At 49.7% G+C, this 63,014-nt stretch overlaps 4 protein-coding genes across 6 annotated transcripts; 2 read left to right on the forward strand and 2 right to left on the reverse strand.

Moving 5' to 3' along the window:
• Window positions 1-2,139: 2,139 nt before the first annotated feature.
• Diablo (diablo, IAP-binding mitochondrial protein) lies at window positions 2,140-16,757 on the forward strand. 2 transcript variants are annotated; one of them, NM_001008292.2, is made up of 7 exons: window positions 2,140-2,296; window positions 2,957-3,537; window positions 4,252-4,378; window positions 8,266-8,397; window positions 10,088-10,198; window positions 10,312-10,408; window positions 15,982-16,757. In NM_001008292.2, the coding sequence occupies exons 2-7, from the start codon at window positions 3,488-3,490 to the stop codon at window positions 16,176-16,178; spliced, it is 714 nt and encodes a 237-aa protein (NP_001008293.1). In that variant the 5' UTR covers window positions 2,140-2,296; window positions 2,957-3,487; the 3' UTR covers window positions 16,179-16,757. The 2 variants fall into 2 exon arrangements, with proteins under 2 accessions (NP_001008293.1, XP_063127297.1); XM_063271227.1 differs by lacking the exon at window positions 2,140-2,296 and having other exon boundaries at window positions 3,280-3,300; window positions 15,982-16,321.
• B3gnt4 (UDP-GlcNAc:betaGal beta-1,3-N-acetylglucosaminyltransferase 4) lies at window positions 15,125-20,383 on the reverse strand. 2 transcript variants are annotated; one of them, XM_006249336.5, is made up of 2 exons: window positions 20,132-20,383; window positions 15,125-18,082 (listed from the first exon to the last, which is right to left on the reverse strand). In XM_006249336.5, the coding sequence occupies exons 1-2, from the start codon at window positions 20,263-20,265 to the stop codon at window positions 17,023-17,025; spliced, it is 1,194 nt and encodes a 397-aa protein (XP_006249398.2). In that variant the 5' UTR covers window positions 20,266-20,383; the 3' UTR covers window positions 15,125-17,022. The 2 variants fall into 2 exon arrangements, with proteins under 2 accessions (XP_006249398.2, NP_001099408.1); NM_001105938.1 differs by lacking the exon at window positions 20,132-20,383 and having other exon boundaries at window positions 16,768-18,181.
• Window positions 20,384-20,504: 121 nt separating this feature from the next.
• On the reverse strand, window positions 20,505-38,615 carry Lrrc43 (leucine rich repeat containing 43). Its single transcript, NM_001170396.2, has 12 exons — window positions 38,478-38,615; window positions 34,418-34,678; window positions 32,769-32,879; window positions 29,800-29,939; window positions 27,553-27,791; window positions 26,822-27,030; window positions 25,902-26,263; window positions 23,972-24,113; window positions 23,761-23,856; window positions 23,484-23,669; window positions 23,113-23,146; window positions 20,505-20,657 (listed from the first exon to the last, which is right to left on the reverse strand). The coding sequence occupies exons 1-12, from the start codon at window positions 38,613-38,615 to the stop codon at window positions 20,530-20,532; spliced, it is 2,046 nt and encodes a 681-aa protein (NP_001163867.1). The 3' UTR covers window positions 20,505-20,529.
• A 3,087-nt stretch (window positions 38,616-41,702) lies between these two features.
• On the forward strand, window positions 41,703-51,389 carry Il31 (interleukin 31). The gene is made up of 3 exons (XM_017598514.3): window positions 41,703-41,934; window positions 49,011-49,162; window positions 50,819-51,389. The coding sequence occupies exons 1-3, from the start codon at window positions 41,832-41,834 to the stop codon at window positions 51,134-51,136; spliced, it is 573 nt and encodes a 190-aa protein (XP_017454003.1). The 5' UTR covers window positions 41,703-41,831; the 3' UTR covers window positions 51,137-51,389.
• The last annotated feature ends 11,625 nt before the right edge of the window (window positions 51,390-63,014 follow it).

Consider the following 63,014-nt stretch of genomic DNA (forward strand, 5'->3'; position numbering starts at 1 on the left):
TGGAGGAGTGCTCCCCTTGCTCCTCACCCACTCCCACCAGCAGTGGAGGAGTGCTCCCCTTGCTCCTCACCCTCTCCCACCAGCAGTGGAGGAGTGCTCCCCTTCCTCCTCACCCTCTCCCACCAGCAGTGGAGGAGTGCTCCCCTGGCTCCTCATTCTCTCCCACCAGCAGTGGAGGAGCGCTCCCCTTGCTCCTCACCCTCTCCCACCAGCAGTGGAGGAGTGCTCCCCTTGCTCCTCACCCACTCCTACCAGCAGTGGAGGAGTGCTCCCCTTGCTCCTCACCCACTCCCACCAGCAGTGGAGGAGTGCTCCCCTGGCTCCTCACTCACTCCCACCAGCAGTGGAGGAGTGCTCCCCTGGCTCCTCACCCACTCCCACCAGCAGTGGAGGAGTGCTCCCCTTGCTCCTCACCCACTCCCATCACCAGCGGAGGAGTGCTCCCCTTGCTCCTTTCCCTCTCCCATCACCAGCGGAGGAGTGCTCCCCTGGCTCCTCACCCTCACCAGCCTGAGCTGTCACTTGTGTTTGTGATCACGGCCATTCTGAAAGTTGTAAGATGGGCTCTCAGAGTCGTTTTGATTTGCATTTCCCTGATGGTCAAGGGTGCTGAGCATTTCTTTGAATGCCCAGAAAATTCGAAACAGCAACATGAACTAGGTATCTGAAGCAAGGGGAAGAGGGACTATGGTAAGAGCTGTTAAAGCACAGGAATGCAGACAAAGTGTTGTCTCTAGGTAGGAAGTGGTTCTTTAGGATGGATGCAGTTCGTCATGGTATAACAGAGGACACCTTATCAGACCACACAAGGAAAGGGCAGTGTGCAAAATTTCTCATCATTTATAGATGGATCAATGTGAATTTTATACCATGCTGTAGTTCTTTATTATTTAATGTGTATAGTGTGTGTATATGTGTGTCATACGCTTATATGTATGCACATGTATACACATTGACACACACATTCATACTTGTAGGAAGTAGAGGGCAGCTTTCAAAAAGTTGTTTTTCTCCTTCCACCATGTGAGTCTCGAGAACTGAATTCAGGTTGTCAGACTTGGCGGCAAGCTCTGACGGCCATCTTGTCAGCTCCCATGTCCTGTCTCTTAGCTTCTTAATCTATTGCTATGAAATACCCCGGTTTCCAGGTTTGCAGGATGCTACGAAGTGTAAAACACAACTGAAGTGTGAGGGAGGAGGGAAGAGAGGCCTGCTTTGAACGGCTTGATCCTTCCATCTGTCACGCTGGTTATAGGGCGATGGTGTACATCCCAGCCACCCTGTCCTTCTGGGGATGAGGCAGGACATGGAGCCCTTTAGATGCCCAGTCCTCTAGGGGAGCAATTAGTACTCACTGGCTTCCTGGGCTGTGTGTGGATGTCCTGCCCCGGTTTTCCACCAGGCTTCACCCAGGCAGTGATTTGATAATAAGATATCCTGATTGAATTAAGGGGCCATTTGCTTCTGGATGATGATGTTATAAAAGGGTTGACAGCCACACCGCCTGCCTTTTCAAAGGTCAAAGAATAGTCCTTATAATCTAGTATGAGCAAGAGTAAGCTGTATATTTCTGTTGCTTTCCCCCTGTTACATGGGGAACGGGAAAGTTCCCTGTGCTTTCCCAGCTGACTCCTTCTGTGCTTCACGTTGATAGTTGAACTTGGAAGTCCCAGGCATACTGGGAAGGTGCCCGGGTAATGAATTTGCAAACCGCTAAACTTTATAAATTAGGATCAAGCACTCTGGGGCTATCATCTATGGTTCTCACATACACATTCATGTTCACACTTTTCTTTCTTAAATCAGCAGCTTTTCCGTTACCAAGATAGTCTTAGTGAACGCGCTGTGGTTCTGCCAGGTCCCAGACTTAACAGGGCTGTTCTCAGTGTTAGACGTATTGGAAATACAGCTCATCTGGAGTGTTTAGACAAGCAAGACAAGAAGGGGCTTGAAATACCCCCTAGTGTACCACTTGTTCAGCCCATTTGAGTCAGGAGCCTTGGAAACCACAGATGCCTCCTCCTGTAGACTGTGGAGGTAACACAGGCAGAGGGCGGGCAGGGTTGCTAATGCCCCGCCTGGTCTGGGATTGCCAATGCGCAGCTCCCTGGGAGCTCAGAAACCACACAGAGGTTGTAATTGGCCGCTAGACCACACCTAGTTGTTGAGTGCTCCTGCTGCCTGAAGACCTCTCAGCTCTACCCAGATCGCTGGAGTGCGCACAAGTCTACTTTCACCAGACCAGAGAGAAGCTGTGGAAGCTGTGGCGGTGGAAGAGCCGTGGAAACTTTGCCAAGTAAGCAAATTGGGAAGAGTGGGAAACTAGAGGCTACCATTGAGGGGAACTGCTAGACAAGGCAGCAATGAAGATGAGCTAGCTTGCGACTCTTAGCATCTGAGGTGAAATTAGCAGGGGTGGGGTGCATGAAGCATATTGGGAAAGACGTGAACTAGATCAAGTTAGTACCCATCACTTCAGTTTTCATCCTGACTGGCCATTAGGCAAGCATGCTGGGGCACATACAACAAACATCCCTTAAAATCTAACCATTGACAGTCCTCGGGCCAGGAGAATGACAGGGGGACAGGAGGGGGAGGGGATGAGCAACGGCCTGCTGCTTCCCCTCCACCGTGAGGACCACAGACGGGGCTGCAACTTGAGTGAAGGAAAAAATAAAACTGTCCTCCACTAGCCCATTAGCGGCACCAGCTGCATTAAAAATGCAAGAGATGGTGGGAAGAGAGGGCCGCGTTGGAACCTAATGCAAAGTCAGGACTGGAAAAGACAAGACTCCTTCCGTTTTCTGAGCTCAAGTGCCAGCGAGAGTGGGGACAACTACTGCTTTAGATAGTACTTTCAGTGTAGGGCAGGACATAACTTTGGGCTTCCTTGGCCTTGGAAGAGTGCGGTCCGTCGCTTGCACCCCACTCGTGCTCAGGCTCCCGGTCTTTGCAGGGCGATGCCGACCTCGTCCACTATCCACGTGCTGCAGTTGCTGCGGGAGCTGCTCGCCTTCGTGCTCCTCAGCTACACCGTGCTCATCGGGGCGCTCCTGCTGGCCGGCTGGACCACCTACTTCTTGGTGCTGAAGTGACAGCGCTCGGGCCCGCGCTCGCCCCGCCCCGCCCCGCCCCGCCCCGACTCCGAGCTTCCCCTCCCGGAGGAGCGCAGTTCCTTTTCCAAGAGCGGCCCCCCCCGCCCCAAGCCCACTACACGCGTCACGGCTCGCGACCCGGCTCAGCACCCGTGCACTGGAGCCTGCGGCGGCCTGCGCCGAAACCGGAGCGGTTGAAAGCCAGGTGCGACCGTTAAAGCCGTTTCCTGGTGTTCTGGCCCCGCCCATTCCTCCTGTCCAATCGCAATCGCGTCCTCCAGCGGGGGCGTGACCATGAAGCCCCGGGCTCCTTGGGCCCCGCCTCGCTCGCGCTTCTGCTTGCTATGCTGCGTCACTTCCGGCGCGTGCGTCCGGCGTCCGTCCGCCGCGGGATGGCGGCTCTGAGGAGTTGGATGACTCGGAGCGTAACCTTTCTGTTCAGGTACGGCTGCGGCAGCAGAGGGCAGGAGACGGCGGAGAGGAGCTTGGCGCGTAGCGCCGGCCAGTGCGTCGGCCCAGGCCGCGAGCCGCCGCGTCCCACCTCCTTCTGAAGTTTAAGGAGGGCCCCCACCTTCGTCCCCCGTCCTTCATTAGTGACTCCTGAAAGTGGGTCTCCTCCCAAACTGGGGGCTGTCTTTACGAGGCCCTTGAGCCTGCAGAGTGGGGAGGCTGGAGAGATGGCTCAGAAGTCAGGACACTGAGGGACAGACGGGCCACGGCGTCGGCTGCAGGCGCGTTGTTAGGGAACACAGGTCCCAGGAAACTCCGCCGCCGGGGGCCAGCGGTGCTCGCCAGCTGCTGGCCCCGGGCTTTGCTAGTGGGAACCATTGGAGACACCTGGAACCCAGGCCCGGGTCCAAAGCTAGAAAAGTTTTATGCGGAAAGTTTTATGTTGGCGTCAAGTTGCTAAGCAGCTGAGGCAACTTTTAAACTTCTCCACCTAGCGGAACGCGCCCGAGCGCATTGGCCTGTAGCTCTCGCAACTCAGCCCGCATGCCTCTGAGATTGCACAGGCCGCCTGTCCTGTGTGGTTTATTTTCTTGGAAGACTGCTGGCACTTCCTCATTTAGTTTACTCCTTGGTCCAAACTCCCGCGGACCAAAGAGCCTTTTACAGATTGATTAGGGCTTTTTACATTTTGACTTCTGTTTTCCAGGTACGGACAGCGTTTTCCTGTCTCTGCTAACTCTAAGAAACGCTGTTTCTCAGAATTGATAAGACCATGGCACAAAACTATGTTGACTGGATTCGGTGTGACACTGTGCGCCGTTCCTATTGCTCAGGTAAGGAATGCTTATGTGACTGTTGTAGAGTAAAAGGGCCAGGGAAAGGACACTGGGACCCGGGGACTATTTCCAGGTGTTAGTGAGCTCCCGAGTACCACCTTCCATGATGTCGTGTACTATACCGCATCTTCTGGGTTAAGCAGGCTTCCCATTTCCATCTTCTCATGTCTAGAAACAGTGCTGTTGCCAGATTTTACCCCCCACTTCACCCCCTCTGAAACTGAGCGTCAGTTGAACTGGGAAGTGGACCTTTATTCTTGTACCAGAATAGAAGGGGATAAACTTTGCAAACGAGCTCTTAACCGTTGAGGGTCCAGAGATTAAAAATAAAAATTGGGGCTGGAGTGATGGCTTAGCGGTTAAGAGCACTGACTGCTCTTCCAGAGGTCCTGAGTTCAATTCCCAGCAACCACATGGTGGCTCACAACCATCTGTAATGGATCTGATGCCCTCTTCTGGTGTGTCTGAAGACAGCTACAGTGTACTTATATATAATAAATAAATCTTTAAAAAAAAATTGTAAAGGAATTGAAGCAGGGAGAATAGGCAGAAATGGGAGGAATAGTCACGTGTTCCTCCTGTGGATGGGGGGCTGTTTCCTGGGAATTCATATGCCACTTCTTCTTGGGTTTTGTAACGGTTTAGTCTGCACTGAGGTAATTGTTCTGGCACTGAGAGCTCTTGTGACTGTAAGGAAGTTAGAGGTTGCTTGGCTATCACTGGCGACCAACCATCTTAGATCCCACCAGTTTAGACTGACTGACTCAGGAGGAACTTCCATTGTAGAGACCTCCTGTTTTCTAAGATAAGGCCTGGGGGCACAGGATTAGTAGTGGAGTGAAGAGCTGGGTAGTAAGGGAGGCCAGAGTTAATCAGGAGTCAGATTCTGGTCACCTAGTCAGTACCTGGGATAAGCACTATTTAAAGTTACATAAAGGAAAGGGTGAGGTAAAAGAACGTGATAGTCTGTTGGCAAGTCCGTCATTCAGCAAACTTTACTCAACAATTTGTGCCATTTACACTGGGAAGGCAAGAGGGAAAGAAAATACAATTTTTAATATTGTAAAATGTACATTAGGGTAGAAAATAAACAAATATAAGTTGAGTGTAGTGGTAAATTTCTATAATCCAAACACTGGGGGAGGCTAAGGCAGTAAAATCGAGTTTGACGCTGGGTTAGTTACACACACTCTCTGGATTGTAGTTGCACATACCTGTGCTCTGCATAGTTCTGTGCAGAGTGGGGAGGCTGGAGAGATGGCTCAGAAGTCAGGAGCAGTAGCTGCTCTTCTAGAGGACCGAGGTTCAATTCCCAGCACCAGCATCTGGCTATAACTCCAGTTCTGGGAGAAGACACCCTCACACAGACACATGAGAAGGCATGCATACAAAACACCATGTGAATAGAAAAGGCCAAGAGATGACAGAACACACCTTTAATCCCAGATGGTTCTCTATGAGTTCAAGGGCAGCCTGGTCTACAGAGTGACTTCTAGGACAGCCATGGCAGTTACACAGAGAAGACCTATCTCAGAAAAGAAAGTGTGTCAGCTGGTGATGTGATGTGAAGAAAGATAGGGTGTGGTGGGGTGAGACTGCTTCATTTAAGGATGCTTCGAGAAAGCTAGCCCTGGGCAACCTGGGTGAGGGAGAGGCCTGCAGCAGGAGGGGTCATAGGCAAAAGCCTGGAAGCTGCATTTTGTGTGGCATGCAGCGAAGCAAGGTGGGTGGAGTGAGGCCGGAGAGAGAAGCAGGGATCAAATACTGTGACTGGTTTTTGTGGTTCATTGTGGGGCTTTGGATTTCACACTGAAGGCCCTGACGAATCCGTACTTGGCTCTGGCTAACGGTACAGTTTAGATGAGCTGATGGCTGGCAGGCAGGCAGGCAGCAGGGGAGTGAGGGAAAAGCTGTTTCCCACTTGAATTGCCGTTTGCTAAGATAAAGCAGTGGGTCTCCATCGGAAGAACGCTACATTTGGAAAGGTCAGTGAGCAGCTGGTAGGAAAGTGATGGTTTTTCTAGTCACTGGCTGTATGGTTTATGGAGAGGAGCTAAATTTTGAGTTGTGGGTGAGAGTATCAGGACGGCCGCAGTGAGGTTGTCGGGCTCAGCAGCCAGCTGGGTCACCTCGCCAGCCCCCAAGGTTTTGTTATTTTTTCTCAGAATTGTGGGGTTTTTCCTCTTCATTTACAGCTTTCTAAGTCCGTTCTGGGCTACAGGACTGGAGCTGCTGCAGTCACTCTCCTGCAGTGTAGGTCCGCTGTCAGAGCTCCGTGAGTGCTACAGAGCTAACTGTGCAGTTCTGCCTGCACTGCAGTAGCCTAACCAGTTTTCTGTCTCTCGTGCCAACCAGGCTTTCCCTCCCTCCCTCCCTCCTCCCCTCCCTCCCTTAGACCTTACCTGTCCTAGTCCTAGCTTCTTCAGTACCAAGTCACATCCTTTTAAAGTCTGAGTTCCAGGTCAACTGTCTGTCCTCTTTCTGGCTACTAGATAGATAGATGGATGTTTTCACGTTTGATGATAGTCTGTGTGGCACTATGTTGGGTCAGTAGATCAGGAGAACCACAGGCTTGGGAGAAGATTGCTTTGAGGTTTAACTGATATATTCTGTGCATGAATCTCACTGTCTGTAGAAAGCAGTGACAGCCACAGTGGAAATGGGGAAGACTTCCTGACGTTAACATTATTCTCAGGTTTTCAAGAGGCTGTGTCAAAAGTTAGCTTCTCACCTAGCCTTAAAGAGACCTTGAAGTACCAGGGTTGGGTACCCCAAGGGGGCCTCCACCCACTCAGAGAAGGGGGGTGATGGGGGAAGGATTGTGGGAAGGGGTGATGGGGAGGGGAGCCATGGCCCAGATATAAAGTGAATAAGTAAAAAAAATAAAAGGTTCCTGTGAGCAGAGCTGTCATTCCGGGTAGCTCTTCAGTTTGGTCTGTCTGAAATCCAGGTGTGATGAAGTTCTTGATTGTTATGTCAGAAAACCGTTCCTAGTCCTGTAACAGTCGCTCTGGGAGCTTATGCTCCACGCAGCCAAATCAAGACAGGAAGTAAATCAGAGCAGCTGGTTGTAACACACACTGAGGGCTCTCTGGAGAGCAAAGAGTTACTTATTTAAATAATAGATCACTGTGGTTGTCAGTTTTAGAGTGACCAAGGTCCCATAATTCTGTATAAGGTTCCATTGATTTTTGGTCTTCCAAAAATCCATCCCTGCTCCCTGACACTTGATTACTCTGTTTTCTAGGTGTTTTGTCCTGGTCCTGAAATGAAGGAAGAGAAGGTCTTTTTATATATTTTTTTTTAAAAAAGATTTATTTTATGTATGAGTGTTCTATCTGATGAGCCAGAAGAGCATCAGATCACGTTTTAGATGGCTGTGAGCCACCTTGTGGTTGTTGGGAACTTGGGACTCTGGAAGAGCTGCCAATGCCCCTAATTGCTGAGCCATCTCTCCAGCCCCTATATTTGGGTTTCTGAAATAGGGTTTTCTCATTGTACCCCTGGCTATCCTAGGAATCACCCTGTAGACCAGGCTGGCCTCCAACTCAGAGATCTGCCTGCCTCTGCCTCCAGAACGCTGGGACCAATAAATGTCTTTATACTTTTCAGCATCTAACCAGATAGCAAGTTGTAGCTTCATGGACTAGTTATGTTGTGTTAAAGTGCTTTGTTCTCTAGGACAGACAATGAGCGTAGAGAGACTTTACTCTGAGCTGTGTCCTGTGCTACCTTAAGTCATTAAAGCCTAAGAATGTTTTCCCAATAAGCACGGAGCGGCAGCTTCGACAAGCTTGAAGCGACATTGGGGTGTCTTCCAAGACCACAAAGTGTTCATCTTGGCTTTCTGCAGGTCGGCAGCTGAGTGAGTGTTTGTCTTTCAGAAATCAGAGCCTCAGTCTCTCAGCAACGAAGCACTGATGAGGAGGGCTGTGTCTTTGGTAACGGACAGCACCTCTACCTTTCTGTCTCAAACCACGTACGCACTGATCGAAGCCATCACCGAGTATACTAAGGTACGTCTCCTCTTGTGCAGTCTTTAAATTTTTCAGTGTTGATAGAATCCAGAGGTGTATGGGTGCCGGGCTACCACCCTCATCCCCTCTTAAGCATTGATTTGCTGACCCAGCAGGTTGCAAACTCTGGCTCCTAATCACACCTGCTCTAACAGCTGTGTTCATGTTTTATTGGGACTTAGCCAGGCTTTTATGTATGTAGTGACAGCTTAGCATTAGTGGAGGTCATGAGGCTCTTGGTCCTCAGATATTTACAGTCTGCTCCTTTTTAAACAATGATGCTGAGGGCGGGGCTTCTGCAGCAGCTCATCTGTAGAGCGCTTGCCCTGGTTTAGTCTCCTACGCTTGGTGTTATCTCTTCTCACACAGATGGGTGCACAGTCCCAGCACTTGGGGGGTAGAGGCCAGTTTGAACTGTTGGACTCCATGCCTGAAAAGAAGGCTTGGAGCATAGGTCTTTATATTTTTCAGGAATTCGTGCCCCCTTATTTTACACAGACATCTTAAATTTTACCTTATTTTACACAGACATCTGGTTCCAGGAGCTCAGAGGGTCTGCAGTACTCACTGTCTCATCAAGACAGCTGCGACCCTGGAGGAGGAGGTTTGTGGGGCCGTCCTGGGTGGCCCAGGTAGAGCGGACACTGTCTCAGTCACTGTGCATTTTCCCTTTCTCCCTGCAGTGCATTCTCTGTCTGAACAGCTAGTGAAAGTTTTATGTAGTTTTCTGAGAAAGCTGTGTAGCTTTGGAACTTTCTATGTAGATCAGGCTAGCCTTGAACTCAGAGATTACATTACTAACCAAAATTTTAAAGGCAGGCTGTGTGTGACCCTGGCATTCTAGAGCCAGAGGCAGGGAGGCCTCTGAATTCTAGACCAGCCTAGTTGACCTAGAACCTGTCTCTGTGGTGTGTATGGGGTGGGGGAGGCTGGAGAGAGGGCTCAGTAGTTAGGCCGCTCTTCCGGAGGTCCTGAGTTCAGTTCCCAGCACCCACATGGCGGCTCACACCTGACTATAACTCCAGTTCCAGGGGATCTGACACCCTCACACAGACACACATGGAGGCATGCATATAAAACACCATGCATATAAAAAATTTTTTTAAAGGCATCCAAAGAAAAGGTCAGGAGGTGGTAGAACACACCTTTGATCCCAGCACTTGGGAGGCAAATAGTTCTCTGAGTTCAAGGCCAGCCTGGTCTACAGAGTGAGTTCCAGGACAACCAGGGCTACACAGAGAAACCCTGTCTGAAAACAAACACAAAAGCACCCTGTGTGTGGTGGGCGTGAGGGTGGGTGGTAATGTTGGGTCCTCCTAAGCTCAAGTCACCTCTGCCTCTAATTTCAGTGTTTGGGCACCCACTCATGACAGTCCTTATGACGATGATCCACAGGGCACCCAAGGGCTGCTCTTGGCCTCCAGCTCTGGCTGAGAAGGGATCCCCACAGCTCAGTGGACAAAAGATCTTTTTATGTTTATTTGAGACAGTCTTATATGTATTTCAAGCTGGCCTCAGGTTTGCTGTTATCCCAGGGCGGTCTTGAACTTGAAATCCTCCTGCCACAGCCTCTTGAGTGCTGAGATCCCAGGACGTACTACCACCACAGGACTTTGTAATCTGAAGGTATAAATGCCACTTGTCCTTTCAGGGAGCCCCTCTTGACTCACTTACCGTTCTGTGTCTGTAGGCTGTCTACACGTTAGTGTCTCTGTACCGACAGTATACAAGCTTGCTGGGGAAGATGAATTCCCAGGAGGAGGATGAGGTGTGGCAGGTGATCATAGGAGCCAGAGTTGAGGTGAGTGGGCCTGTCAGTCATTTCCAAATAGTGCTCTTCATTACTGTAACTGAACTGCGAACCGACTGTGTGAACCCCTTCATGGTGTCTGGAGCTCTTTTCTAACCCTGCAGATGACTTCAAAGCAGCAGGAGTACTTGAAGCTGGAGACCACGTGGATGACAGCAGTCAGCCTTTCAGAGATGGCTGCGGAGGCTGCCTATCAGACTGGTAGGTAAAAGATTGGGATTTTCTTTGTTTTTAATTTAGTTGTTTTTTTTTTTTTTCTTCTCAACAGCCTTTACTGCAGGACACCTTCATTGCTGATATGGGGACCAATTTAGTTGTTAAAGACGTAGATTCTCTGATGATACAAATTACATTTCAGAGCAGTGGTCCTCAACCTTCCTAATGCTGTGACCCTTTCATATAGTTGCTCATGCTATGGCGACCTGGACCATAGCACTGTGCTGCTGTGTTATAACTGTTAACTCATTACATCATAATCATAATGCAGACATCTGACATGCGGGACCTCTGTTTGCATCCCCTGAAGGAGTCGGGACCCACAGTGGAGAAGTGCAGGTTTAGAGGTTTTCCCCGCTCTGTGTTGTTGTTTTGAAACAGATGTGGTCTCATTGTGTGGCCTTGGCTAGCCTCAAACTCACTGTATGTAGAACAGGCTGGTCTCAGCCTCCCAGGTTGCAGACACTGACACATCAAGCCTTGACATTTTTACAGTCAGAAGGTAGGCCGTGTGTCTAGAAAAGTAACTAGTAAGAGCCGCTGTTTAAGTGTGTCTAAATAGCTTTAGGTTTCTCTTTTAAACTGAAGGACAGATGTAAGTGGGTGTGAGCCTCTAAACTAAGGAGCATGTCTCTGTTAGGCTCTGTGGTGACACATGACAGGGACATTAGCTCGGACCTAGTACTATCACTCCCACTCTGAAGACCCCAGGCTACAGTCAGGAGTGACCGAATTGAAACTCAGCCTTTGCCTCATTTTCCCTCTGTGCAAATGCCTATAATCCTAGCACTTGGGAGGCTGAGGCAGGAGGATGAGTCCTGAAGCTAACTAGCCTGGGCTAGTTACAATATAAGACTTCTCATGGGGCTGGGGATTTAGCTCAGTGGTAGAGCACTTACCTAGGAAGCGCAAGGCCCTGGGTTCGGTCCCCAGCTCCGAAAAAAAAAACCAAAAAAAAAAAAAAAAAAGACTTCTCTCAAGGAAAAAAAAAAAAAATACAGGTTAACATACTAAAAATGAGGAACCTTAAGTTAAGGGCCAGAGCTTCATCCTCTTACTTTAATACCCAATATAGGAAGTATGTTTTTCGGTACCAAGATGTGATTTGACTGTCACTGTCAATCCAGTGGACCTAAGAGAAATGACTAAATGTTCAACATGTAATCAGATCGAGTCTCAAATCAGATGGGTACTTTGTTACCTCAGAATATCGGACTGAGCTTTATGGTGTCAGGTTGTAAAAGTGATGTTTTCAGATAGTGGGGTGTTTTGTTTTTCACAGAACAAGGTTCTGTGTGTTAAGTCCTGGCTGGCCTGGAACTCGGTTTGTAGACCAGGGTGGTCTCAAACTCATAGAGCTCTACCTGTCTCCCAGGTGCTGGGGGATTAGAGATGCGCGCCGCCGCCCAGCTGAGGAGAGTTGAGCCTCTGCAGCTCAAGCCAACACCAAGCTTCCAGTTACCCCCCTCCCTCCGCGCCCACGTGCTGGGATGTAGGCTGGGACTATGGACGTGGCCGTTCCCAGCAGGCTTGGCTTTACTTTTTTTTTTTTTGGAAAGTCAGTGTGGTTCGCAATTACATTTTGTACCATACTGCAGAAAAGTGAGAACACTTAACATTTCAGAAGTAAGAGATTATGGAAGTGTTGTCGGAGGGACAGCTTCCCAGGAGTGCTGAGCTCTGTACCAGGAGCCTCCTCGATTACCACCACTACTGGGAAGAAAAGTGCTGTTCAGAAATATTACACTGGAAGCCAAAACTTTGTGTCAGAGGAAAATCTAGTGTGCTAGAGAGAGAAAGTGGGATTGACTGTAGCGGCTGGTTTGCCCTGCAAAAATAGAGGCAAGATAGCGGATAGGAGACTAAAGGTGTGTGTTTGGTTAAATGGGCTTTCCCATCTGCCTCCGCTTTGGGAAATATGATTCCTGAGTCAAGTTTGAAAGAAGAAACTTTTCTAAAGCTTGGGAAAGTTGGACTGTAAAGTAGCAGTTGGGGAGAGAAAGCATAGGGAGAGGATAGGTCCTGGCACCATGCACCATAAAAAGAAGTGGAGAAAACATGACGGACTTTGTTGAGGCAGAAGGTGAAATAAACTCCAAGCAGTGGTGGTGCACACTTTAATCTCAGCACTGGGGAGGCAGAGGCAGGGGGATCTCTGAGTTCAAGGCCAGCCTGGTCTACAAAGCTAGTTCTAGTACAGCCAGGGCTACACAGAGAAAACCTGTCTCAAAAAACCAAAAAGAATGAAAATACAGACTAAGGGATTGGGGAGCTAGTACAGGGCCTGAATTCAACCCACAGTGCTTATGTAAAAGCCAGGCCTGGTGGCGCCCCCTCGTAAGTCCTAAGGAGGTGACCCCTGGGGCTCAGTAGCTTAGTGAGACACACCGGAGGATGGCCTCTGACACACGTGCACAAGATACAAAGTAAAGTGTAAACAAGGTCGCAGCACTCAGAAGGAAGCCTATTAAATAGCAGGCTGTGCCAGAACAATAATTCTGAGACCAGCAAGATGACACCAATGACCTGATTTCAATTCCTGGAACCCACAGAATAGAGGACTCCCAGAAGTTGTCCCCCGACTTTCCCCTGCACACCGGTACCACACATAAGTATGAGACTGTTCTAAACGCTTACAGAAGCATTCTAGAACACAACAGCACAGAAAGGTGGGAAACAATGAAAAACTACAAAAGCAGCCACCACCCTCAGTAGCTGACAGCGATGTGCAGAGGAACCCAGGACAGGACAGGACAGGGCAGGGCAGAAGCCCAGGCTCACCACAGCCTTGGACGCACCTTGTCTTCCACCCTAGTCAGTGAGGGAGGCAGGGTCTCAGTCAAACCTAGAGCTCACCAGTGTGTTAGCCTCACCGGCCAGCTTGCTCTGGAGACCCACGCTCTGGGCCTCGCACTTGGGCAGCAAGTAGTTAAACGACAGCTTTTCCAGATTTAAAAGAAACACTCAGATCACATACACACACACACACACACACACACACACAAGAAAGTGTTGGCCTGGGGGTTGAGGATTTAGCTCAGTGGTAGAGCAAGCGCAAGGCCCTGGGTTCGGTCCCCAGCTCTGAAAAAAAGAACCAAAAAAAAAAAAAAAGTGTTGGCCTGCTTCCCAAAAACCTGATTTTATATCATTGAATCCCTCACTGACCTTCAGCCCACTACCAGCCTTCCGGGTCTAAAGTTTAAACATGGTTCCTGGGGTGGGACTGTTACTGAGTGGCAGCCCTTGGCATGCATGAGGTTTCTTACCTACACCTCAAAACCAAAAGCCGGGCCGTCAGTATCTCAAGCAGAGTCACCTCAGGCCACCCACAGCTGTCTTAAGTGCAGAGCAAAGCGAGCTGGTGTCCTCTTCTGGCCTCCACAGGGACCTGAGACACATGGCATCCACTCACACAGACAGTCAAAAATATTTAAAACATAGCCCCGGGCTAAAGGAGGACTTCCTAGGAAAGTCAGATGTTTAGGGCTCTGAAGACAGGTCCAGGTGTGATCCAACCAGGGGGTTCTGAAGGGGCCACCTCAGCTTCCTCAGCACAGCAATGAGGGCCTGCGTTTGGATCCCCACCGTCCACGTGGAAACTCGCCGTGTAGTGGGGAACCTGTAATCCCCGCACTAGGAAGGCAGACTCGGAGGATCCTTGGAGCTTGCTGGGCAGCCCAGCCAAGTAAGGGTCTTCTGGCTCCGTGAGAGACCCTCCCCTCCACACAGGACAGGCAGTGATACCAGCACTTGAGAGGGAGAGGAGGGTGGGATGTCTTTGCTGGAGTAGGAAGCAAATCTAAGTCAGGCTTGAACCTCAGTAAATTATACGAAAGTGAACTTAGGGGCTGCTGAGGTAAGAGTGCGGATACTGAGTTTGCTCCCAAGGGGAAGGAGAACTGACTGCTGAAAGCTGACCCCCACAGCCACTCACTAAGTAAATTAATAAAAGCACAGCTCGTGAAAATCAGGGTCGGAAACAGGCAAAAGAAAAGATGTGAGCGTAAGATTAACTAAGTGCGGTCAGAAAAGACTGAGGCAGAGGACAGTGGGTGTGGCCTCTGAAGAGGGAGCCCGTCTGGGCTGGATTTTGGTTGTGACACTCTTTAAAGGCACTGTGGTTTAATCCTACTAGTGATACCCTGCAATAAAGGACGACGTCATCTGTCCTGTTTACAAGATGCGTCCATCAGTCGCTGCAGGGACACAGTGTCGCATCACTTCTAACAATTTTGAGAGAAAAGCTTGGGATTTAAAATGAAGAAATTATTGCCCAAAAGTCTTGGAAAATTCCATAACTCTTGGCTTAGGGATCAGGGTTTTAAATCCTGGGCTGACAAATGCCACTCCCTGCTCCTTACTTCCTCCAAAGCACACGAACCGAGCGCTGCCACTGTGCGGCACCACAGAGATGGAGACCGAGGTGGCTCAGCAGGTGAAGGCTCCTGCCCAAGCCTGGCCACCTGAACCAAGTCCCCAGGACCCAAACGGTGACAGAGAGACCTGGCTCCCACCAGCTGTCCTCTGACTTCCACACGCACTCTCTCCTCGAAATCAAATGAGAACCTATATGAAGGAAGCTGTTAGACATTAGCACCGTGACACACTACACAGCTAAAAACTAGACGGTGTCCCCAAGTCTGCATCTCTAATGGTTAAGAACAGCAGTTCAACAAAACACAAGATCGAGGCACAGAAACATTTGGTTTCTCCCTTAGGAGGAAAGTGTTAAGTATGAGCATCATCCCTCCAAAGACCAGCCACCCCATCAACATTCCAGATAGGCTGAGGAGCCTATGGATGTGATGGACACCACGCCCAGTTATTTTGAGGGAAGAGTTAGATATTCAAAAACAAAAATTCCAGGTTGGAGTGGCTCAGTCTGTAACATGCGCGTTGTTCGGATGTCCAGCACCCACCTGCAGTGCATCCACGGGGCTGGGTCCCTCATCTCCTGAGGGCTCGCCTCGCTGACCTAACCAGCCCAGGCTCAGTCCTGACGAGCCTGTAGCAGAATCTGTGACACCAACAGCACAGACACCAAACTGGTCCCAGGTGGCTCGAAACTAACAGTCGAGTCTGACTGGCTCCCAACTAGAGCTGTAAGTCAGATGCAGTGACAGCTGAGCACAGCCACACCAGCGTGTGCGAATTAGCCTCACCTGGGCGTGCTGTGGCCCTTAGGGCTGAGGCAGGCGGAAATTCAAGGCCAGCTTGGGATGTATAGGGAGACCACAGTTTTTTGTCTGAACAATTCAGAGCCTATGAGTGCAGGCGTCCCCAGAGTCTAGGGCATCAGATCCCCTGCAGCTTGAGTTGTAAAGGTAGCTGTGAGCCACCTAATGGCACTCCCCAGCCTCTGGAATAGCACGCACTCATGACCACACAGCTCTCCAGCACCCAGTACCCCACCTCAAAAGAAATAAGATGCAAACCTCAACTCAGAAGCCAGAGGGTCAGGAAGGTGACCACACGAGAGCCGAGCTGCCAGCTTCAGGCCTTCGTGTGTGACTTCTGTCCTTGCTGTGGCGCTCAGTACAAATGTCCTCTTTTGACAGGAGCAGATCAGGCCTCTATAACCGCCAGGAATCACATCCAGTTGGTGAAGTCGCAGGTGCAGGAGGTGCGCCAGCTCTCCCAGAAGGCGGAAACCAAGCTGGCAGAAGTGCAGACACAAGAGCTGCGCCAGAAAACACAGGAAGCGAGCGATGAGGCAGCGGACCAGGAAGAGGAGGCCTACCTACGAGAAGATTGAGGGCTCGAGCCCAGTGCCCTGTCCATCCACTCTGTGGGGAAAGCAGGTGCATGACATCCACCCAGTGACGTCCCAACTGCAGAAGCTGACCGGTTCTGCCATTGACAGTCAGACCAGAGCCTTTGCGAGCTGCGCCTGGCCCCTTCTCTCTGCTCGCAGCCTCTCTGGGCCTGGCTCTGCACTGTCCCTCACACAGCTTCTCTCTTGATCTTTTACCTCACTCCCAAAGCACTTCACCAACCGGGGCCAATGGAGGAGGGGCCTTTTCTGCCACACCCTTAAGTTCAATAGCTGTTTAACTCCAGTTTTTACTGTTACTCAGATGTTCAAGTATGAATTACTGCTTGCTCCTCCACAGGGAAGCTTGTCTGGTTTGTAACATTTCTTTGTGTTTATAATGTCCTTTCTCCCTGTGAGCACAGCTCAGCTAAGGCGTTACTCAGTGTGAACAGTTCCCCTGGTGCTCCCCACAGCACCTTCTCCAACACGTGCTTCTTGTTCGTTCCTTTTTTGAATTTCTCTGCTGTATCCAAAGGAAGAGAAGTTTGGTGTTTGCATTAAAAAAAAAAAAAAGTCTTCTGGGCTGTCGTGCAGCGTCTTTCCTTCATGGCCAAGGCGGTGGGAGTTATAGGGCCCTGGATTCTCCTAAGGCTCCTGGCAGCACACACTCCCATTTCAGCACATGCTGGACAAATTTTCCAGGCTGGAAGAGTTTTAATCAATTAAGGTTGGTGGCATTATAAAAATAGATCACTTCTGCTGACCTGCAGGGACCAGTTTTCAGTAGTCTCTCCTGGTGACAGGAGTTCAATCACTAAAGCTTTGCTCAGCCCACGCCTCATGGCTAGGGTTTGCGAGCTGCACACTCCAGCCTCTCATCTGTCACCAGTGCCCACATGGTCCACATCTCCAGGGGGCTGAGACGGTGCACCAGCAGGAGCCCTCTGTACAGACAGGGGTCCCTGGGGTTGAGGGGCTGTTGGATTCCAAATGTCTTGAAGCCAGCATGGTGTATGGGAGTCACCCCCAGCTTCCTCAGGCACATCCCCACAAAGACATCATCAATGGGGAAGAGTTCTGCCTCCTCCATGGCTGTGTGAAGATGCCTCACAGTGGCCTGGGACATAACATAGCCTCCACCTCCTGCATAAGGTGGATAGTGGCGGGCCCTGTACATGGAAAACGGGATGAAATATTTAACTTTGGTGTTCCTGTTGGGCCGAGCCAGGCGGATGACATCTCCCACCAGGAGGTCCTGGGCTGGATCCCAGCCCTCCAAGAACTCAAGCACATTGGGAACATGGATAAAGACATCATCGTCCCCCTTTAGTATGAAGTGGGCCTGTGTGCAGGCAGCGGCTATCCAGCGCTGCACATGCAGCTCCTTGAGGGTCAGATTGAAGAAGTCCTCAGCGAAGTCCCACTGTAGGATGTCATCGAACTGCCAACTCTCATAGGCCAGCAGCTGGGCTGGGGGCACAGGTCCTGCCACCCCCAGGAGGAACACCAGCTTCAGTTGCCGGCCTCTAGCCCAGCTCCCACCCCGGCCCCAAGTGCTCCGAATGGCTGCACGCTGTTCAATATGAGCCGGCTGAGACTTGATGACCAGGAGCAGGAAGATGTCCCTGGCACACTCCGAAGGCTCCAGCAAGATGGAGAAGTTTCGGCAATGACGATAGGTTAAGAAGAGGCGATGACGGCTGGGCAGGGACAGGGAGGTGTTAACAACTGTTAGGTTGGGTGAGCACTGGCTGTGGTGGGGCCTTGGCGGTGCCAAGAAGTGCTGGTGGGCCTCAGAGCTGCCTGCTGGTGTTCGCTCCTTCAGAAAGAGCAGGCAGCCGAGCAGCAGAACCACAAGAGTGCAGAACAGCACACAGCCCAGCCTGCGCAACATAGTCGGAGCCCTGTGGGGAGAGAGCACCCGAGCTAGGCTCACACAGTCCCCATGTCAGGAACAAAATGAGTTACTTGCTTCAGTTAAGTCCTTGCCCAACTCTGGGACTTTTGTCTTGGGTTTTCAAAACCCGGTCTCATTTTGATTAGGTCAAGCCTTGAACTAGTGGCAAGTCTCTCTCCTCAGCCTCTCCAAGAGCGGAGATTATGGACATGAGCCACTTTGCAGAGATCCTCCCTCCCTGGAGAAAAGACTTAAACCATCTGCCCTGCCAGCCCTCACCTGCCTCCTGCCACCTTCTTGGCAGGGCTCAACATTTTCCTCCCATGTGGCTTGTAGCTATATTGTAAAGCTAAGAGATAATAAACATTTTCAAGTACCATATGGAATTTTAGGGAAAATAGCATAACTGTAGTCTTGTGTGGCATGCATTACACACGCGAAACCTGACATTCTGAGGTTGCCAGATACACAGTCGAAGCCTGGAGTCAGCCTGGTCTCTGGCACGTCCTGTCCTGAGTTTCTGGGTAATATAACCCCGGCAACAGCAGAGTCCCAGGCCTCTTGGGAGAGGGAACTACGTGACAGGGCAATGGGCAGTGATGTGTCTCAGAACAAAACTCAGAGCATGGGGAGACATCCAGGGAGGGGCTCATAACCAGGAACCAAAGCCAAAAAAGTGGTATTCACCAGAGTAGCTTGCCCAAGGTCTGCAGTAACAAAACGCAACCTTCCTGTCATTTGTCACTCCAGGTCACTACCCATCCTGCCTAATGTAAGCCGCTGACTTTTTCTCCCAAGAGACTTTTTCTTTGAACTATGCCTTAATTAACCACCAGCCTTACTGGTTTACCAAAATGACCTCAATGCCTGAATACCCTCAGGCTTGCTGTGTGACCACAGATGATGTCAATCACCTGACCAAGCTGCCGCCACCTCCCCCCACTGCTGGGGTCACAAGCAGGGCTTTATGTGGTGCTGGGAGAATGCACACTACCCAAGCACTACCTGTGCTATACCCCGAGACCCTAATACACGGTTTTTAATAGGTCTCCTTGCCTGCTTCCCCTGGAGCGAGAGCCACACCTAAATATGGGAACAGAGAGGCACAGGGGTGGCAGACAAATCTCTGAATACACATTACTGTATCTCTCCCATCCTTCCAAAAAAAGAAAAAAAGAAAAAAGTGTTGCTTCGACCCTGTTGTCCCTAGAGATGTCTAGAGTATCTCTCCCACCATCTACAGTGTTAGCCAAGCATCTAGGAATAGACACCCTAGCAGGCATGAGATAGACCAGATACTGCTAAGAAGGAAGTGACTGAGGAAAGACCACAAAACTCTGGGATATCTGGGCAAGTGCATGAAGCAAGGGGACAAAAGGTGAAATAGGAGCCTGAAGAGGACAGCATACAGAGGCTAGAGTGCTGTTCATCTAGGGAAGCTGGGAAGGGCCGCAAGGTTCAGGGGCAACACCTGAGGGTGTAGCCGAGGATTCAAAGCGTGCCTACGGTTTTAATGTGATTCATGTGCTGGCTTGGGTGAAAGACCTGGACGGGAGGGAAGGGACTGAGGCTCCAAGGAACCGCTCAAATTGCAAAGCAGAGCTGCACCTCGCGGGGATGCTGTGACTACTCGGGGATAGTAGGCTTGAGAAGTCCGCTGCCATCCGGCCACTCAATGAGGGGGACTCTGGTTTGTCCATGACCTGGTAGCCCGCCCATGCCGCCTCCCCCAAATTCCCCGAAAAGCCCACTTCCCTACCCGAATCACCGTCCCGCGGGACTCGGTCCTCCCTCCGCGCCCTCGGCCTCGCCCTCGGGCTCTGAGGAAAGGGCCCCGGGTAGCTCCATTCCTCCAACCCGAATCTAGAGGGCTGCGGTTGCCCGAGCCCGCAGCGCGGTGCGTCGGGGCAACCGCCGAGCCCAGACCTGCGACGGAGGGGCAACAGAAAGTCCTCCAGCAGAGGCACCGGCAGAATGCGGTTCCCGTCCTTCCCGGCAACGGGATCCAGGCGCGGCAGGCCGCGCGACCTCACCTTCCCCCGCCCCCAAGACCTACCTAGGCTCCCCTGGGAAGCAGGCACCGCACAAGCTGCGCCGCGTCTCACCGGGCGCGCAGGGAACCCCGCTGGGCGGGGCTTTAGGGGCAGGGCCCCACGGAGAAGGCGGAGCTCCGGGGGAGGGCGGGGCCATGAGTGAGGGCGGAGCTCCAAATCGAGCAACGGCGAGGCTCTTCGGAGAAGGAACTGCAGGTCGGAGGGGCGGGGTTTCGTGGTGGGGGCGGGGCCACGGACTCCGTCCCACCTTGGAGTCTGCACCCGGACGCACTTGCGGGTTGGTGGCAGCTACGACGCCCCTTCCCTAGCCCGTTGGGTTGCCAGCGCCGCGTCCCTTCCCCCGGCCAGCGGCCACACAGACTCTCAGGCTCTGGCTGCAGAGCAGCCTTTATTCTCCCTGCTAGTCAATCAAGCTAAGGAACGCTTCCTCCACCGAGCGGTACTGGTGCAACTGGATCTGGACCTCCACCGACAGGGGCTCTGGCTGGTACCCGCTTTCTACGGTTGGAGCCGCCGCTTTTGACTTATCTGAGAAAATATAAGTTGCGAGCAGATGAGTTCTAAGGGACAAAGGGGCTGCAGGTCTCTCCGATCCTGGATGTACTCCTCCCTCATCCCGGAATTCAAGCCCTGTTCTCCATCCTAGAGGAACTCGGTTTCCGAAAGAGATCCAGCCCTAGTATGTTAACTGCAATCAAGAATACACTGATTCAATGAGCTCCAACTGTGCGTTGCAAAAGAAATTAGCTGCTTTCGAGATGACTAACAGGTGGCACATGGATCATGATGTCACCTCCTGTAGCCAGGCAGGACCCCCAGTAGAGGAATAAGGTCACCAGCCCACCCACAAAACTTCTGACCCTAACTTTGTCCTTTCTAAAAGAAATGCAGGGACAAAGATAGAGCGGAGACTGAAGGAATTGCCAACAACCAGCCCATGGGCAAGCGCCAATCCCTGACGCTGTTAATGATACTCTGTTGTGCTTGCAGAGCCTGGCACAACTGTCCTCTGAGAGGCTCCATCTAGCAGCTGACTGAAACAGATGCCGATGCCCACAAGTCAAACATTGGACGGAGGTCGGGGACCCCTGTAGAAGAGTTGGGGGAAGGATTGAAGGTCCTGAAGGGGAGAGGAACCCCACAGGAAGGCCAACAGTGTCTACTAACCTGGACCCCTAGGAGCTCTGAGTCTGAGCCACCAACCAAAGTGCATACAGCGGCACATATATAGCAGACATGCAGCTCAGTCTCCAGGTGGGTCCCCCCAAAACCGTAACAGATACTCTCCCCTAAAGCTGTAGCCTGACTGTGGTATCCGTTTCCCAACAAAGTTCCCCCTGATCCTGCAGAGATTTGATGTGCCAGGGTCGGGGTATACCCAGGGGAAGTCCCACCCTCTCAGAGGAAAGGGGGAGGGGCGTTTGGGATGGGGAGAGAGACAGAGACAGACAGGGAGGAGAGGGGGGGAGGAGGAGGGGGAGGAGGAGGAGGAGGAGGAGGGAGAAAAGAAGAGATCAGCTGCTTTTTGCCTCCAGCCGTGAGGAGCTGAGTTCTATCCCCAGGACCCACTTGTCCCCTTATGTGAGCCACACACAAAATAATGTAAAAAGCAAGAAAAAGGGGCTGGAGAGATGGCTCAGCGGTTAAGAGCACCCAACTACTCTTCCAGAGGTTCTGAGTTCAATTCCCAGCAACCACATGGTGGCTTACAACCATCTGTAAAGAGATCCGATGCCCTCTTCTGGTGTATCTGAAGACAGTTACAGTGTACTTATATATAATAAATGAATAAATCTTTAAAAAAATTTTTAAAAAAAGCAAGAAAAAGAAAAGACACTGAGGCTATAGCTAATTCGTGGAGGATTTTTGTAGCCCTAGGTTTGGTCCCCAGCACTGCATTAAAAGGGGAAAACTGAATATTTAGCAGGTTGGTTTTGTTTGTTTGTTTGTTTATTTTTTGGTGGTGGTCTGTTTTTTTGTTTTTCATTTTTAATTTTCTTTAAAGATTTACTTATTTACTATATATAAGTACACTGTAGCTGTTTTCAGACTCATCAGAAGAGGGCATCAGACCTCATTACAGATGGTTGTGAGCCACCATGTGGTTGCTGGGATTTGAACTCAGGACCTCTGGGAGAGCAGTCAGTGCTCTTAACCACTGAGCCATCTTTCCAGCCCAGACCTTAAATTCTCAATCCTCTAGCCTCCATCTCCCAGGACTGTGCCATACCTGGCTTGACATTTTTCTATTAAGGGCACTCACCGAATGCTATAAATTAATCTCTAAATACTTTAATGGCACCCCACTAATTTTGAGTTTGAGGCTAGCCTGGGCTACATAGTGAGTTCCAGGCTGATAAGAGAGACAGAAATAACAACTCCCCCGCCCCAATCTAACACACCAGAAACAGAGGCAGGAGGAGTCCTGAGTTCCAGGGCAGTTTGGACTACATGAAAGAGAAAGAAAGAAAGAAAGAAAGAGAGAGAGAGAGAGAGAAAGAGAGAGAGAGAGAGAGAGACTTGCCTAGGAAGCGCAAGGCCCTGGGTTCGGTCCCCAGCTCCGAAAAAAAGAACCAAAAAAAGAGAGAGAGAGAGAGAGAGAGAGAGAGAGAGAGAGAGAGAGAGAAAGGAAGGAAGAGAGAGCAAGAGAGAGAGAGAGAGAGAGAGAGAGAGAGAGAGGAAGAAAGGAGTTGGGTGGGAAAGGTGAAGGAAGGATATAAGGCGTATGTAGCAGAAGGATGCAGATGCTCATAGATTAAGTCCTCCTGGTTCAGCCCATCCCAGCTCCCGCTGCAACCCCTTCCCCAGAACATCACAACCTACAGCTGTTCTTGGGGTTATAGAGAAGATTCTGGACTCGCTTCTGTGCTGGATAGAAGTGATTCTCAGCCCTTTTATTTCTGGGGCTCTATATCCAGGATGGCCCCTTGGCAGGGCGCCCCCCATCCCTGAGGTGCCCCCAGTGGCTGCTGGTGGGTCTTACCTTTTTTGGAGCCTTTCTTTACCTTCTTTGAATCCTGAGAGAAAGAATCACAAAACCAGGTGTTTGCTGGAGCAGATGCTGATCCTGGGGCTGACACTGGGGAACACCCACCCCTCCCGGTACCGTGAATTCATCCCAAAACTGGGGCGGAAGGGCTCCTGCTGAGGAGGGTGGCTGACCTGGACCACACTTGAGGAGGGGAAGGTATCACCATGTCAGTGACCATCAAAGTGCTCAGCAGCCCGTATGTATGTACAACCGGGGCCCCTGCAGGGTGCCACCACTCCCAGCCACACCCATCCCTTCCTGATCCAACAAGCTTTCCATAAAGAAGGGGGGAGGCAGAGACAAAAGGACAAGACCCTTAATACCCTGGCATATGTGAGCCTGTCAGTCTCCAGGGTGCGGGCCACCCCAAAATTACACACAGTGGACACCACTGGCTCCCCTGCCAGCAAGGGCTCCAGGTACACCTGTCCGCTGCCCAGCACCCTCAGCACAGGTGGATCCTGGCGCAGCTCTCTGGGTGGCTCCTTTTTCTTCCTCGGGCCTTTGTCCTGTGGGCAAGGAGGCCAGGAACACAGGCATGAGCTGGACTGGGCCACACACCCCTCCCTGCCCTGAGGCCCACGCAGGTCTTGTAGTCACCTTAGCAGGCTCCTCTTTCTTTTTCTTGTCGCCTTTCCCCTTCTTGGCAGGCAAGGGACTCTCAACAGGAGTTGGTACCACAGGCCAGGAGATGATCTAGAGAACAAGATCCAGCCCTCAGCTGAGCAGAGGAGACTGGCCACTGGGGCCCCGCCCCACCCCCACCCCCACCACTAATGGGAGGCCAGAGTCCCCCCCCTGCCCTGCTCACTTTCTCCTCTACGATGCTCACAGTGGTCCCAGACAGCAGGAAGGCCTTGACCCTTATCAGCTCCTTTAGGGTGTGCTTCATCTCATAGGTGCAAGGGATGACATCTGCCCAGGGCTTGTGCATGGTGCTGAAGAGCACTGTCCTTGGGAGTGAGAGACCGGTGGCTTAAGTGTCAGGCGCTGTGCCGACAACATGGGGGGAGGCTGCCAGGGCACACCCAAGGGGAAAGCAGGCACTCACAAATGGTGAGGTGTTGGGCAGTGGACCGTGCCACCAGACAGAAGAACTGGTAAGTTAGTAAGTAGCCAAGTTCAGAACCCCAGAACAACTCATAATTGAGAATGGCAGGAGTTCACTAGCTCCTGACCGGATTCCTGTCCTGGGGCACACGACCACGACACCCCACTGAGAGGAGTGTGACAACTGGTCAGATAGCCTAGAATTTTCCATGCTAATGAGTGTATCCAGTGAGCTTCCCTTCCTGCAAAAGGTGTTTAATCTCTGATTCATCCTGAGGCTGTTCCCAACTCCTCGAGGTCTCCAGGCCTCCATTCCTAACTCCTCGAGGTCATAGGGCCCCCATTCTCAACTCAAGATCCCCAGTGGTGTCTGGATACACAGGAGGATAGGAGTCCCCACCGCCAATCCCCCAACCCATTCTTAACTTCTCAAGGTTCCCTGCAGTGTCTGGGTGCCCAGGAGTCTGAGCACCACAGGCACCGTCCCAAACCCCGATGTTTCTCACCTAGAGAAACATGGGCTGAGACCCTTATCTTAGAATGTTTTGCCTCCCCTGAGCTCATGTTGGTGTCCCAGGAGCCCGGCTTGGTGAGGTGACAAGAGTGGCAGAACCACAGTGAGAGACCAAGATCTGGGAAGAGCTGGGTAGGGGCAAAGGAACCAAAACCCCAGAAAGGAACACAGAAAAGAGACAAATGACTGCGCAGATGCTCCCTTCTGGGCATGCTCAGTGTGGACTCCCTTCTGGGCATGCTCAGTGTGGAACATCTGCTGCACGCCCACTAGAACCCATCAGTATTTCGCTTGGTTTTACTTTTGAAAGGAAGTTTCACTGTGTAATCCTGCCTGGTCTGGAACTCACTAAACAGCCATGCTGGTCTCAAACTGGAAATAATCCCCCTGCCTCCTCTTCCTAAGTGTTGGAATTGAAGGTCTATACAACTATGCTCAAGTCTGAAGTTTAAAAACAAAATCAGTGGGGGCTGTGAGAGATGGCTCGGCGGTTAAGAGCACTGACTGCTCTTCCAGAGGTCCTGAGTTCAAATCCCAGCCGCCACACAGTGGCTCACAGCCATCTGTAATGGGATCTGATGCCCTCTTCTGGTGTGTCTGAGGACAGCTACAGTGTACTTATATATAATAATAAATAAATCTTAAAAAAGAAAGAAAGAAAAAACGCTGAAAGAGAGAACAGAGAGAAGGCTGCTGCTCTTGCAGAGGACCCAGGCTTGGTTCCCAGCATCCACATGTCAGTTTTACAACCAGCTATGACTCCAGTTCCAGAGGGTCTTTGGGACTCCTCAGGCATTAGACGCCCATGCACACGACACACTTGTACACAGAAAGTATTTTTTGTTTTTAAAGAGAAGCTATAAGACTCCGTTTCTAAGAGTTTTGGTGGAAGCTCTTGTGTGGCCCTCTGTTGACAGGAAAGCCAACCTTTTGGAGAACTGTGGTTCCCCAGGCATCCGGGGCTCGGTTGTGCTAAGTGGAAGGTTAGGGCTTCAGAAAAGAAAGGAATGAGGCTAAGCCCATACCTACCTCGAGCTCAAAGCCTACAGGCGAGCTAATAGGAAGGCCTTGGCTTTCTGTGGTTTGACAGAATGGTCAAGGGAAGCCGCCAGGGCAGCCCTGCCTTGCAGCAACCTCGGATGTTCCAGGCGCCGTCCCAGCCTCCTCCTAGTCTTACCCTGGGGATGGACAGAGCCGAACGTCTAGCCGTGGCCGCAGCTTCGCCAGCTCCTCGGAAGAGTCAATGGACTGTGGCAGGGGGGCCGAGTGGATGGAAATGCTTGTCTCTGACTCATCTACTTCTGTGATCCCAGATTCTCCGGAGTCCTCGGCCATCTGATTCATCTCCTTAACTATATACTCAGACAGCTCCCTGGACATCACCTCAGGAGACTCTGGACGAAACCTGTGCCGGCCACCCTGGCGGACGGGGCGGTGGTGGGCTTGGCTCTGGAACACTGAGAGAACCTCCTGTCGGTCTTCCTCCTCCTCTTCCTCCTCCTCCTCCTCCTCGTCCATGCCAGAGGAAGGCTTGTCGATCTGCCAGCAAAGACAGATTTCGGGTCAGACGGTTATTCCAGTGAGCGCAGGCTGACGCGGGAGACTGCCTGGACACTTCCGAGTCTGTGGTGCTGGAGATGGGAACTCGAGGTCTTACGCATGCCAGGCAGGACGCATCCCAGCCCTACGTGGACTGAGAGCAGGACCAGAGGCACGAGCTTAGGTTGAAGGAGGCAGAAGCAAAAGCCATCTGAACAGAGAACACTTCTCTGCCCGTGTGGTGTCCTTGGGTTGGCCTGACATGAAGAGGTTGGGCAGGGGACATGGTGAAAATTGTCAAGCGGGGCCAGGGACAGAGCTGGCCAGAGTGTAACATTCTCTGCTGCTTCCCTGTCTCAGGGTCACTTGGTACAGGGACAGGGAGCTGGCACGACTGAGACTCACCCGCCTGGAGAGAGGGATATCAGGCAGAACCTAATTTCCTGCAGGGAGAGGGGTACGAGTCTATGCTAAAGACTTCCTTGGGCCCTAAGAAGCTCACAAAAGCTCACAGACTTGTGAAAGGTCCTTTCCCCTCCCAGGACCGGCAGGTCATACCTCATCCAGAACGCTGTCAGGGTGTAACTCCTCCATCCCACTTGTAATCCCTTCCTTCTCCTCATCTTCCACAAAGTCATAGGTCACGTAATAGCTGTAGCTGATGAAAGGGCCATCGGGTCCTGGCTCTGGGTCCAAGATAGAGCTGTCCAAAACCCCCCTGACATTTCCAATGGTCACCACAAACTGGGCCTCACGTGCCAACAGGTCTGCAAGGAGTAAAGAGGGGACTGAGCGGCTGGGCTGGGCGAAGGCGTGGGTCACCAGACGCCCACCCCACCCCCTCCCTAGAGTTGCAGTCTGCAGCTCTGCTAAGTTTTGTCGGCATGACTGAAGGGGAAGCCATTAGATGCTGTGAGGCCTTGTTTTACTATCTGCAAAGGGGGGGGGTGCTGAGAGGTGTGGAGCAGAGAGAGGGTTCTGAGAGAGGGAGAGATGAGAAATAACTGTGACATCAGCTGCTGCCCGCAGCACGGTGACTCAGACCTTCAAAGGGCTCTGTTGTGCCTTATACCAGGAGCCACAAGGGGGTGATCTCAAGCCACCATAGAAACAAGAGCCACAAAGACCAGTCGATCCCCCCAAATCCCTGCCACAGGGGTCCTACATAGAAAAAGCCCAAACCAAGGTAGCTTAGTGTACCTGCCCAGGGTCAAGGCCAATGGGCAGCTCCCGGCTGGTTTATGGGGAGGTGGGCAAAGTAGAGTCTGGGATGTGTGACTGAACCCTACCGCCATGACTGTTGAGTCCCCGGAACTGGTGCTTCTCGCTGGGAGACACAGTGATGTCGTCCAGCACACAGAGGCGCGCCAGGCTGTCCACGGTAAAGCCACGGTAGTAAGGCACCAGAGCCAGTGGGTTCCCCTGCAGCACAAGGAGTCTCAGGCACTTTAAGGTACTGAGACCCAGTATCATGCTCTGCAGGTCTGTCAAGTCATTGAAGCCCAGGTCCAGGGAGACGAGAAGAGGCCTGGGAGGTTGGCCAAAATGCTGGTTATGAAGGTCAGCAAGCAGAAGGACAGCACACTGGCCGGCCACATACCTTCTCTGTCCTACACCCAGATTCGCTCTTGAGCCTGCTTCTCCTTTCTCTCCGGAACACAGCCTGTGTTCATGGGCTCTCAGAGCCCTTCCCACCTCACGGCCATCTCTTGGTTGGCTATCAGGCTAGTGCTGTGCCTCTAGAACATTCCACCCACTGACACACACGCTGGAAGCCACTGAAGGAGCATGCAGAGGGGAGTAAGGTGGGGTATGCCCGGCCCTGGCATCCAGAGATACTGAGCTAGAAGTCTTTCTTCAGAGCCATAAGGTCAGCTCGGTTTTTTTTTTAAGACCAGTGGCTATCGACCTGTGGATTGAGACCCCCTTTGGAGTCTAGCAAACCTTTCCCAGGGGTCATATTCTCAGATATCCTGCATGTCGGATATTTATATTACGATTCATGATGGGAGTAAAGTCATAGTTACGGATCTTACAGTTGGGGGCCACCACGGCGTGAAGAACTGTTTTAAAGGGTCCCAGCACTAGTAGGTTGAGAACCGCTGCTCTAGATGATGTGGGAGAAGAAAGAATACGCTAATATAAGTCAGTGAGTCTAGCTGACAAAGATGAAGCCCTGGCCTCCCATATAGAGACCAAGACCCGATGCTACAAACTACAGAGCAAGCTGACTCCAGCTCAAAGCACTAGGGAAGCACGCTGCTTGCCACGGTCACCCCAGGGCTTTCCCCACAGGCTGAACCCAGCATCCTCACTCTCTCTCCTCCCCAACCCTCTTCCGATGGCCTGCTCTGCTCTGACGGTTACTGGCTAAGTCCCAGGAAAGGGCAAGTGTAACGGTGCAGGGGACCATCCCAGGCCCCGCCTGATGCCCTCTTTATCTCAAGAGAACCGGGGAGAAACGGGTTCCCAGGAAAGATTCTCCCTTGGAATTCTAAAGCAGTGAACGGTGTGTCGTGTCATCTCACGCAGGCTTTTTGTGAGACCCAGATCTGGCATGCACCCCAAGGTTATGGTATGCAGTCCGAATCAAAAGCCAGATCCTTGCTGTCCCTCAAGGGCATGAATCTCAGTTTGCCGTTCCAGGAAGACCGCGTCATGGTTTCCTGTACATCTTGTTCGCTGATAGTGGAAAGAGGGAATCCCAGGGGGACTAAGACTATGCAGATTGCCTGAGAATAACAGAGGAGGGAGGGAACCAGGAGGTCAGCCAGAGAGGGCCTTCTCTTTTCTGCGGCACCTTACGTCTCCAAGAGGGAATGTAGTTGGGCCATCCTTGAGACATTGGGTGGGGGTGCGGGAGGAGGCTCCATATTGAGTTTGAGGCAAGCCTTGGCTACATTAGATTCTGCCTTAAAAAGAAATGGGGAGAGGGGGGCTGGAAGCAGGAAGAGGCAACATAAAAAATCCTTTCATGGGTGGTCTTGCTACTCGGCTCCCTGGGACGGCCTTTTTACAAATCTCCTCTCATATCGGCTTTTAAAATTTCCACTGTCAATCCACTAGGGAAACCAGAAACTCTGGGGGTACACGATGCCCTGCAAAGCTCTGGGGATGTTCAGCAGCAACGGAGCACCCCAAGAGTCTAGGACAGTGGTTCTCAGCCTAGGGCAAGCTTGCCCCTCAGAAGGCTTTGGGCTCTGCCTGGAGATGTTCTGATTACCACAAGGAAGGGCAGGGAGAGGAAGGGGCTACAAGTATCTGGCATCTGGGGGCCAGTGTGCTGCTCAGTGTCCCCCGGGTGGGAACACTTGCGGAAATGTCACAGAGCTAAGCTGAGGACCCCTCCTTCCCACCGGCCCCTGGCATCCTTATCTCTCCTGGAGCTTCGGTGAGATACTGTGACCGAGAGTCAAGTCACGCTGTGGGGTTAGCAGCCCTGTAGTAGTTATGGAGAAAGCGACGCCGCCAAGTCCTCCAGGGTCAAGTCACCCCACACCTGTGGCTCCCTCCTCTCATCCAGGCTCCCAAGTTACCAGTTGTTGGAGGTGACATACAGACTTTCCAAAGGGCCCAGCAACTTGTTGTGGCCTAGCCCCAGGTGCTGCAGGTTTGGGGGTGGGGGTGAGCACAGACACTCCATGCTGGCGATCAAATTGCCGTACAGCTCCAGCACCTGGGGAGGACAGCATCGAGCGTGACTGGAGGGGGTCTGTCCCCTCACTGCATGCTCCCGCTCCCACTCCCTCCCTGAGGAACGCAGAAAGGGGGTGTAAGCTGCCTGCTCCGACCTTCCTACTGCAACTTGCTTTAAATAATACAGTAAGAGGCCGGGGCATGGCTCCGTTGGGAGAGGGCTTGCCTGGCATTCTTGGGACCTCAGGTGCCATGTCCAGCACGTGACACCAGTGTGGAGGAATGCTTCTGTGAACCCTATGAGAGGTGGAGGCGAGGTGCAAAGAGCTCAAGACCATCTCTGACTCTATAGTGAATCCAAAACCAGGCTGCGGTGGGGTTAGGAGAGGATGGCAGAGAGCAGCACAAGCTGGATGATCCGAGTTCGAGTCCCAGATCCCAAGGTGGGAGGAGAGAACCAACTCCCAATAAAGCTGTTCTCTGATCCACACGAGTACCATGGCACAGGGCCCCTCCCACACTCACACAAAATCATAAAACTTAAAAATTAATGCCAGAAGAGTAGGTGAGGTGGCGTGTATCCATAACCTCAGGATCCTGAAACAGAAGGCTCTCAAGTTCCTGGCTAGCCTGGGCTACTCGGTAAGTTCCAAGCCAGCCTAGGCTACACAGCAAAAGAAAAGGGGATTGGGGTGTTGCAGCAAAAGGGAAAGATTCCTTACAGTTTGGAAGGGATGGTGGTAGGGAGCGGTTGTGGGGGCAATTTTTTGTTGTTGATGGTTTTTTTTTTTTTTTTTTTTTTTTTTTTTTTGAGCTGGGGACCGAACCCAGGGCTTTGTGCTTCCTAGGTAAGCGCTCTACCACTGAGCTAAATCCCCAGCCCCAAGATGGGTTTTCTTGAGACATGTTTATTCTATGTAGCCCTGGCTATCCTGAGACTCTCCCTGCAGACCAGGCTAGCCACCAACTCAGAGATCTGCCTGCTTCTGCTTCCTGAGTGCTGGGGTTAGAGGCTTGTGCCACGGCCTCCTGGCTAACCTTAGCACCCTCTCAACCCATGGCAGTACACGGGGATGGACGTGGACCCAGGCACAAGCCCTGGTTCCGTAGTACTCTTTCCTTTACTTGTGCTTCTTGCCTAAGGCCCACGTGGTACCATCCTGAGCAGGGCAGGGACACAAGTCAGCTGCTCTCAGTGTTGAACTTCCAAGGGGTCATTTTGACACTCAGCTGAAGATTCGTGATAGAGTCTGGTCTACTGTTTTTATTTGTTTGTGTATGTGTGTTTGTTCATAGATGTGTACATGTGTATGTGCATGTATATGTGCATGTGTGTATATGTGTGTGTGCGCAAGCAGGTGTGTGTATGGAGACACAGAAGACAGTCTTGGTTTCCTTAGATTTCTCTTGCCTCTTATTTTTTTTTTGAGACAGTCTTGCACTGACTTGGAACTTACCATGTAGACAGGCTGGCTGGCCAGAGAGTCTCAACAATCCCCCTGCCTCTGCCTCCCCAACGCTGAGATAAAAAGCACACCATCCAGCTTGTTTCACGTGGAGAGCGAACTCAAGTCTCCATGCTTGCAAGGCAATCCCCCTACTGCCTGAACCCTAGCCCCTCGCCTCCTGTTTCAACATGGTGGAGGTATGCAGTCACCATTCCAAGGATGTAACTCACAATGCCAACTTCCGTCCTCACCTCAAACAGATGTCTGAGAAAGAGGAAGGAGGGAAGAAAAGGAAGAAAGGAAGGGAGGAAGGAAGGGAGGAAGGGAGGGAGGGAGGGAGGAGGGGAGAAAGGAAGGAAAAAAGGAAGACCAAGGAGTAACTTCTCCTGGTCCTTCCTAGCCCCCATGACCTCTACTCGCTTTTGTTTCTGTGGACTTTCCACTTCTACATCTTTTAGAAATATTTATTTATTATGTATACATCATACAGCTTTCTGCCTGCATGTATGGCTGCAGGCCAGAAGAGGGTACCGGATCCCATTACAGATGGTTGTGAGCCACCATGTGGTTGCTGGGATTTGAACTCAGGACCTCTGGAAGAGCAGACAGTGCTCCTAACCACTGAGCCATCTCTCCAGCCCTTCTGCATATTTTATTAAGTGAAAATATATGTAAGATCTGTCTTTTTATTTAAAGTCTGGCTTCTTTCTCTAGTGTGATATTTTCTAGGTGACTATCCTAAAGCCCTTCCTTTTAAATTTTTTAAAATTTTTTAAAAGATTTATGTATTTGTTTTATGTAACTATAGTGCCATTTTCTTAAGACACATCAGAGGAGGGCATCAGATCCCATCTCAGATGGTTGTGAGCCACCCTGTGGTTGCTGGGAATTGAACTCAGGACCTCTGGAAGAGCAGTCAGTGCTCTTAACCACTGAGCCATCTCTCCAGCCCACCCTTCCTTTTTTTTTTTTTTTTTCTTTTTCTTTTTTTCGGAGCTGGAGACTGAACCCAGGGCCTTGCGGTTGCTAGGCAAGTGCTCTACCACTGAGCCAAATCCCTAACCCCCCACCCTTCCTTTTTTATACGTGACCAATATTCCCTTGCTTGGAGAGACCACATTTTGCTCATCTGCTCACCATGCCACAGGTATTGGGCCATTCCCATTTTCTGTCTGTTGTGACTGGGAGAGCTGTAAACACTGGTCAGCAAGCATCTGCTGGAGTCCTTAGTTCTTGTGGGCAAGCACCGTGGAAAGAAGGGAACTGCTGAACCCAACAGGATTATGCAACTTTTGGGGGAACATGGTCTGTGTTCTAAAAGCCAGGGGCTGGGTCTTAGCACAGAGCTAAGGTCTTGCCAGAGCTGTGCAGTACAGGTTCGGGGCAGGACTAGGATTCTAAGACCCACTCAGAACATATACCTTCAGTGTTGGGGGCAGATTGTTGGCATCGATGTCCTTGATTTTATTGGCACTCAGGACCAACTCCTCGAGCTTTAGAAATTTCAAGATTTCTTTATCCACCAGACTCACCTGCAAGAAAAGGGAGGGAAACTGAGGACTCCTGTGTGCCAGGCAGCGCTGGAGGAGAAAGTGTGTTCCTCTTAGGAAGGTAAGAGTTGTATTAGCTACTATTCTGCTGCTGTGACAAAAACGGCGTGACAAGGCAACTCCAGGAAGAGTTTATTTTGGCTTACGGTTACAGAGGACCAGATGTCCATAGGGTAGGGGAGGGCATGGCGGCAGGAGTGGGAAGCTAAGTGATCACATTCGGAGCACACACAGGAAGCAGGGAGAACAAGGAAGTGAGATGAAGCCTCAAGGCCCACCCTCAGTGACGTACTTCCTCCTGCACGTCCCAAAGGTTCCATAACCTCCCTAGAAAACTGGAGAGCCTCAGGGGTCCAGGTATCTGAGTCTGCAGGGGGTACCTCTCAGTCAAAGCACCACCATTGCTCATCCAGTCTGAGTTAAGTGTCAGGCCCAACAACCTCGTACCGTCTCCCCTTCTAGACAACCGCCCACATGGCATGGTTCTAAAGGGTTTAAAGGCCTCTTCCAACCCTGCCCTGACTCTAAAAGCAAGCTTGGGGTCTCCAGGCCTGTGTCCTGGGTCCTCCCTGTTATGGATCATGGGACTCTTGGGAAAACAAGAATCCTTTCTCCTCTCTACCACAGTCCCATGAGCTGGAGGAACTACTGCTGTTGGAGCAGTGGCCTTCAGGACAGGGGAGTCCATGTAGCTGTTCTTCAGCCCATGCAAGCCATCCTTCCTGCAGCTAGACGGGACCAGGACAGCAGAGGTCTCGGAGCACACGTGATTAGTCTTTGGCACGCTCAGAATTTTGTCCGCACCTTTGTCTGAGCCTTGTAGTCACCTCTGCTGTTTTAGCTCTAGGGGGCGCCAAGAAGTCAGGCTTGCATAGATGCCTTTGAGCCAAACCAAAGAGGATTTTGGTAAATGGAGGGGTGTAGGGAGGTGTGGTTGAGGAGGGGGAGTGTTGTTCTATAAACAACTCCGCAAGGATTGCATCCGTCAACGTGAGCTTCAGTGAGTCATTCTTAGGGCTGTTGGCGGACATCAGAAGCCCTTCCTGGCTGGCCTGCTCTTTCCTACAGTGACCAAGTCTACTAGTTTGCCTAGGACTGGGAGTGTTTCCCCAGGACACAAGAAAGTCCAAGACAAAATGGTTTGAATGGGTCACAGGAGAAGGAAGGAAAGGGTCAGGGAGGGTGAGTGTCCCTTGCCGTTTCTGTGTCATATTAATATGACAGCGTTTCAAAAACAGACTTTCTTGACGTCAGTCAGACCTCCCCAGGCCCTCTCTTCACACTTTAAAGTAAAAAGAAGCATTGGATTCTCTGAAAGGAGGGCCTAGTGTGAGCAAGGAGTCAGCCTTAGTGGATACAGAACTGACCTCCTCTGGAGAGAGAGAGAGAGAGAGAGAGAGAGAGAGAGAGAGAGAGAGCGCAAGCCAACAGACAGACATAACCGTCATGGAGGCTCTCCTCCTGTCCCAGCATCAGCTCACCCAGCTGCTCTCTTCCTTCCAGTGATCACACACACTTACCCCCTTGTCCACCACCCGCAGGCACCGGAAGTAGGAGTAGAAGAAAGTGTCTTTGATCGTCAGTGGATTCTGGATGGCCAGTTCTCTCAGGAAACGGTCCTCTGCGCTGGAATCCTTCAGCATAGCCCATGGAGAGTGGCTGCTGCGGACCAGGCCCAGCAGGGCCTCCACGGTCTCCTCCTCGGGACCCACTGTCTCCTCCTCCTTGGGGATCAATTCCCTCCAGGTTCGATATTGTCGAGGAAGAAAGCGTGATTTATTCTGCGGAGGGAGAAAGGGAAGCCTTCGCACATTTATTTACTGTGTTGTGTCTGGGTGCGTGCGTGCGTGCAGACCTGTGTTCGCCACAGCAGGTACATGTGGAGCGCTCTGTTATAGAACATGGAAAACACACACACACACACACACACACAGACACACGCACACACACACAGACACACAGACACACACACAGACACACACAGACACACACACGCACACACGCACGCACACAGACACACACACAGACACACACACAGACACACACACGCACACATACACACCACACACACACAGACACACACAGACACACACACAGACCTACACAGACACACACACACAGACACACACACGCACACATACACACCACACACACACAGACACACACAGACACACACACAGACCTACACAGACACACACACACACACAGACACACACACGCACACAGACACACACACACAGACACACAGACCCCCCCCCACACACACAGACCACAGACACAGACACACACACACACACACACACACGCACACATACACACCACACACACACAGACACACACACGCACACAGACACACACACACACAGACCACAGACACACACACACAGACACACACACACACACAGACACACACACGCACACAGACACACACACACACAGACACAGACACACACACACACAGACCACAGACCCACACACACACACACAGACACACACAGACACACACAGACACACACACACACACAGACCACAGACACACACACACACACACGCACACGCACGCACACACACAGACACACACACACAGACACACAGACCCCCACACACACACAGACCACAGACACAGACACACACACACACACACACACACGCACACATACACACCACACACACACAGACACACACACGCACACAGACACACACACAGACCACAGACACACACACACACACACACACACGCACACATACACACCACACACACACAGACATACACACGCACACAGACACACACACACACAGACCACAGACACACACACACAGACAGACACACACAGACACACACACGCACGCATACACACACACACACAGACACACACACACAGACACACACACAGACACACACACGCACACAGACACACACACACACAGACACACACAGACACACACACACACGCACACACACACACGCACACATACACACACACACAGACACACACACGCACACATACACACACACACAGACACACACACAGACACACACAGACACACACAGACCTACACACACACACACACGCACACACACACACACACGCACACACACACGCACACATACACACACACACACACGCACACACACACACACACAGACACACACACACACACGCACACACACACACACACACGCACGCACACAGAGTTAAAGGGGATTTTTAGAATGTTTATCAGAATGGATTGTAGGCTGTGGTCTAGCCACTCCAACAATGGCTGTCTCCCAGTGGAAGGGCCCAGGATCCAGCAGTTCCATCTACAAGGCTCGGCTGGTCCTCAGCACACGCCAGAAGCCTGAAGAGGCTCTAATGCCAGGGAAGGAAGGAAAGGAATGGACTTGCTGGGGAGAGCAAGCAGGCAAGGAGAGCTAGTGTCCTTCTTCCATGTCTTTTACACAGGCTGTCACCAGGAAGTGTAGCCAAGATAAAGGTGGATCATCCCACCTCAGAGGCTCTGAATTAACAGTGGCCCTTCTCCCTTCGGATGACGTGTTTAGGGAGGAAAAGCAATCCCTCAAAGACGTGGTCAGCAGTTTGGATCTTCGTTAATTCCAGATGCAGCCTAGCTGACAACCAGGAATAGCCGTCGCAGGCTCAGGGAACAATTTGCAGAAGTTGGCTCTCTCCTACTACAGAGCGTGTCCCAGGGATCAAACTCAGATCATTGGGCTTCACAGAAAAAGCCTTTTCACACTGAGCCATCTCACTGGTCAGGACTACTTGTTTGAGACAGGGTCTTAAGTGGATCAGGCTGGCTTTGAACTCACTGAGCAGCTGATGATTTCCTTGATCCCCTTGATCGCCCGGCTTCCACCTCCCAAGCTCAGGGACTAGCGGCATGCAGTGCTACACTAGGTGTGATAAGACAGACGCGGGAGCTCAAACCCTAGGCTTTGTGAATGCTAGAAAAGACTCGGGCGGCTGAAGACGTGCCTGGCTTACTCTAATTATTTGTGGGAGCAGAGCTTCACTGTGTGGCATAGGCTGGCCTTGAACACTCAGCCTCCCAAGAGTCATAGACACATATAGCAAGACACAGAAGAGTTCAAAGACCAAGTTCCTTTTTTCACTTTCCTCTGGAGTTGGGAACTTTAAAGATTTATTTATTTATTATATATAAGTACACACTGTAGCTGTCTTCAGATACACCAGAAGAGGGCATCAGATCTCTTTACAGATGGTTGTGAGCCACCATGTGGTTGCTGGGAATTGAACTCATAACCTCTGGAAGAGCAGTCAGGTGCTCTTAACCGCTGAGCCATCTCTCCAGCCCGAGTTGGGAACTTTAAACATGTGAAACACAATATACTTCTGGGCAGGAGAGGTACTTAAGCAGCTCCTCCAGAAGCCCCAAGTTCAGTTCCCAGCACCCATGGCAGGCAGCTCAAAAGCACCTGGACATGCCCGCACCCAAACAGAGACATACGATTAAAAATAATGTGATTGATCTTTTAAAAATAAAGAAAAAGATTTCATTTTGACCCGGCCCTTATACAGCTGTGTACAGGAGGCTTGGTGAGCAATCTGGTAAACTGAGGATTCCCAGAAGGAACTTCCGCTTTCTGAGGATGTGGCAAGGTGAACCAGGGAACTTAAGCTTTGGCGAGTAAAAGATGAATCTGCTCCTTGGAATCTACTCCCTTTAGGCAATGGTTGAAATACAGCTCTCTTCAGACTGCATGGGGCTTGAATACCCTGCCACTTAGCGACACCCCTCTCCCTAGATACATCCCTGAAGCCCTAAGTTCTAAAACTTAGCACAGTGCCTTGCACACAGTAGGCATTCAACCTGCGCCTGTGGCCTAAACAAATGGAGTGTTTCCCTAATGGGTGCATGGATTCCTCTACAAGGGGAACAGGAAAAGGGACCCCCACGCCCTGTTGGGCCAGATGCTTTCCCCAGCTATGCTGATTATGCCTTAGGCTGTGTTTCTCTCTGTCTCCCCTCAGCCTGGAAGCAGGGCAGAGGCTGTGCAGCGCCTTAGGTGTACCGAGTCCCGCACAGTTGCAGGAGAAAAGGAGGCAGGGGCGGAGGGGCAGAAAACCCTTCCCACGTGGGACCTCAGAAAGGCGAGAGCTAGCCCTGGAGCCCCAGGGCGTGGAAAAATCATTTTTCTCTCCATATCCCATGAGGGGCGAAAGAGCAAACTGTGCAAGACCAAACCGCTCCAAGACTCAGGGAAGCCTGATATCTGGAGCTTGGCCAATCTACTGTAGGTTAGCATGAGGCCAAAGGTCAGTCTGATGTGCTGGGCGGGTTCCCCCCAGGACAAGGTGGGCGCTTGGTCCCTGCATTCCTTCAATTTCCAGTCCTCACAGTTCACCCCAACCCTCAAATCAGCCAATGCCGAAATGACCCCATCCAAGCCTCCCTTTAGGCCTCGAACTTGTTTGAGAGCATCTACTGACCCCTAGGCAGCCCAGCTCCCTGCTCCGTAACACCTACATTCCCTGCGGCTATTGTGATCCAGTCCGGCTCTGCCCCTGCTGGATCCTTCCCTTCCTAACTCCCCTCCCCTGTGGGGGCACGCACCCAGCTTCCGACGCCACACGGGAATTCGCGCAGACACAGCTTCCGCAGGTGTTCACGCACAGCCGTGCTCAAGGTCCCTGGTACGTCCTCGGGCCCGAGATGCCTTTCGTCGCTAGCGCTGGACCCTCTGGTCGCCATACTGTGTGAAGCCGGCCGTTGCTAGGCAACCGCCAGACGCGTTATCCTGAGTGCAGGTGGAAGCCAACTTCCTCAGTGTCAAGGACCTCAGCCAAGCTCCAACCAGGCTGGCTGAGGTACCTTGCAACAGCCAGTGGCGGACTTCTCTTAGAATGTTAATGGGATTATTTCCTTGCTCCTAACGATTGTCGATTGTCGAAAGTGCTGACTGTTGGTCCCGTTTGGCAGATCTAAAGAAAAATGAGTCCAATGTTAAACATCTTAAGACTTCAATTAGGGGACCATCCAACTTTATCTGGCTATCCCCTCAAATTCCTCCACACAGCAAGGGTCCCCACCTGCGGGCTGTGAAATTAGTGGGAGAGAACTTTAACTAGGAAATATAACAAGATGTATGATTTGTGTACCGTAAAACTCACTCACTCCAAGGGCACAAATCTGTGGTTTTGGCGTATCCAGAGTGCAACTGTAATTAGGTTTTTACCACTGTGATCTAATCATTTTCCCTCAACTTAAAAAACCATGAAGCAAGCCAGGTGTACTAACACACACCTTTAATCCCAGCACTCAGGAGGCAGAGGCAGGCGGGTCTCTGAGTTCGAGACCAGCCTGGTCTACAGAGTGAGTTTCGGGACAGAGCTACACACACAGAGAAACGCTGTCTTGGAATAAAACCAAAAACCACAAAGCAAACACCACTGTGCCCTCTGCTCAGCCAGCGGCAAACAGTGGTGCCCTGTATGTCTCTATCCATTTGCTAACTTCCTCCAGAGGGGGGGAGTCGTCCGTGCAATCTGCTCTTCTTTTCACATTACTTATGATGTCGTCCAGTGAGCCCAGGCTGGACTCAGACTCTCTAGATAACCAAGAAGGATCTTGATCTGATTCGTCAGCCTCCTGAGTGCTGGGGCTCCCGGCAGGTGCCACCATGCCTGGTTCCAAGCTCCAGACTTCATTCTGTTCTTTTTAACAATATTTTCTGTGTATGAGTATTTTGCCTGCATGTAAGTCCGTACAAGCCCGGTGTCTACAGAGCCAGAAGAGGAATTTGTATTCTCTAGGACCGGAGTTACAGTTATGAGCCACCATGTGAGTCCTGGGAACGGAACTGGGGTCCTCTGGAAGAGCAGCCGGTGCTCTTAACTGTTCAGCCATCTCTACAGTCCTCCAATGAGCGGTTTTACGTTTCGGTTAAAAACAAGGAACAACTAACTAGCAGCAAATGACCTGGAGAGCTTACTGCGATTTCCTGTTGGCTTCAGAACGTTGTCAGTTCTGGACCGTCCAGTGACCCTAAGATGCACGACAGAAAAGCCACAACCAAGAATCCCCCGAGGTCTTCAACCTCACTTTCCCCTGAGACTTTGTCTTCTCCCTCACCCATGTTTCAAGACCGTGCGATCTACTCTCACTTTTTCCTCGATGCCACAGTGAGACTTCTACCCCAGCAGTTTATTCAAAGTTCCCTCTCAAAATTCCTGTGACCTCACATTTACAAACCTACAGGCTCTGCCTAGCCTTATCTCTCTTGACCTTTCCATGGTTGTGAGAATGCCAATTGTTTCTTCTGACTTGAGAAACCACTTCCCCTCTTGTTCCGTGACAGCATCTTTTTCTCCCCTCCTCGGGTGTGCCTTCTTGAATTGAACCCCAAGTCACCTTTCTTTTTTCTGCTGCTGATGGCTCAGGTTCCAAGGCTCTACAAGTGACTGCCATCTCGTATGCTGGTCCTCTACTATAGGCTTGCTGTTGTGTCCACTGTAAAATACTGGTGGCTTCCAAATGGGCATTTCCAGTTCCCTCCTTTGTGTTGCTAGTTCAAGTCCAGTGGCCGGCTCAATCATCCTTAGCTGTGCCCCCTCACCTCACAACAAAAGATTCAATTACATTCCTCAAACCCCACACCCTCTGCGTCTTCCTCGAATCACTGCCTTTTATCCATTTGCCCAAACCTGAAACCTAGAAGTTGCCTTCAATCCCCACTGTTCCTCCATCTCCACAGCCACCCATCCTTTCTGAGTTTTACCCCTTAAATGTTTTTCTAGTCCACATCTTTTTTTTTTTCTTTTCAGAGCTGAGGATTGAACCCAGGGCCTTGCACTTGCTAGGCAAGCGCTCTACCACTGAGCTAAATCCCCAACCCCCTAGTCCACATCTCTTTACATCTACCTGTCACATTATCCTGGCTCACCTACGAATGTGTAGTGTTTGAGAGCTGATTGAAACGTTCTTGGGGATGTTTAAGTGTGTAGAATAGGGCTGGAGAGATGGTTCAGCGGTTAAGGGCACTGACTGCTCTTCCAGAGGTCCTGAGTTCAATTCCCAGCTACCACATGGTGGTTCACAACCATCTGTAATGGGATCCGATGCCCTCTTCTGACCTGCAGATGTATATGCAGAACACTGTGTATATAATAAATAAACAGATTAAAAAAAAAACAAAAAAATATATTCTGTGTGAGTGGGATCACCCCCACGTGGGAGTCAGATGACAATGTAGGGTCCTCACTTCCCACCTTGTTTTAGGCAGGCCTCTCTACTGTTCATACATATGCCAGGCCAGCTGGGCTGCAAGCTTCAGGAATCCTCCTGCCTCCACCTTCCAGCTCTCAGGAGGTGAGCTAGAATTGTGGAGATGGGATTCCATGCTGAGCGTTATGTGGATTCCGACAATTTGCCCTCCTGTCTAGACATTAGTCACTTCCCCACTGAGCCATCTCTGCAGCCCTAAACTGAGGGTTTTAAGAAAGCAGAAATGAGGGGTTGGGGATTTAGCTCAGTGGTAGAGCGCTTGCCTAGCAAGCGCAAGGCCCTGGGTTCGGTCCCCAGCTCCGAGAAAAAAAAAAAAAAAAAAAAAAAGAAAGCAGAAATGGGCCTGGGGCTAGAGCTCAATTGAAAGAATTTATCTTGAATTCAGAACCCAGCACTGCAAAAACCAAGGTGAAAGACTTGCCATTGTGGCGTAATAATGGTTGGAATTCTGCAGCTTTTGTGGAAAGTGAAAGCCAAGAACAGGGGAGGCTGACAGCACATGCTCACCGCTCACAGGACCATAGTATCTCTCTCTTGTTGACCCTCGACTTGCTGGCATGGTGGTGCACTCTTCTAATCCCAGCTCTAGGGAGGTGGAGGCAAGAGGATCCCAAATCTGGGCTACATAGTGCAACCTCTTCTTATGAAAACAGTTATCTGCATAGCCCAAGGCTGGGTGGGCTGATGTGTCATAGTGGGAGGAAGGACTCCCGGCGCCCCCACCACTCCCCGAGGATTTATACAAGTTCAGTGATGGAGGAGATTTTCTTCAGTGGTGAAGCCATTGGTAAGATGCTTGCTCTAGCTGTTGTGAACAATTTACCCATGATCCTAGGAAAGTTATGGGGTCATTCAGAGAAGGCCTGCAAGCAGAAGGGGCACTGGTTGGGAAGAAGAGGAGGAATCTGTAGATGAGGAAAGGAGACAAAAGGGCAAAGTGTGTGTGTGTGTGTGTGTGTGTGTGTGTGTGTGTACGAATACACACGCACGTGGGTGTGTGTTTGTGAATACATTCAAAATACATTATAGACATACAAGAAATTATCATAGTGAAACCCATTATATAAAATTAATACATGCTAATAAAAACAATCTTAGTTCTTGGGAAGATGAGGCAGGAGGGTTACTGTAAGTTCAAAGTCGGGGTTGGGGATTTGGCTCAGTGGTAGAGCGCTTAAGGCCCTGGGTTTGATCCCCAGCTCCGAAAAAGAAAAAAAAAAGTTCAAAGTCAGGGCTACACTGTAAGTTTCAGGTTAGCTGGGGTTACAAAGTAAGACCCTATCTGAAAACAAATCAAATGATCAGAAGCCCAGCATGCGCTCTGAGCATGCCCTCATAGATCGAAACGGAAGCTATAGGCTTGGGACTCCTGCTTTCCGCCAGGGCTCAGAGGCTTGTACCAAGCTCACACCCTTAAGTCAAAAGGCTTTCCTAGATTCCCCTGAGGGACCGTGATCTTCAAGTCAGCAATGGCATCTAAGTCCTCACGAGGCTCTCCGGCTTTCTCTTCTGCCCCAGATTTTGTGTCTGTTCTGTTTGTCAAGTTGTGTTTATTCTTTGAGTCAGGGTCTCATGCACCAAGGCTGGCCTCCGACTTAACTCTGTAGTAGGGACTTCTGATCCTCCTGCCTTTACCTCCTGATGACGCCACATCCAGTTTGTACAGTGCTGAGGATAGAACCCAGGGCTCTGTGCAGCAAGCACTCGAACTCTACCAACTGAGCTGCACATTCGCCTTGTTTTGTTCCATGGAGGGTTTTTTTGGGGGGTGGGGAGGCTGGTTAGTGTGTGTGTGTGTGTGTGTGTATGTGTGTGTGTGTGTGTCTGATGCGGGGGAGGGACTGACTTGGAACTCGATACATAATCGAAGGTGACCTTGAACTTCTGATCCCCGTTCTTCTACCTCCCGAGTGCTGGGATTGTAAGTGTGCACCATCATACCTGACTCCCTCCAGTTTTGTTGGGCGTCTGGCTTCTTGGATGGATCCCCAGGGGCTCAGAAAAGGCAGGCAAGCACTGAATCATGGTACTGCGTCTAGCCCTTAGGGTTTACATGCTAGCATTAAACCAACTCAGATATCTAAGATAATTCCCATGTCTTAAGTAAACGGATTACTAAACTGCTTTCCTCTACAGAGTCCCCTTTGCCTGGGATGTGACATAATGGTTACATTATGTCCACTATGTATAACAAACACTAGTTACAACCAAGGCCAGGTGTCAGAGTCCTGCCGGCTGCTGGTTTTACTAGAAGATCTGATTAAATTGGGGTTTGGAAAGTGAGGCAAAGAGCACGAGTAAGCCACTCTGTGGAGAAGCCTGGCAGAGGCAGAGTCCTGGTGTGAGCACACCATCCCAGACCTGGGAGGCAGGAGGAGCTTTGGGATATTTGAGGCTAGCCCACTTCTGAAACCCCAAACCGAAAGGAAGGTGGGTGAGAAAAAAGAAAAGAGAAGCCGGAAGCCAAGGTAGGAATGAGAGTGACAGGGGATTCCTCCTGTTGTGTGTTTGGGGGCTGTGAGCCACCCACACCTGACCTCATTTCTGAACTCTGGACTCCCAATACCATGGTTCATCTGTCACAGAACTGATACCCCATGGCGTCCTAGTCAACTGTTCCTAGCAGGACTCTCAACTTCCTCTCTGAGGACATCTTGTCCCTCATCACACACTATCAGCCCAACTGTCTCCTCACTGCCCAGAAGTTCCCCTTGATCCATCTCCACATCCGTCCACTGGCTCCCACACCTCCATCTCCATGACGGCTGCCCTAACCTCTCACCTGGACCCCTGGGTAACTTCTCCTTGGCTCCCCCATCTCTATCTTAAACTCCCACTCCCCTCTTTACTCAGAAGCCTGTCTCTCCCCCGCTTTTCAAAAGCATGCCAGATCCTGTAAGTCCCTATCTAAAGCTATCTGGTGGTATCTCATCGCACTTAGAAGAAAACCTAAGTTCTTTATCCTGGCCCAAAGGTCTTTCATGCTGGGCTTCTGCCCACATCTCCACCACCTTCTTTTTCTCCCACTTCACTCTAGACATCATGGCCTTCTTTCTGTTTGTGGAAGGACACCGAGCTCATCTCTGCAGCAGCCCACTGTCCCCAGATCCTTCTATGAAAAATTCCTTCTCATCCTCTGGGTCTCCGTTTTACTCAACCAATCAATTAATTACTAAGTCAGCTTCTATTTTGAGACAATGGCACCCTGTAGCTAATCTGAAAGATACTATGTAATCTAGGTTGCTGTAGCTAATCTGAAAGATACTATGTAATCTAGGCTGTCTTCAAACTTGCTGGGAGCCTCCTACCTTCACTTCCTGAGTGATGGAATCGCAAAGCCACCCTGTCTGGCTTCCGGTCTCAGTTTAAAGGTTAAGATATTTTACACACCATTCTCTAGCCAAACACACAGTAGTCATTCACAGTTCTATTATTCCTGGTGGCTTTCTTCTGTGTGAATACTTCTTAGTCTTGTCTCTCTCTCTCCCTCTCTTTTCTTTTCTTTTCTTTTTTTTTTTTTTTCGGAGCTGGGGACTGAACCCAGGGCCTTGCGCTTGCTAGGCAAACGCTCTACCACTGAGCTAAATCCCCAACCCCTTAGTCTTGTCTCTTGCCCCCTAGAATGCTAGGTAATAAGCACAGGAACTTTGGTGAGCTTGTTTGTCACTCTTTCTGAGAACCTACAAGAGAACATAGTTGACACTCAGAACAAGAATAAACCGGGAGCGCTTTTTCATGGGGGGCTCTGTGAAGATTTAGATGAATATTTCCTTTCCGGCCACCAGCCATCGGAAAGTCACTGGAGTGGACGATGAATGCAAGCACATGCCACATTCTTCATGAGGCGCCTCTGGGCACAGAGGTGGCTGCGGATGCTCTGGGTGAAAAGTGCAAAGGTTATGAGGTCCAAATCAGTGGGGAGAATGACAGCCAGGGTGTTCCGGTGAAACAAGGACAGCAAAGTGCTCCTGCTGTTAGGTGGCATTCATTATTTCTTCCTTTTCTTTTTGTTTCTTTTCCCTTTTTCTCCTCCTCCTCTTCCTCTTTCTTCTCCTCCTCCCCTCTCCTTTTTTGTTGGTTTTTTTTTTTTTTTGAGAAGGGTGTCTCTGTGTAGACCTGGCTGTCCTGGACCTAACTCTGTAGACCAGGCTAGCCTCAAACTCAGAAATCCACCTGCCTCTCTACTTCCCGAATGCTGGGATCAAAAGTTTGAGCCATCCCTGCCCGGAGAGTAAGGGGCCTTCTTGTTATGGACCGAAGAGAACTAGAGGAAGGAAGCAGAAGTCTCTTCAAGATGCTCATGGGCGCCAACCTGAGTATTCTCATCTTGACTATTGAAATAAATAAATAAATAAATAAATAAATAAATAATAAATAAATGGAAAGAAAGATATTCCTGGACTGACTGAGCCTATAGTGCTTCCACAGTTGTGGCCCAAAAGAGGCAAGCAGAATCCGAAAGTTTTTCCATCTCTCTACAGGAGATATCCAGGAATACATTGTCAAAAAGCTTTCAAACAGAGGTGGGAGGCCAGGATTGATGCACCCAAATCGAGCATCTTATCAAACGTATCCTGCAGCACAAATGCTGACTGACAGACTGCTCTGATGAAACCACGCACCAAGGATAATGAGGAAGCTGCAGAATGTGATAAACGTTTGGCCAAGAGAAAGAAGGAAGCCAAAGGAAACAACCAGGAACAGACTGCCGGGAGATATAGGCTGTGTTCAATCGGAGCTTCTACTTCTGAGTCTGAATTCAATCAAAAATGGTGTTTAAGAGTACCAAATAGGGGGTTGGGGATTTAGCTCAGTGGTAGAGCGCTTACCTAGGAAGCGCAAGGCCCTGGGTTCGGTCCCCAGCTCCGAAAAAAAGAAAAAAGAAAAAAAAAAAAAAAAAAAAGAGAGAGAGATTCTGTTTCAAAAAAAACCTAAAACCAAACCAACCAACAAAAACAGACAGACAAAACAAAAACCTCTAAAAGAAGTAACAAATAGGGGCTGGGGATTTAGCTCAGGGGTAGAGCGCTTACCTAGGAAGCGCAAGGCCCTGGGTTCGGTCCCCAGCTCCGAAAAAAAAGAACAAAAAAAAAAAAAAAGAAGTAACAAATAAATGATCAGACATCGAATCTCCAAAAACAAACAAGAACAAATGGGAAGCTAAAGGGTTGGTTCGGTGTTTGCTGCTCTCATGGAGAACTAGAACTTTAATTATTTTTAAGAGTTGCTTTTAATGATGGTTCTTAAATGCTTAAACCTCCCTTCTAGTCCACCACCCACCAATAGGTAGCAGAAAAGAAAGGATACAGGGGTGGGGCGGGGAGTGGACCTGTTGAGAAATGATTCTTTGGAGTAAATCTCATCTGCATCGCCAGGAAATCAGCAGTCTTAGTTCACAGGAGTCAGCCACGGAAGCTCGATCCACTCACGGACTTGCCAGCAAGTCCAGTGCAGTAGTCAGGATAGCGGCATTGGTGGTGCTACCTCGCAGGAGCACCCAGGCCTCAGCTGAATCAGCACGTGTCAGTGGGAGGAATCAGGATCACCAGGATCACCACAAGGCCTTGGCTGTGCCTCAATGGACAAAGCAAAGACGAACGAGGAGGCAAGCCCGAGAACTGTTCTACAAGGGAGCCCCTCTCACAGTCTGTCCGGTCCTATCTATACTCCCTCTATACATCCTGTCTTCCACAGGTCTTGCCTCAGCAAAATGCCACGTGTCAGTGTCCACTGGCATCATCACGCTGCCAATCGCCCGAGTCTGTGGAAACAGAAAGCAGTCGCGGCATGGGACCTGAAGTTCTTTGGTGCGGGGTCTCTCCATGGAGTCCCGACAAACGGAGCTCGACCGTGCTTGTAAGGTGGACCAATACGAGTGTGTCATTAGCGGGGACTCCTTCATCACGTGTCCTATCACGTGTCCTATCACGTTGCCTGAGCAGAACGCCCTTTCACCTGTGTCTGATTCAGGAAAACATTCGCTCATCTGTTTGCCCCAGCAAAATCCCATCCAACACAACTGACTTTCCAAAGAACCCTTAAGTTTCCACTCCTGCTCAGGAGAACCAATGCCTCCCTTTGGCCTCCGCAGGCACTGGCAATATAAACAGGCAAAATAAAACTTTGTTTGTTGGTTGTTTTGGTTTGCAGTTTTGATTTCTTTGGGGTGTTCGTTCGTTTGTTTTTGAGATAGGGTTTCTCTGGGTAGCCCTGGCTGTCCAGGAACGCTCTGTAGACCAGACTGGCCTTAAACTCACAGATCTGGTGGGATTAAAGGCGTGCATCACCACTGCCTACCTACAAAATAAATCTTAACAAAAAGAATAAACGATTCCAATCATATTTTTTGAAGGAAGTAAGTACTGAAGTAGGGCTTTGGGCATGGGATGGGAATGTTCTAACAGTGATCAATAAACCCAACTTCCTTTTTCTTTGATAGACAGTTGCTCTCTCCAGCCCAGTCTGGGCTGAGACTCACTGTGAGACAAGGCTGGCCCCAAATTTGCATCAATCCTCCCTCTTCTGTCTCCTGAATGCTGGAACTGCAAACTTGAGAATCAAACCCCTGTCCTCTGGAAGAGCATCCAGTGCTCTTAACCACTGAGCCATCTCTCCAAACCATGAATATCACTTTACTTTTTTTTTTTTTTTTTGGAGCTGGGGACCGAACCCAGGGCCTTGCGCATGCTAGGCAAGCGCTCTACCGCTGAGCTAAATCCCCAACCCCCACATTTTTTAAATAGTTAAAGGATATTTTGATTATAAAGATTTAAAAGAATGTCTCACCTGCTTTAAGCATGTGTGATTTGAAATATGGTAGTAAACGTTTCTTCAAAGCTTAAAAATTTAGTGCTTTGTTTTGTTTTGTCTTGTCTTGTTTCAGTTAGTGATTTGCTGCCCAGAGTGGCTTCGAATTTGTGACCTTCTTGTCTCAGCCTCATGACTGCTAAGATTCCAAGTGTGTACCCCCTCAGTTCCAATAATTAACTGCCCACCCCCCACTCCCATTATCTGGACAATGGAAGATGTGACCAGAAGTAACTCTTGAGTGATTCTGGCCCTAGAGGCAGAAGTCACAAAGGTGGAGGTGAGAACCCAGGACAAGGGCAGGCATTGGAGCACAGACGCCTTCTCCTCATACCTCCCTTGTGCTCATTAGAGTCATCCTGCGGCTTCAGGAATCCCCAGAGATGGATCGCTCTGAGGATCTCACGATGGCTCTTTGCTGATAAACGGCCTCTTAAAACTTCCCTGCAGGGTACTGACCCCTCAGCCCGTCCAAGTCACTTCTTCCTCAGGGTTTGTACTTTTCGATTCTGGGCTTCAAAGTTTCCTCTCATTAACTCAGCGAGCACTTTCCAAGAAAAATCAGATGCCCAAGATGCACATGCCTTCCTGTGTGGTATGTCTATGCGTTTGTGTGTGTGTGTGCGTGTGTGTGCATGTGACTCAAGCCTCTCTGTCTTGCCTTGAGGGTAACCTCAGCATTTCCTTCCAGCCCTGCTTTCCCCCGAGCCGAGGCTGGCAGCATTCTGAAAATGTTTTCTGGAGAAAAGCTGAGCAATGGTTTTGCCATGGGCGGGACTTTGATCTTCTTCCTCGCCACGTCCCTTTATATATCGCCTGGTGGCCATGGCGAACACATCAGGCTCCAGAGGCCACAAGCAAAGCAGGTCTTACTCATTGTCTTCCCGTCACCATGATCTTCTACACAGGTACCACGGGCTCTGCAGCTCCATAGCCCTTATTAGGGGAAGGAGACAGGAATGGCTGCCCCAGGTGGTTGCTGGCTGGCACCTGTTGTAACTGAAGCTGGGGTGAGCAGGGGCGCCTGAGCTTCATGGCATCCTTCTCTTTCTCCAGGACCGACAAAGCCCGCCCTGGTGCTGCTGTGCTGTGTAGGAGCCTGGCTGGCCATCTGCAGCTCCTCCTTTGGTGCACCCATATCAAAGACAAATATACAACGTACACTTGAACTCTTGAAAGAGGAGTCGAAGGCTCTTTATGAAGACTATGTAAGTGTCCTTGAGATTGTTTTCCTAAACCATTTCTTTAAAAGGTCTTATTTGGCTGTCAGGCACAGCTGTTCTTTTTTTTTTTTTTTTTTTTTTTTTTTTTTTTTTTTTTGGAGCTGGGGACCGAACCCAGGGCCTTGCGTTTGCTAGGCAAGCGCTCTACCACTGAGCTAAATCCCCAACCCCACAGCTGTTCTTTTTCGATACGAAACCAGCTATGGAAGCTAGAGAGGCAAGGGGACAAATCAGACAGGTCGGGGTGAAATGTTCACAGGGGTATAGACGCACTAGCAAAGGGGCAGAGGGGGCTTGGGGATTTAGCTCAGTGGTAGAGCGCTTGCCCAGCAAACGCAAGGCCCTGGGTTCGGTCCCCAGCTCCAAAAAAAAGAAAAAGAAAAAAAAAGGGGGGGGGTGGCAGAGGCAGACTAGTCCAAGGGACCTGAAACCTCAGCGACTTCCCGAACACTACAGGACGTGTGCTCACAGCGTCCTTCATCTCAAACCTGTCTGCCTCACGGTCCTACTAGATGAGCATTCTTGCTGGAAGTGCATCCTTAGAGATGGGCCAGCTCGATTCAGGAATCCCCTGAGAAGCCAGGCTGGAGAGAGGGCTCAGCGGTTAAGAGCACTGACTGCTCTTCCTAGAAGTCCTGAGTTCAATTCCCAGGAGTTCCCTGAGAGTGATGAGAGCCAGTCTAAGCAGTAGAAGGCTTCCTAGTGGAAGCAGGACATGGAAATCTTCCTTTGGGTCTCTGGTTCCTCTGCAGTTGACTAACTAGGCAACTGTCTGTGCTGTTGGAGCATCCTGGAAAGCCCTCTGCCTTGCCAGATCTTGGCACACAAGACCCAGAAAGTATGACTACTTAATTTACTTAGGGCCTCTTAGATAACTTCAATTAAACAAGCAACACTGAACCTGGAAATGCCAGTGACGTTAGTGTTGACCTTATCGTCTGTTCTGTCGCATAAGCTTTGGCCTTGGCTTTAATTGACTTAAAGGTAAATGTGAGCCACCAAGGCTGATAATGGTCTTAACAAGTTGGTCCTTCGGTTTCTTTTTTTCTTTTTTTTTTTTCTTTTTTTCTTTTTTTCTTTTTTTCGGAGCTGGGGACCGAACCCAGGGCCTTGCGCTTGCTAGGCAGGTGCTCTACCACTGAGCTAAATCCCCAACCCCTAGTTCTTCGGTTTCTTGACTCTCCCTAGCATCTCAGAGGCCTTTCCAGGCCAGCACAGACCACCTTTTATCAGCACGTGACACCAGTGGCATTCATACAGAGACACAGAAAAGGGAAGCTTCATGGAAACACAGATAAATCCCCTTTTCCCACTCACCTCAGCCACTGAGCCTCTGAGAATAGGTTGCAGAAGGCTGGGGGCGGCCTCACTCAGATGGGCAGAGGGGCAGGAAGGAAGGTGGGTAGGAACACCCTTAGGGAATCATGGCTGACCTGGGTGGCTATGCCACGTCTTCTAGCTCGCAATCCATCTATGCCTTAGATTTGTGTAGACACAGGGTTAGTGATGGCCCAAGCCTCACAAGGATGTTGTGTCAATTAGATAAGGTCTGAGCCAGGCTAGACACAGAGGACGCACTGGATCTGTATGGGTTATTGCAAACCTCTTCCTTATAATATTTTAAATCTCCTCTTTCTCCAGAACAAAACCGAGGCATCTGGGATATCGCCAGATGAGTCGCTACAGCTGCCGTGTTTCAGCCTGGGCCGAGAAGCACTAACCAACATTTCAGGCCTCAAAGCATACCTGGAGGAAGTCAAATCGTTGAGCAAGAACACAGTAGATACTACTAAGCTCACAAAACGGCTGGTCGACATCAGCTGTTTGAACCCACTGAATGTAAACATTTCCAGGCCTCAAAAAACTGACTCCTACACTAAAAAAACATTCATACTTAGTGTTTTAAAGAAGTTCTCAGACTGCATGGCAGAAGTGCAGGCTAAAGACAATATATGCTGAGCGACGGCGGGGAGAGCCCAGTGTCCTGGGACAGCTGAGCCTGCAATGTAGGACTTAACCCCAAAGAGACTGTGCCGTCGTAACTAGCCATGTTATTTATATGTTTTTGTTCTGTCCATTGAAATCTTATTCTTCTACCCTGTAGGGACTGGAATTTGCAGATTATATTTATTTATTGGTATTTATGTACTGAGTTTGTTAACGCTCCATGGAGGAGCCCTCAGAGTCTATTTAATAAATTATACCGACACGATCTCAGTAATCAGTTTTGGAGTTTGTCAGAGGATGGGGATGTTCTGGAAATAGTGTTTATGTTGCTGGCTTCTCCCACCAATTACGGACAAACAATCCCAGCAGCATCACGTGTCTGATAAACATCTTTGTTCCAGGCGGGCCATAAGTCCGATCACTGTCGTTTTGGTGTGTGGGCTGGGAGACTTCAGGAAAGAAGTCATTTAGTCACTTAGTCAAGGTTACGCACCTGTTTGGCGATATACCCAGATTCCAGCTCGGACTGCATTATTCTGCCCGACCTCAGTTCTTCCCTCGGCAGTGACTGAGTCTCAGGGACACTGACTCAGGGCAGTAACTCAGTATCCATGCACAATTGCGACTGCATTCCCAAGTCACTTCTTTGACCAATTCTGTAGGGACATCTTCACGGCAGACATAACGGTTTGCTGTGTGAGTAGTAGCGAGTCCTTGAGCATTGGTAAGGTTCTCAGTGTGCGTCCGGATGAAGGGGTCTCAAAGTATCTGGGAACCGTTCAGCAGCAACAGCGTCATGTTGGAAACACAAGGCCTTGATCCATCTGCTCACTCCCAGGGTCTTAGTTTTGTTTGTGGAAACACTGAGGATCAAACCCAGGGCCTTGAGCATGGTAGCCTATGAGCCTGAGACGAGCCATCAGCCCCATAGCCATGGTTTTGAAGCCTCCTAAGCACTCATTTTCAGATGTGCTCCCACTGAGAACCACTAATCTTGAGTCAACCTGTACTTTCATGGTTTAGAGAAACTAAGGTCCAACGAAACAGAAGATGTGGCGTGCTGAAGCGCACAGAACGGGGAGATGTGGTCAGGATTCTGAGCGCTGTAGCTAGGACTCAGACTTCTCATTCTTGCTCTAGTGGGTTTCTCTATTCTGATCTCACACCAGGCTCATTTGTGCTCAAGCACACTCAGGGCGGTACAGCCGCAGGCTCATAGCAGGCTTAGTAAGAATCCCCAGACACCCTGTCTTCAATGGCTCTGTTTGACTATCCTTGCCAGGCAGTCCAACTCTGTTATTAGAAAAGCTATCCAAAACTGGGACGTAAGGACAGAACATATCACAACTATATGTCCTTTCAAAGAAAAAAAAAAATAAGCAGACACGAGATCGCTGTGAAAGAAATGATTTACAGGAGAAACAGAAGAGACAGACAAATGTTCTTTCAAGAATTCTAATTAAAAATAAAAAGTCTCGGGGACTGGAGAGATGGCTCAGTGGTTAAGAACACTGACTGCTCTTCCAGAGGTCCTGAGTTCAATTCCCAGCAACCACATGGTGACTCACAACCATCTGTGATGGGATCCAATGCCTTCTTCTGGTGTGTCTGAAGACAGTGATGGTATACTCATATACATAAAATAAATAAATCTTAAAAAAATAAAAATAAAGTCTTGGAGAACTATATATGTTATATATAAATATAAACATAAGTATATATATTATCTATGCATATATTTTTATGAAAGCATACAGAATATATACATGTGTGTATATACCTATATATACATATGTATGTGTATGTGTGTGTATATATATGCATATACACACACACACACACACACACACACACACACACACATATATATATATATATATATATATATATATATATATATATGAAACAAAACATGAATGAGGGGAACAGAAAATCAGCAATGATACCCAGAATATGAAATTAGAGGAAACTGGATTGGTTTCACATATCATCTCCATAATGAGCGATTTTGGTGATGGTTTCCAAAAATGTCCACGAATTCTTGGTTATACCTCCTTACGGCAAGCAGGACAAATCTGAGGGTCCCTCCCCATTTTTTAAAGGAATTACTAGCCTTGACACCTTTCTTCAGTGCACTGAACCCTTATTCTTACACCCTTGTTGGGCATAAGAACACATTCTCTACTTGGTAGGCTGGTGAGTATCGTCTTGGAAGGCCTGGAAGTCAACATTTGGACCTGACTAGTGTTGAACTCACAGAGATCCACCTGCCCCGACCTCCCGACGGCTAGGATTAAAGGTGTGGCACCGTGCCTGGTTCTTTGTTTCGGGAGAGGGTCCTACTTGGCTATGCAGCCATGGCTGGCCCCGAGCACATGATTCTCCTTCTCCCCAACTTCTTAAATACTGGGTGACAGGTAGGTCCACGTGCTCACTTTATGATTTTTTTTGTGTGTGCTGGGATCAAACTGGAATGGTTCCCCTGCTGTGAGCTCATGACGTGTCACTGAACATCAGTCACATTCAGCCTCCGGGGATATTTAAAAAATTCAGTTCCTCAGTTATACTGAGCTCGGTCCAAGTGGCTCGATGGCCTGTGGAACAGCACCGCTCTGGGAGGGGTTACCTTTGACTGACATATTATCTCCTTCCACTTGGTCCTGGAGACAAGAGCCAAACTCATTTCTACGGACTGGAGAAGCCGGTTCCAAAGGCCCGGTAACGTGGCCAGGTGGGTGCCACCCTTGAGCCATTTCTTTCCAGCTTAAGTTTCTGTCACTGACATGTGTGGTCTAGCTTTGGATCAGCCGTGTGCGGAGAATGTCTCTGCCCTCCTGGAGGACTGTTTGGACAATAAAGATGTGTGTTTGGTGGCAGGTATTCCGTACTACCCGGAAATGTGAAGCCTTCTCCGTCATCACAACAGGGGGTTAGACTCTGAATAAGAAGCCAGTGACACAGAACAGCACAGATGGTGGGAAATTAATCCTCACGGGAAGAGGTGGGGACCACAGGGTGACCACTGTCCAGGAGGAGGAAGGCTAAGGTCTCGGTAGCTGCACACTGTCCCAGAGTTTGGCAGTGACAAGCAAGGAGCTCATAGTGATTTTGCAGGCCACTGCCTATCCCTACCTAACATCCGTAACTTGTTGCTCCACTGGAATCAGCCCAAAGGGGGACTGAGCTCGGGTCTCTCAGCATGGCTCCCACCACTGAAAGCCCACAGTTCTGGAGATGACTCAGTCCCTGGCTGGGGACTGCACAACGGTTCTCCAATCAAACCTACGTTGCTGGGCTGGGAGATGGCTCAGTGGGTAAAGTGCTTGATGTGTAAGCATGAGGACCCAGAGCCCATGTAAAGCCAGATGTGATAGTTACACATCTGTAGCTTCAGTGCACCTAGGATGAGACCAGGAAATGAAAACAGGAAAATCTTTGGACAGTCACGGGCCAGCTAGCCTGACATACATCGTGGTGAACAAGAGACCCTGTCTCAAAGGAGGCGGAAGGCTAATATTACTATCTGGAGTTGTCCTCTGATCACCACACACATGCCTGCATGCACACGTACATATATACACATCATACACAGAGGCATAAAAAAAAAACCACTTAGTTTTTCTTGCAGGCATGAGACATCTTGTGATGTTCTGATTCTCCTCATTTCCCTGCTTGACTGGCGTTTCTCCAGGGAAGAGGTGAACAGCAAAACAAATTCCATTTTGTTGGGCTGAGGAGATGGCTGGCTCAGTGGGGAAAGCACGTGTCACACGAGTCTGAAGACCTGAGGCTGATTCCCGGAGGTCATGTCAAAGCCAGAGACGGTGGCACATGTCTGTGATCCCAGCATTCCTATGGCAAGATGGGAGGCAGAGATAGGAGAATCACACCAAAGACCATGGGTCAGCATAGAGTGGGCCGCATAGCAGAAATAACAAGAGACACTTGTCTCAAACACGAGGTGGAAGGCAAGAACTGACCTGTGGAAGTTGTCCTCTGATTTCCATACAAGGGTTGTAATTTGCATGTGCCTGCGTTCACACACATAGACCACACACACACTAATGCTACTACTACTAGTAATAAAATTTATATGTTTCTTCTGGTGGTGAATCCCAAACTCTTAGGAATCAGACCAGTGGTGGCCCAGCCTGTGTGCAGTCACGAGGCTCCACCAGAGGGGCTTCTTGTATTCGAATGTTCTATTCTGTTTTTGAAAGAGGGTCATACTGTATAACTTGGCTTACCTGGGAGCTGCAATATTCCTGACTCAGACTCCTGAGTGCTGGGATTACAGGCATGTGCTTGGCATGACCAAGTCTTTGTTCTTGTCATTGTCTCAAAAGCCTTAATGTGATTTGAACAAGTCAATACATACTGGTTGTGTTATTCTATTGGAGTGTATGAACAAAAGCCAAATTCCTGGATTTTATACCTGGAGATTTGGATTAGTGTCTAGCTAGGTCTCTAGAATGAATTTGGGCAACTTTATTGACCTAGAATTTATGTAGCATAAACACCACTTGTTCAATGTGTAGAAAGTGCATGATTCTCCGAACTTGGTGCTGGTCAATGATATGTCAGTCAATATGTACACGACAAGGGCGTTCCCACTGACTGCTCTCTTAACGTTGTGGTACAACACATCACTCATGTGTCCATGTCCTGATACAGGAGTAAGCCTGCTGTGCCACTATCATATAAAAGTACAGCACAGGCACCGGGGCAGAGCAGTTGTCTATATGTACAAGGACATATAGCTCAGTCTTCCACACCCAACCCAAGAGGTAAGGATAGCATATGAATTCAGGTGCAGTATGTGGTTCTGAAGTAAACTTTGTTACTGGTCTGTATAATTACTACACATGCTCACTCTTCATTGCTATGACAAAACACTCGAGATGATCAACTTAAAAGGAAGAAAGGTCCCCTGAGGACCCAGTGGTAGTTAATGGCTGCAGGGGTAAGGTTCATGCTTCAGTAAATAACATCACACTCATGATTATGTAAGCAAATACTACTTAAACTCTGGGACTCTCTCTCTCTCTCTCTCTCTCTCTCTCTCTCTCTCTCTCTCTCACACACACACACACACACATACACACACACACACACACACACACACACACACACACACACACACACGGACACAGATATGGACAAAGACCCAGACACACACACATACATAGAGACATGGGTACACACAGACACATACATACAGGCATGAACACACATGTACACACACACACACACAGACACAATGAAAGTAGGAGGGGGACTTGTTGGGAAGACACTCCGAGCAATTAGAAGGGGATACAGGAATGTAATGGGCACAATAGGAACAAAATATAAACATGTGTGAAATGATCAAGGAATAAGTGAAAATACTTAAAAGTAACATCAGAATCAGGCACAGCAGTTGAAGGCACTTGTCACTCTTGCAGAGGACCAAGGCTGGATTCCCGGAATCCACTATCTGTAACTCCAGTTCTAGGGGCTGTGACACCCTCTTCTGACCTTTGTGGGCACCAGGCATCATGACAAACCAGCAAAGCACTCATAAGCCCAAAATCAATAAATCTTAAAAAGAATGACAGCTGATAATATCTGAAGCCTACACCTGGGTTTTCCCTGCTTTACTGTAGTGAACTAGGGCAGTTTGAATGGGAATGGCCCCCACAGGCCATTTTCAAACATTTGATTCCTAGTGGGTGGACTGTTTAGGAAGGATTTGAACATGCTGCCTTGCGGGAAGAGGTGTGCCATTGAGCTTTTAGGTTTCAAAAGACCACGGGCCAGGCCCAGGCTCCCTCTCTCTTTGCCTGCAAGTGTTAGATCAGGTGTGAGCTCTCAGCAACTGTTCCAGGACCATGCCTGACACTATGCTTCCCACCGAAACGATCATGGACTCTGAACTGTAAGCAACCCCCCCCCCCATTAATGCTTGCCTTGGTTGTGGTCATGGTGTCCTTTTTGTAAATAATTATTTATTTACATTCCAGCCGTTGTCCCTCCCCCCAGGCACCCCCTCCTACAGTTTCTCCTCCCCCTTGCCTCTGAGAAGGTGTTCCCCCACCCCAGGCCTCCCGATTCCCTAGGACCTCTAGTCTAGGCACATCTTCTCCCATTGAGGCCAGACCAGGTAGTCCTCTGCTATATGTGTGCCAGGGGGCCTCGGACCAGCCGGTGTATGCTTCCTAGTTGGTGGCTCAGTCTCTGGGAGCTCCCTAGGGTCCAGGTTAGTAAAGACTGCTGGTCTTTCTCCCCTTCAGCTTCTTCAATCCTTCCCTTATGCAACCATAGGGGGCTCTGGGAAACCATCGGGCGGTTCCTCAGACAATTGGAAATAGTTCTACCTGAAGACCCAGCTATACCACTCTTGGGCATATACCCAAAATATGCCCCACCATACTACAAGGACACATGCTCCACTATGTTCACAGCAGCCTTATTCGTAATAGCCGGAAACTGGAAAGAACGCAGATGTCCCTTAACCAAAGAATGGATATAGAAAGTGTGGTTCATTTACACAATGGAATACTATTCAGCTATTAAAAATGAGGACATCGTGAATTTTGCAGGCAAATGGATGGAACTAGAAAATATCATCCTGAGTGAGGTAACCCAGATCCAAAAGGACAAGCATGTTCCTGTCTAAAGAACTACAGGGACAAAAATGGAGAAGAGACTAAGACAGGAGCTTAGCATAGCTGTCATCTGAGGAGTCATGGTGTCTTTTTACAGTAATAGACAGTAAGCAAGACACCCACTTATCCAGAGTCCCTACCTGTGTACATGGCAAATGCCTTGATTTACTTTCTCATAAACATTTTAATTACATTTACTCATTTACTTACTTGTGTGTGTGTGTGTGTGTGTGTGTGTGTGTGTGTGTGTGTGTGTAAGTATACATGAAGAAGCCGGAGGACAATTTTCACATTTCTCTCCTTCCAACATAATGAGCCCGGAGACCGGACTCAGGTCCTCAGGTAGCAAACCTTCATGTCCACCACCTTTATGTCCGCCATCTCAGCAGCTCCATGGCTTTCTTTCGTCGTGTGACTACAGAAGTCCCATGCTGAAGTGCGACACGGTAATCTGAATCCATGTTCCCAAGCAGAGGGCACTCATACATACTTGGCTCAGAACAACCTACTTCTTATTCTCTTTGGAAAAAGGGGCAGGGAAGCAGGGCTTATTGTGACTCACGGTATCAGGGGCTTTTGCTCCGTCGCTTGGTCCCATTGCTTTTGGCAGCTCATCACAGCAAGAACATGTGGCTCTACCTGCTCACCCCACGGCAGAGCTAGACAGCAGGGAGAGGAGGAGGGCTGGAGTCCCAGTAACCCCTTCAAGGGATGTCCCAAGGACTTAGGTTTCTTCTAATAGGCCCCCATCTCTCAAACATTTCACCACCTCCCAGTAGTTCCAGTTAACTGCAGCCCAAGTTAGCCACACATGAATTCCAGATTCAAACAATAGCACCATACTATATATTATGTAATGGCACACAATACTATATCATATACCACCATACCATACTGCACTGTATAATACAATAGCGTGCTACACCATACCATACTGTGCTACACCATACGGAACTGTACTGTACTATATTGAATTACGCTATGCTGTATAATATACTTATATGGGCGGTATACATAGCACCCCGTCCTACACTATGCTACATGTGCTGGTTTGAATGAGAATGCCCTCCAGAACCTCGTGTGTTTGAATGTCTCTTTCCTAGTTTGTGAAGTTGTTTGGGAAGGATCGGAAGGCGTGGCCTTACTGGAGGAGGTTCACTGGCGGTGGGCTTTTACAGCTCAGACCATTCTGAGTGTTAGTTCTCTCTTTGTCTTGTGCTTACGGACAAGATGTAAGCTCTCAGCCACTCACCCAGCGTCATGCCTGTCTGTGTGCTGCCATGCTTCCTGCCACGATGGTCATAGATTATAATCCTTTGGGACTGTGAACTCCAAAATGAAATGCTTGCTTCCATAAGTTGCCTTGGTCATGATGTTTGATCACAGTAATAGAAAAGTAACTAAGACATTATACTATATACAATAATAGGTATGCTACACAATTGTATCCTTTCCTACCCTCTACTATTTTGTTGTTGGTGGTGGTGGTAGGTTTTTCTTTTCTGACAGGGTCTAAGAATCCCTCCCTAGCTCTGCCCTGGAACTCCTTATGTAGAACAGGCTAGCCTTGAATTTGCAAGTGATCCTCTTCCCTCTGGCTTGGGAGTCCTGGGAAGACAGACAGACATCAACACATCTAGCTATACTTGTTTTTTTTGTTGTTGTTGTTTTTTGTTGTTTGTCTTTCAGTGACGGGCTTTTCTGGGGAACACTGTCAGTGAGCTATGCTCCCAGCCCTGTGTCTCTTTTGGCATTATCTTGGAGTGTGTTCCTACTTGCTGAAGCAAAACAAAACCAAATGGTATGCTGTGTTACGTCAGTCTCGGGAGCCTATACCTCATGCTTCCCTTCTATCTGTCGAGACAAGCCTAGTGATTGAGCCCTCCCTCTAGGTTTGGTGAAGTATATCCTACAGTGTTCACAGGACAGGGTACCTGATAACACATTCCTCAGAAAGTAGCTGTCCCAAACGGGTGAATCACCGTGCACTTACAGAGTTGTGCAACGATAATCACCATCTAATCCCAAAGCAGTTTTTTTTTTATTCCCAAAGGAAACCCCCTGTCCATCACAGCAGCTTGTCACTCCCAAGTGCCCTTTCCTCTCTGCCCTCCTAACCACTCTGCCTGTCTGGATTTTCCCAGTCTTGACTGTCCTGTCGATGACATCACAACGCTATGTGCCCTGGAGTCTGGCTCCCTTCACACAGCAGGATGTTTTGAAGGTTCATCCGAATTGGAACAGGTACATCTGCCATCACTCGCTTGCCTGTTTATTTTGAATCCTGTGTCAGCAGGACTGACTGTGTCAGGAGCCGCCTGTGTTGCTAGCCTGGGGCAGAACAGCCTCGGTAGCAAGAGCTTTCACTCACTGTTCCTTGGTAGCCCAGGGGTTTTCAAACGGGGATCAGAACTTTCGATATGATCCGTGAGCCCTGATGCTGGTGGCCCACTACTACGGTGACATTTGTTTTGATGACTACTTTCCCCCCACAGATTCTCAGAAACAAGAAAAGTATAGAGGAGAGATAGGAGAGATCAGAGAGAGGCTCACTCTAAATCAAGACAACCTGCCCAAGGACCACGCAGGAGAGAAATCTCACTCATACTTGCTTTCTCTGGAGGCAGTAATGTTGGATAGGGCCAACCGCTGACGGCAAACGTGATAAACCCTAAGTTAACGGGAACCCGACTAGGAAAAAACTCTCAATGGAATTTCTTTGGGTAACGATCGGCCAATCCCTAGAAAGAGGCTAAAGAGTAAATAAGCAGGTCTTGGCATTTTGTGAGAAACTAAATACCCCAAATGTCTTTCACGGCATGGTTTTGTAGTCAAAGTAATACACAACGATGACTGTTGTACGTCGAGTGTATGGTGGTGCCTGCCTGTTGATGCCGGCATCTGGAGGCAGAGGCAGGCAGATCCCTGTGAGTTCCAGCTCAAAACTAAGCAAGTAAATTAATAAATAACAAAAAGAAACTCCCGTGTCACAGACTTAGAGAAGCAAAGCAGCAGCAAGTGCTGATGAGGGGACTGACGTATCCCGGGGGATGTCCCTGAGAGCAAAAGGACAGTCGGGGGAATAGAGAGCTGTGAGAAAAAGAGAAAAAAACCAAAACACCCAGAATCCACAAACTGATCTTAAATTTATGGGCTTAAGGGGTTGTCCTGCCACAGCCTCCTGAGTAGCTAGGAGAAGAGGCATGGGCCACAGTGGGCAGCAAGAAAAATATTTATTTTTATTTGTGGGAGAGGGGAGAAGGAGGGGATGAGGGAGGGGAGGGGGGAGGGGAGGAAATGGGAGAGGAGAGAGGGAAAGGAGGAGGGGGAAGAGGGGAAACTGAGAGGGGAGAGGGAGAGGGGAGAGAGAGGGGAGAGGGGAGAAGGAGTAGGAAAAGGGAGAAGGAAGAGATGAGGAGAGGGGGAGAAGGAGGGGGAGGGAGAGTTTAAGCCACATGGCAGCTGGCTCCTGTGGAGACCTGAAAACAGTATTGGCTCCCTTAGACCTGGAGTTCCAGATGTTTATAAGCTGCGCAACATGGGTGCTGGGATTTGAACTCAGGACCTCTGGAAGAGCAGCCAATGCTCCTAGACTGCTGAGCCATTACTCTAAACAAAAGGATGGTTGAATGACGTCAATTTCTTTTTTTTTTTTTTTTTTTTGGTTCTTTTTTTTTTTTGGAGCTGGGGACCGAACCCAGGGCCTTGCGCTTCCTAGGTAAGCGCTCTCCACTGAGCTAAATCCCCAGCCCCATGACGTCAATTTCTTATTCTGGAGAATAAAGGTATGTGAGGAAAAGTAAAAAGGAAATGGAGGGGCTGGGGATTTAGCTCAGTGGTAGAGCGCTTACCTAGGAAGCGCAAGGCCCTGGGTTCGGTCCCCAGCTCCGGAAAAAAAAAGAACCAAAAAAAAAAAAAAAAAAAAAAAAGGAAATGGAAGATGCTGTGGGCAGGAGTGATGGAGGAGAAGGGGAGGGGGGGAGGGAGAGTGGGAGAAAAGGGGCTCAAACGTCCTTAGAACCACAAGCACAGGAGAAGTCAAATGCAAAGTGACAAATCAAACAGCCAGTAAATGTGAAACTGCTCAGCTCCACAGGAGACCAAGAAAGGCAAATAAACAGGAGGGCTGGCTGGCTCTCAAGTTATATCCTGTCAAAAGCCCCAACAGCCAAGCAATCCTCTTCTGGAAGGACTCTGCCCTCAACCCGGGACTTTCTTGCCATCCTGTCCTAACCTGACTCCCCAGGGAACCTGACCCAAACTGGACAAAGTGTGCACATGAACATGTCTACACCAGCATCAGGGATCACACTGAAACCAGACTTGCCCACAGAAGGGAAGGGGCCTGTGTCTGTGGGAATCTTGTCAGCGATTCACAGCCGGAGCCTGTTAGAGAAAATGGAGAGAGACTGAGGGCTTCGGGAGAGTTTCCTAACTCCAAAGGCGATCTGATCCAGGCTGAAGGAGAAGGAAGGGGTAGACGAAGTTGGAGGCAGCTCTCAGCCTGTGGAAGAGGATTTTTGTTTATTTTGATTATTTTAAAGATTTATTTCTTGGGGCTGGGGATTTAGCTCAGTGGTAGAGCGCTTACCTAGGAAGCGCAAGGCCCTGGGTTCGGTCCCCAGCTCCGAAAAAAAGAACCAAAAAAAAAAAAAAAAGATTTATTTCTTTATTATATATAAGTACACTGTCGCTGTCTTCAGACACACCAGAAGAGGGCATCGGATCTCATTACAGATGGTTGTGAGCCACCATGTGGTTGCTGGGAATTGAATTCAGGACCTCTGGAAGAGCAGTCAGTGCTCTTAACCACTGAGCCATGTCTCCAGCCCCCTGATTTTTTTTTTTTTTTTTTTTAAGATTTATTTATTTATTATATATAAGTACACTGTAGCTGTCTTCAGATACACCAGAAGAGGGCATCAGATCTCTTTACAGATGGTTGTGAGCCACCATGTGGTTGCTGGGAATTGAACTCATGACCTCTGGAAGAGCAGTCGGGTGCTCTTAACCGCTGAGCCATCTCTCCAGCCCTTTTTTTTTTTCTTAAAGGCAGGTCATACAGGCTGTCTCAAACTTTCTATGTAGCTAAAGTTGGCCTTGAACTCACCTCTTCCCTCCACCTCCTGTGTCCTGCGATTCTAGGCAGGGGCTCCTTCCCGTGTGTGTCTTCTATTAACAGGGTTTAAGGAAGCTGCTAGGAAACCAAGCCGAAGTTGATCATCGGAGGAGTCTCATATCTC

Source organism: Rattus norvegicus, chromosome 12 (genome assembly GCF_036323735.1).
Source record: "Rattus norvegicus strain BN/NHsdMcwi chromosome 12, GRCr8, whole genome shotgun sequence".
Taxonomy (NCBI): domain Eukaryota; kingdom Metazoa; phylum Chordata; class Mammalia; order Rodentia; family Muridae; genus Rattus; species Rattus norvegicus.

Excerpts from the sequence above, each read along its gene's own strand:
- Diablo (NM_001008292.2), top strand. The coding sequence starts at position 3,488 with ATGGCGGCTCTGAGGAGTTGGATGACTCGGAGCGTAACCTTTCTGTTC. Across the intron at positions 10,199-10,311 it reads TCATAGGAGCCAGAGTTGAG|ATGACTTCAAAGCAGCAGGA; the intron begins GTGAGTGGGCCT and ends CTAACCCTGCAG. Across the intron at positions 10,409-15,981 it reads GGAGGCTGCCTATCAGACTG|GAGCAGATCAGGCCTCTATA; the intron begins GTAGGTAAAAGA and ends CTCTTTTGACAG.
- Lrrc43 (NM_001170396.2), bottom strand. The coding sequence starts at position 38,615 with ATGGCGACCAGAGGGTCCAGCGCTAGCGACGAAAGGCATCTCGGGCCC. Across the intron at positions 32,880-34,417 it reads TGCGGGTGGTGGACAAGGGG|GTGAGTCTGGTGGATAAAGA; the intron begins GTAAGTGTGTGT and ends CTTTTCTTGCAG. Across the intron at positions 26,264-26,821 it reads CTGACAGCGTTCTGGATGAG|ATCGACAAGCCTTCCTCTGG; the intron begins GTATGACCTGCC and ends CTTTGCTGGCAG.
- Il31 (XM_017598514.3), top strand. The coding sequence starts at position 41,832 with ATGTGTCATAGTGGGAGGAAGGACTCCCGGCGCCCCCACCACTCCCCG. Across the intron at positions 41,935-49,010 it reads CTTCAGTGGTGAAGCCATTG|GACCGACAAAGCCCGCCCTG; the intron begins GTAAGATGCTTG and ends CTCTTTCTCCAG. Across the intron at positions 49,163-50,818 it reads AGGCTCTTTATGAAGACTAT|AACAAAACCGAGGCATCTGG; the intron begins GTAAGTGTCCTT and ends CTCTTTCTCCAG.
- B3gnt4 (XM_006249336.5), bottom strand. The coding sequence starts at position 20,265 with ATGGCCCCGCCCTCCCCCGGAGCTCCGCCTTCTCCGTGGGGCCCTGCC. Across the intron at positions 18,083-20,131 it reads TGCTTCCCAGGGGAGCCTAG|GGCTCCGACTATGTTGCGCA; the intron begins GTAGGTCTTGGG and ends CTCTCCCCACAG.